The sequence below is a fragment of the Mytilus trossulus genome, chromosome 12 (genome assembly GCF_036588685.1).
Source record: "Mytilus trossulus isolate FHL-02 chromosome 12, PNRI_Mtr1.1.1.hap1, whole genome shotgun sequence".
Classification (NCBI taxonomy): Eukaryota; Metazoa; Mollusca; class Bivalvia; order Mytilida; family Mytilidae; genus Mytilus; species Mytilus trossulus.
Genome location: NC_086384.1, coordinates 33,291,251 through 33,363,339, shown reverse-complemented (window position 1 = coordinate 33,363,339; position 72,089 = coordinate 33,291,251). Strand labels below are relative to the sequence as shown.

Here is a 72,089-nt window from a genome sequence, read left to right as displayed (position 1 = left end):
AATCAGTCAAATTCCCATGTCAAATTAAGCCATGATGATACTACAAAATAACATATTTTCTCTCTAGCTAGTTGTTTGGTATCTGACACAGTTGTATTAGTCTCGTTCCCCTGTCTAATAAGGTATCTTGTTTTTCTATGAAAAGATTATTACAAAGTAAGTGTTTTGTTTTATTAGATCCTCGTCGATTTATCGACAGACAACCTATGACAATCACCTCTTTCGTCGTTCTGTACTTTTGTGTGTGTGCCTGTTTCTCCATTACAAATGATGGCCGCTCCCTATATGTCTCTGCTAATGATGAAACCAGAGACATATATGTCTCTGATGAAACTTTGCTTGTTTATAATTTATGGCATCAGAGACATATAATACAATTGTATTATATGTCTCTGATGGCATATATAAAAAAAAGATTGAGTGCAGCACACAATCTTGCTATTGAACTGTTGAAAAAAGGGCGACTTAGGTTTAAGGTTCATCACAACAAATGGAAAAATATGGCCGTATTTTCACTTCAAAAACTACTCTGTGTACACAGACTTAGGCAGCAACCCTTTGATTTTCGGGGGGGGGGGGGGGGGGGGGGTATGGTTTATTTTGGAAAAAAAGTTTGTTTCCAGTTTTTTGGTGAAAAAAATAATTTGTTTTGGACCCTGAGAAAAAAAATGTTTGTTTCACCCTCAGCTGCCACTATATGTAGATGGCAAATCAGCCGTTGGACGTCAGAGTAATCTCGAACTACTGTGGACCCTACATGTATGGCTAAAATGGCTGTATTTTCACCTCAAAATTTACTATGAGTACAGGCAAACCTGTGCTTCTGGAAACGTTTTTTAAGACATAGCATGCCCTAGATAAATAGAATTCAAATGCATTGTATGATTTAGAAAATTCATAACTTAACTGGATTTTGCCGTACATTTTTTTTCGTCCCTTCAGAAGATGGTTAAATTAACAAACAGTTGAGTTTTATCTTGATATGGTCCACTCAGGTGCACAGTTATTGTCATGTATCTATTGTCCATGTAAATCAATACTGCTCACTTCAATTATAATTTATTACCGGTGGGGAAGTTCCAAAACCTGTTTCCCAACTTAGTTTATTTTGGCACCTTCTGGTAAGTTTTTATTTTTCTAAAACATAAAACTTATTTGAAATTATCTTATCTAAGGCTGTCCTAAGTCAGGAATCTGATGTACAGTAGTTGTCGTTTGTTTATGTAATATATACGTGTTTCTCGTTTCTCGTTTTGTTTATATAGATTAGACCGTTGGTTTTCCCGTTTGCATGGTTTTACACTAGTAATTTTGGGGCCCTTTATAGCTTGTTGTTCAGTGTGAGCCAAGGCTCCGTGTTGAAGGCCGTACTTTAACCTATAATGGTTTAATTTTTAAATTGTTATTTGGATGGAGAGTTGTCTCATTGGCACTCACACCACATCTTCCTATATCTATATGCCTGAATTTTTTTTACAGATGCGCAGGTTTGTCTGTACTAAAGAGTAAATTTTGAGGTGAAAATACGGTCATTATAGCCATAGGGTCCACATGAACCTTTTAATTCCTAGCATCCACTAGATATATAAAAGTTAAATGCATTTTGGACACAAGCTTGTTTATGATCAAAAGCTAGTACATGCATGACTTGTATTTCAACAGAAATTTTGTAAAAATATATTTCCTGTTTTTCTGTATATATTGATTATAAATGGACTTTCAGTAGAAACATAATCTTTCAATCAGCTTAATTGAAGTCTGGAGTTGGCATGTCAGTTAAATTAACTGCTAGAAGTCTCTTGTTATTTATGTATTGTTGTCATTTTGTTTATTTTCTTTGGTTACATCTTCTATCATCAGACTTGGACTTCTCTTGAACTCAATTTTAATGTGTGTATTGTTATGCATTTACTTTTCTACATTGGCTAAAGGTATAGGGGGAGGGTTGAGATCTCATGAACAAGTTTAACCCCGTCACATGTTTGCACCTGTCCCAAGTCAGGAGCCTCTGGGCTCTGTTAGTCTTGTATAATTTTAATTTTAGTTTCTTGTGTACAATTTAAAGTTTAGCATGGCGTTCATTACCACTCAACTAAGATATATATTTGTTTAAGGGCCAGCTGAAGGACGCCTCCAGGTGTGGGAATTTCTCACTGCATTGAAGACCTGTTGGTGACCTTCTGTTGTCTTCTGTTCTATGGTCGGGTTGTTGTCTCCTTGACACATTCCCCATTTCCATTCTCAATTTTATATTTCAGTAAAAAAAATAATTATATTCTTAGACATTTTGTAGTAGGCGAGACACATGGTTCCACAGAACCTTCACAATATTTTTTATGATCAATGCTTTAGAAAGGGGACATATGGTTGGAACATCCCCCCCATTTATCCTTGGTTGAACCTGTATTTGAAAAATGGCCAGATCAGCCCCTGTATTTATTAAACTTAAATTGATTTAATAGTTAAATTTTGATTTAATTTTAGGTATATATACTAGCATTAAATGGAAAGAAGACGAAGGTCTAGATCTACTGAAAGGAGAACAGTAAAAAGACAAAGAGGCTCTTCAGGCCAACCTTAAAAATATGTTTGTTTGCAGTTTTCCGACTGTACCTTCAGACTAGAGGGTCGGTAGGTAGGAAAAATATTTTATTTTATCAGCCAAAAAGTTTAAACAAGCAGTTACACCAACCAAGTTTCTTTAGAGAAAAAAAAACAAGAAACACTGAAAACCAGCATGAAATGAATAGGCATTGTCAGATAAAAAAAAAACTTTTTAACCAAAACTGAAACTTTAACATAGTGTGAATATCCAATTTATGACATAAAATATGTTCTTATTATATACTGAAACACTTATAAACAAGGAATGACTAGAACTGTTTTAAAGAAATATATTCACTGACATATATGCTTCTTGACTAGAATGTTTTCATGAGTAGAGTATTTTCATCAGAAAAAATGTCGATATTAAAGATTTAGTAGACAATGTATTTTAAAGAGTGTATTTTTAATAAATCAGCCATTGAATCTTCCTCAATTGAAAAGAAGGCAACTCAAAAAAAGAGTGTTTTCATATTTCTAACAATATTTAATTATATATGTAATAAGTTTATATTTTGAAAGATATGTTGATGACAGGCTTAAATGAAAACCAAAGAAAACTTGCTAGTTTGGGGTGAAATCCATAGCACCCCATTAAAGTAAATGGTCTGTACTGAAATGTTTTGACTGCATAAAAAAATTGGCAGCATAGCTCCTTGGAACCTATTTTAATTCAATTCACACAGGCCACAAAGTTTGGGTATATTTAATATTGTATATTAAAAGAAAGAGAATAATTGCAATGAGTGGGGCAACTCCCCTTATCCTAAAGGAGCATACTCATTGCAATCCAAGATAGATTTAATATATAGTTTATTTATTTTTCAAGCTAATCATCCATTTTCTCTACATCTTTGTGTAGTTTGGGTTGATTTGGCATGGTCTCTATCCATTTACATTTCAAATGAGCTCTTTCTCCGTAAAGGCATGATAACATGTATCCATAAATTCATGGAGGAATGGTTTCATCTTTGTCTTCTTCACAACGATTTATAGAAAATAAGACATACTTCAAGCTGCTGTCAAATTGTTTAACCACTGAAATTGGTTTATAAAGTCAGGCTAAAAAGATTCTGTACCCGATTTGTTTGAGACAGAAAGTTGTTGAGAAAGATGAGTTATCATGTCAGTTCTTCTTCTTCTTCTTCTTCTTCTTCAATGATATCATCAAAGACATCATTTCATGTGCCTGAATCTGTATAAACAGTTTACCATTCAACTTGTTTGTTTGTTATTAGTCTTAAAATTGACAGAAGACGACAGCGTAAAGTAGTCCTCCATAACTTCATGGATACCTGTAAACAATTTCCATGTGCTGTATCATTAAACGGTCACATGAACGCTTGATTGGAAGGCGAGAAAAACCTAACTTAAAACGTGTAATTGACCTAGACTTAAACTAATTCCGGAAAGGACCTGAATTTCCGGATCTTGTCTATAGAAGTATTAAAAATAATTTCTTCAAATTTAAAGCAATAAAATTTTCACAGTCGGGAGGATTTTCAAGGGTCGGTCGGTAAACTGCAAACAAACAATATTTTAATTTAAGCCTCATCAGTTTCAGACTCTAGCCCGTCAAGAAAAAACTATTTCAAAGTTCAATTATGGATGAACAAATCTACCTCACAAAACTCTGGACCTTTTACACTGTGGAAAGGATTAGACTTTACAAGTTTGGGAATTAATTATGATACTAAAAATCTTTCTCTAGAAGAATTATTTTCTTTAGTGGAAAACAGATGTAATGATAAAATCAAAGACCTGCCTGAAGTTACACAATTGTTAATTAGATTGACAAAAGATTATTTCAAACTGTCCTTCAAAAACATTGGTATATTTGAGGCTAGCAATAGAACAGAGGAGGATGTTAAATTAGTAGAGGATAGCAATTTTCAGCTTAACTTGGATATCAACAAAGAAATTAAGAAATTATCTGAATTCATCATTAACAGACCTGATAATACAGGGTAATTTAATCAGAAAAATTAGAAAAAAATATGAATTCTCTATGATCCTTTCTTTTGTTCTCAAAATCGGCTTCATTATTCCATTTTATCAGAATTTTTTTTATATAGGTTTTGTTTTCTTGAAAATTAGTTCAGCTGGTACCATTCTAATACATGTATGTAAAGTTACCTTAGAGAGAAAAAAAGAAGAATTATTTGATGTAATGTAGCCTCAGCTTAATCCAGGTGCAAATACAAGTCTGTAGCCAAGCAAAATAAAATAGAAATTAGACACTAAGGATTTATTTTTAATACCCATAAGTCTTTAATTGTGTCAGTTTTGTTAGAGTTGTCATCTATATGTGCTTATATTATTTTTGTCAATAACTGAAACTGAAGAAAGGAATAAGTTCAAGTGAAGTTCATTTATATGTTTCTCGTCTCCTATCAATTTTAGTATATCAAATAATAGTTCAACGGAGAAATAAAACAAAAAAATATTAGATATTTCAGAATAACACTTTACAACTCTCGTACCTCTTTTACAAGAATTTCCTAACAATTTCCTGGATCTGCCACTGTTGGTTACCGCAACATTATAGATATAAAGAAATCGTGAAATCTTAAATGAAAGATGAATCTTAGTACAACTTGTACTGTGGATTCATTTATTTTCGTGGGTACCAATTTTCGTGGATAAGGGAAAACTTGCATGTTCGTGGATATTTAGTTTTTGGTTTTGATGCAGTTTACATACAAGCCTATAAAAAATTTGTCATTCGTGGAACATTTAATTTCGTGGTTCACCTGTAACAACGAAATCCACGAAAATTGATATCCAACATAAGTTAATGAATCCACAGTAATCGTGATATAGAAAATGATCTAAAATTTTGTTTATTTATTTTTCAGGACATTTTACAAATGGTTCTTAAATTTGAAACGTTTCCATTCTCTTGACCTGAAAAGATTTTTATATACTCTCTGTCATAACTATGAAGTGAAGGAGAGGGATTATCAGTTACTTTTTATGAAGTTTACTGAAATTTTTCTGATGGAACCAATGTAAGTGTTTTTCATGCAAATAATTAAAAATACAAAACAAGTTAAATAAAGAGTTATAAATGCTGAAGAGTCACGAGACAACAATACACATGTAGCTGACAAGAAAGTGTGTGTTTGCTCCTTTAAAAAGGCTTTTTAAACCTAAATATACCTTTACATCTATTTCCTTTGATCTTTGCTGGATAATTCTGATTGGTAATCATATCACATTTCTATATTTTATTATGAAAGTAGCTTTATATTAATACAATGATAACTTTAAACTATAGGATGTACTACAAACCAGAGTTTACTAATTTTCAATAAATGTTTTTATAAATTCTAAAGTGAAATTTGAAGATTTCCAAATGCTATAGAATTTGCTGTTTCTATTATCACTCAGTATATGGCATGTATGGAAAAAATCAGGGAATGATTACTGTCAATTCAAAAAATTTTGCAATGTTAATTTTTTATTTGCTAATAAAATGCTATGCTGATCACAGCCTGATACGACCACAGAGGCTGAACCCTGAACAGTTGTGACAAATTTGGACACACTATTCAAGCTTGATTCTGTCTGATTTTGGATTTTGATACATTTTTATGCCCCATCTACGATAGTAGAGGGGCATTATGTTTTCTGGTCTGTGCATCCGTCCGTTCGTCCGTATGTCCATTCGTCCGTCTGTCTCGCTCCAGGTTAAAGTTTTTTGTCAAGGTAGTTTTTGATGAAGTTGAAGTCCAATCGACTTTAAACTTAGTACACATGTTTCCTATGATATAATCTTTCTAATTCTAATGCCAAATTAGACTTTTTAACCCAATTTCACGGTCTACTGAACATGGAAAATGATAGAGCAAGTGGGGCACTTGTGTACTGAGGACACATTCTTGTTTGACATAGTACAGGTTTCCCAGCCTTCCTTTTGTGATATGGAAACTTGTGTTACAATGTAAGAAAGATCCATACACTAACACACAAGTTATTGTCCAGAAACTATAAAAATGCTAGTTTTTGGCCCATAATACTTAAAATGTTGGCACCATAACTCCCATAATGAGTCCAAACCTTCTACTTATGGTATTACAAATACTTGTACACAAGTTAATATCCTGAAAGTAGAAAAATGCTTTTTTGAGCCCCTAATTCCAAACGGTTGGGACCATCATCCCCGAAATCAATCCCAACCTTCCTTTTGTGGCATTGAACCTTCACATTAAATTTCATAGAGATCCATTTAAACTAGAGTTATTGTCTGGACACCAAATGTGTCTTCGGATGACACAGACAATGATGACGATTCAGAATACGAAGACAACGACACAGATGAGGAAGACATCATATCATTATACAATCCCAAAATATTTTTTGCGGTCGAATAAAAATGCAATAGGGTTAAAATTGCAATAATTTAAACTCGCATATTGAAATTTTTTATATGAGCTATTAAATAGAATTTTTCTCATTTATCTTGCAAAAATTAAATTCGCATTTTAGTCTAAAATGACAAAATCACATGTACAACAATAAATGCACGCAATAATTTACAGTATGTAGTAGTTATTGTGTTATGACTTTTCTTTAGACCAGGTGATTGCTGTGAAAATAGTACTGAAAGAAATGGTGAGATGTTGGTATATGGTGCAGATATCAAGTATGAAAGACCCCAGTCAACGAAATCTGTTCTCAATGTTTATGTAAATGGGGTAAGCAAACACCTTAAAAAGATGATTTAGAAAATACGCATAAACATGTGGCAGGGTTAAATGAAATTGACCTCTTAACCCTTTCTCCATTTTATGTAGATCAATGGATAATAAATGGCACAATGAAAAGGTACAATGAAATCACTTAACTGAATGATATAGCTCGGTATTAGTGACAACAAAAACACAATAACAAGTTAACAAACACTAATGACATCACTAGTATCAAACCCCTGTAACTGACAGTTTTAAATGCTCTTTTTGTTAATTTTTTTAAGATGAATTAATAAACCAAATACTAGTTATCTTTTAAAAGACAGTGCCTTTAAAGTTATCTTCATTGCAAAATGTAATGTAAGGTTTTTTTATCATAATGTTTCAAAATTTGGCCCCCCTACTCACAAATTATTCCTTGTAGTTACAATGTATACTGATAAATAATTCTTATATCATTTGCATATCTATAAATACTTGAATTGGATTGGTCAATTAGAATTTTTTCTCTTGGTTTACACTTCGATAAACCATGTTTCCGAAACTACTTTTGTAATCTATTCATTTGCGATACACATTCTTGCAGGGATACTGGGATTTTCAGCAAGTTGAGATTATAAAACAATTGCATAACAGTTGTTTCTATTCTAATGCATATATAACAAAAAAAAGAATAAAATAAATGCACTTAAGCTTCGAAAATGTATAAAAATAAAATTTAAATAAAATTCCGGGAAATTTCACGAATGATTTGGCGAATTTACTTCATGGCAAAACACAACGGCATACGATTGAAAACTTTCAGACGGAAGATTATTTCGTTACTTGTACGCTTCAAATTCCGATAGTATTTCATTTAAATGAAGTTTTTGAGGTAGATGCTAGTTCATTTTAGATTCCGTTCCATTTATTGAACATTTAAGTTTTGAGAAAGTCAAGATGGTGGCGAACTCCTTAGTTACGACATGCCATTGTGTTTCTGATGGTACATTTAGTAGCCATCAAAGTAATAATGTAAATAATAATCATGTATGTTTGGCTGAAGAATTATAAGGATTAAACACATTTTTTCTAGAGGTTATTGATGTGTAAACCGGGTCTGTAACTCACAAACTTGACATAAAAGTCAAAGTCCTTCTGACTTTTACTCAGTTTGTGAGTTAATCACCCGGGTTTACACATCAATAACCTCTAGAAACTAGAGGCTTTAAAGAGCCTGTGTCGCTCTCCTTGGTCTATGTGAATATTAAACAATGGACACAGATAGATTCATGAAAACATTGTGTTTTGGTGCTGGTGATGTGTTTGTAGATCTTACTTTATTCTTGCTGCTAACAATTATCTCTATCTATAACAGTAGTTTCTGTGGAAAATATTAGTGAAAATCTACAAATTTTATGAAAATTTTTAAAAATTGACTATGAAGGGCAATAACTCCTTAGGGGGTCAATTGACCATTTTGGTCATGTTGACTTATTTTTAGGTCTTACTTTGCTGTACATTATTGCTGTGTACAGTTTATCTCTATCTATAATAATATTCAAGATAATATAAACCAAAAACAGCAAAATTTCCTTAAAATTACCAATTCAGGGGCAGCAACCTAACAACCGGTTATCTGATTCATCTGAAAATTCCAGGGCAGATAGATCTTGACCTGATCAACAATTTTACCTCCTGTAAGATTTGCACTTAATGCTTTGGTTTTTGAGTTATAAGCCAAAAACTGCATTTTACCCCTATGTTCTATTTTTAGCCGTGGCGGCCATCTTGGTTTGTTAGCCAAGTTACCGGACACACTTTTTAAACTAGATACCCTAATGATGATTATGGCCAAGTTTGGATTAATTTGGCCCAGTAGTTTCAGAGGAGAAGATTTTTCTAAAAGATTACTAAGATTTACGAAAAATGGTTAAAAATTGACTATTAAGGGCAATAACTCCTAAAGGGGTCATCTGACCATTTGGTCATGTTGACTTCTTTGTAGATCTTTCTTTGCTGAACATTATTGCTGCTCACAGTTTATCTCTATCTATAGTAATATTCAAGATAATAACCAAAAACAGAAAAATTTCCTTAAAATTACCAATTCAGGGGCAGCAACCTAACAACAAAATGTCTGATTCATAAGAATTATTCTAATTAAATACTGTCAATTCAGAAATTATTGTTAAAATTTAAGATTGCAATTTTGTCAATTTAAACTAAATTTAGATTTTTTTGGCAATTTTGAGAAAATCCTATTTAATTAACATGAAAATTTCAAAATGCAAGTTTTAATTATTGCAATTATAACCCTATCACATTTTTCAAAATAATAAAAAATCGCAAAAAAATATGTATTTACAGTAAATTGCATAGCAGACAAAGGTATGCTTGAAACAATATGACTTTTAGAATAAATTTAAGACCAAAAAAATATATACCCTTATTTTTACCACTTACCCTAAAGTGTTTTTGGTTTTGATTTAGCACTGTTAAAGTCACAATGTTGCTCCCATAGACTCAATGTAAAAAAAATCTTTAAAAAAATCCCTACCTACCTACCCTGTTTTTTTCGGCATGTGACAGTAAACACACATACTTTTTTGTTTGCCTTAATTAGTTAAGTTTTGATTTTAGTTAAATTTCATTTCAGATAAATAAGCACAATAAAAATTTGTATGAAAATATTGATGAGAGAAAAGAAAACAAGGTTATAGACTCATTATCTGAAGATCTGTTGGATAAGCTGGCAAAAGAGCTCTTACTTGAAAGTCGTAATTCTTGTTTTTGTCCTGGAGTTATTGGAATACTGTGTTGTGGAACAAAAGTAATTATTAAACTTTATGCAAATTTCTTATATCATGATTTTATCATCCATTCATTTCATTGGATGATAATGTTTTCCCTCATGTGTTAATCTACCATAACAACTTCATCCAAGTGTAGTATGTTTATATTAATTTGATAAATGATATGTGACAATAAATTATTTTGTGATTTTACCAACTAATCTTGGAATGTTTTTATCTAATACATTCTGATATTGCCTCAATGGACTAGTGGAAGTCTGATAGCCTATAGTGTCTGAGAAGCCTTGGTGGCAGAGTGATGCGTCAACACAGGTTGTAATTTTGAAACCCTGTGCATTGCAGGTTCTCAACTCAATTCTTAAATGACTGCCGAAATAAAGTCAAAAGAGCTGAAAGTGGCTTTAGACACCATCAACCAATGTTGTTGGTGCCAGGTCAGTTGTTTCAGGTCAAATCAGATAGAACTTGTTGTTTCTTTGCTATGACCACGTTACAAATAGGAGCTAGAGGAAAGATGAGTAGACTCAAAATTATATGTCCTGTTAGTTACAATACTGTTGTCAAGTTTGAAAAAATTATCAGATGACCCTTAATAGGAGTAATTTCCCTTGAACATGTTAAATGGTGATATTTACTACAGTAAATTCAGATATTGATGTGATTTTTAAAGATTACATAAATAAAAATGTCAGATTAATTATTGCCATTTTCATCTTTATTTTCAGATAATATTTTTATACTGTGAGGTTACTCCAAATCACTGTAAAGCAGCTATGGAGAAATCAGAACATTTAGGGGATGGGTATCACAGCATTATTCATTTCACAAAAGCATATGATTATATGAGTGTAAAAGACAGAAATGAAATTATTCCTCATCTCTTTTGGCTTGGATATGTCCAATCATCAAAATATAAAATTTTTGATATATCTTAATATATAATGTATTAGAATAAAGAAGTTAGGAAATGTACCTTTGTTTTAATCATTTTAATATTATTACAAGAAGATTATGAAACTATGCTTTTTAATTGGCTCCTCTTTACAAATTGACAGAGGTGCATGTGCAATAGGTTTGCTGACTCAAGCATCAACAATTGTTCTTAGTTTGTTGTTTACGGTCAAGGTCCAGTAAATGGGCTATGTTACAGATTTTTGTCTCACCTAAGAATGCTAGATAGAGGGATAACTATCCAGCAGCTGTGTAAACATATAAAGCTTTATATTTCAGAAGACCTGGATCCTTTATACCTTGAATGCAGATGCTTTACATTACTTATTTTCTGTCTTTCATATATATGTCCATTGTCTTCCTTTTCATGGATCAGTGACAACTTGAAAAAAAAGTTGACCTTTTTTGTAATGTTAAATTCTCTTTTATTATAAGTAAAAGGATAACTATATTTGGGATGTGCGTACCTTGCAAGGTCCTCATGCCCTTCAGACAGTTTTCACTGAACCTTGACCTCATTTTATGGATCAGTGAACAAGGTAAAGTTTTGGTGGTCAAGTCCATATCTTAAGATACTACATGTATAAGCAATAGGTCTAGTATATTTGGTGTTTGGAAAGACTTTAAGGTGAACATGTCCAACTGGCAGGTGTCATCTGAACTTTACCTCATATTCATGGTTCAGTGGTCATAGTTAAGTTTTTGTCTTTTGGTCTGTTTTTCTTAAACTGTATGCAATAGGTCTACTATATTTGGTGAATGGAATGATTGTAAGGTATACATGTCTAGCTGGCAGGTGTCATCCGACCTTGACCTCATTCATGCTTCAGTGGTCAAAGTTAAGTTTTTGAGTTTGGTCTTTTTTCTAATACTATATGCAATAGGTCAACTATATTTGGTGTATGGAAATATTTTATGATCTATATGTCATTTGTGCAGGTTTTATTCTACCTTGACCTCATTTTCATTGTTCATTGCTTTTGAATCATTTTTTGTTTTGTTTTGGTCTGTTTTTCTTCAATTATAAACAATAGATTAACTATATTTGTTGTATGGAAGAATGGTAAGCTGTTCATGCCTGCCTGGCATGGTTCATTTGACCTTAAACTCATTTTCATGGTTTATTGGCCAAAATTTAGTTTTCTTGGTTAATGTTAAGTTTGTGTGACAGTTGTAATAAAGCTTTATATTTAGGACTTTCAACATAATATCTATGATTAGTAAAGAAGGCCACATTTTAGCATGTGCAATCTTGTGTCCATTTCTCAAATACTTATATGAGCATGATTAACAATAGGACAACTGTATTTGGTTTATAGAATTATTGTAAGGTACACACATCTCTCTAGCAGGGTTCATCTGACCTTGACCTACATTTACATTGATCTTTGATAATGTTAATTTATGAAATTCTTGTAGTAAACCTTCATTAAATGACTTCCAACATAAATTCAAATGTGAATTAGTATAGCATGTACACTCTAGTGGAAAAAATTTAAGTTCAGCTTTAGCTCATCTGAAAATGAAAGTTCAAACATGACCAAAACCAAGTCTCGATCTGTTTTGCTGCATGTATTTGATTGAGGTTGCATATATATTGAAGTACAACTGATCATTCCCTTTCATTGAATTTGCCTTGTACAGCAACTGTTGTAAAATTTCAAGCTATTATCAAACAGGAACAGGCTGCAAGGCAAATGTAAAAATTGCTAACACACAACAACTCATCATTATCAAGCTGCAGACCAAATGAAAAAAATAATTCCCTTCAAAACAAGACAAGAAAACTTTGACAAAAAATTTCTTACAAAAATTACAAAACTATTGGCAAACATGAAGTGGCTGCATGGCAGATATAAAATTGCTAACAAATTACCACTCACCATTATCAAGTTGCAGCTAAAAAAAAAATCATTTTGTTCAATACAAGCTACCTAACATTTAACCATAAAGCATCAGTCAACAGGCATGCAAATGAATCCAGAAGTTTATGCTGATTGTTTTCTTTCTCTAAAACCTGATGCACAACTTCATTCCTTTGGGCTTCAAGTGTATGGGTGAACAGTGAAGGAGTGTGTGCACAGTATTGAATATCTCTTTGCTAAATTTTGCTGAAATATGACTAGGTTCCCATATCTGGAAATACAGGAGAAAATTTATCAAACAATTCCATGAGAACAGGTTCACTTCTTCAATCGTTGAAATTTGAAAACTTGAAGTTGGATTACAAGTTGCTACATGTATCCACTTTTCTATGCCTGACCATTCAAACTTGTTCCAGTTTTGCTCTTTGTGCAATCAGGTAAAAAACAAAATTACTTATTTACTCAGAAAATTTTTAATTGCAGACAAAAACTCCATGAAAGTGACAAGTATTTGGACAAATGATATGCTGTCATTCAGCTTTAAACCAAATGCCTTAAAATAATTGTTTAAGCATACAATTATCACTTTTTTTAACCGGATTTTTGTGACAAAAATGTCGATAATTAAATTGGGGATGCTCGGCGGGCGGCAATCAAATGTTGTCCTTCATTAACTCAAGAACCGTTCAACCAAAGCTTTTAAAATTTTAATATGTTGTTACTGACAACTAAATGAAGGTCAAGTTCAATAATTGCCATTTTGACTTTTACCGTTCAGGAGTTATGGTTCTTGAAAGATTGAAAAATGGCGTTTCCAGTCGTGTTCGTGCATTTACGCATGAACAGTTCTACCAAAGCTTCCCAAATTTTGATATGTTGTTACTGGTGACAAAATGGAGGTCAAATTCAATAATGACGATTTTGACTTTTACCGTTCAGGAGTTATGGTTCTTGAAAGATTGAAAAAATGGCGTTTCCAGTCGTGTCCGTGCATTTACGCATGAACTGTTCTACCAAAGCTTCCCAAATTTTAATATGTTGTTACTGGTGACAAAATGGAGGTCAAGTTCAATAATGACGATTTTGACTTTTACCGTTCAGGAGTTATGGTTCTTGAAAGATTGAAAAATGGTGTTTCCAGTCGTGTCCGTGCATTTCTCATGAACCATTCAACCAAAGCTTCTCAAATTTTAATATGTTGTTACTGATGACAAAATAGAGGTCAAGTTCAATAATGACGATTTTGACTTTTACCGTTCAGGAGTTATGGTTCTTGAAAGATCGTAAAATGGTGTTTCCATTCACGTTGTTGCATTTACTCACAAACCATTCAATCTGAGCTTTTCAAATTTTAATATGTTGATACTGATGACAAAATAGAGGTCAAATTTGATATTGACAATTTTAACTTTCACCAATCATCAGTAATGGTTCTTGTGATATTGCCAGGACACAAATAAATGCTAATAAATCCGGTTTGCTGTCGTTGTGACAGCCTCTTGTTTCAAATTGTTGCTGTTGTTTAAAAGTTACCCATATACATGTAACTCAAGAATGTTCAAGCGATCTTTCTAGGCTTATTGTGTTACAAAAATAGGTACTAGAATATTATTGTACTAAGTAATCTTGGTCAATTTGCTTATCATCAGGGATTTGCAATAATAAATGCACACCTTGATCTATGCAAATTAGGGTCCTTAATTGGTGTATAGGTCTAATAAATTAAAACATTCCAATTTCAGAATTTATTTCTCCTTCCAGCACCAAACAAAATATACACAATTGACAATTTGAGTATCTTCCCATACAAATTCTGACTGTCTCTTAAAAAAAAAAAAAACTTTGTACAAATTGAATGACTTGAAAACTTCTACAAAATTCAATCAATTACTCTTAATGCCTTTGGTTGTCATAAAATATGTGATAATGATTGATCTCTATATTTTAAGAATACTCTAAACATGCTAATTATATGAGCATTGATTAACAAGTGGTACTTAAGTACATTTTAACAAACACTATCCATTTAAACTACAAACACAACATGTATATCCTTAACAGTTCTTCTATAAAACAAACTTGGTTTTAAACACACATTTTGATTTGTCAGGCATACACAACTTGCATTCATGAATTTTTGAATAACCAATCAAATCTTAAGCTATTTTTATCAACCAATCTTCAAGGTCCTTCATTTCTGGTTTACTTTCAGCATTTTTACCCTTCAAGCTACATTCTACAAAGTCAACTTTCATTGGTTTCAGATCATCAAAACTGAAATCCTTGTTACGTTTACCAAGAAAAGTATTGTTGTTTCCAGAACTTTCGATCTGCTGCAATGAGGCTGACCTTGTTACTCTCAATGTGTTCCTGAAATATCATAAATATTTGAATTATATGTTTGATTGGCAAATTTATGATTTCTTCCATAAAGTTGTAATACTGTAAGTGGTTTTGGGAAGGGCGAGGTTGCTCTGACATCTGACAACCTAAGTAGTTGTGATTTTGTAATTTTCCCTCTACAATAGCACTTGTACACATGGGAGCTAAATTGTGCAAACAAAAAATGGGGATTAGTTGGAAAATAATTGTTACATGTTCATGGAGTAATACAAATTAGGAATCCAATATAATTTGGTACCTGAGATGAGTACTTAATCTGTAACTTAGACTTATCAGTGGTTCTTGATTTTAATCAGTTGGATGACCAAATCTTATATTAAAGAGAAAAGTTCAAAAACTTGTGGCAAATATGGCTAAGTTATCTATGCCTTGGGGTAGCAATATCTTTTCAAATAATCAAAACATATTTTTAATAATAAATTTACAAAAATTCCTTGATTTTTCATGTCAACACAAATATGCCGACTACTTAATGGCTAACCAATTTAGGACAAATCATCTACCACCAGCAGCATTGACCTAGTGGTATTAACCAAATAAAAGACACGCATATGAAACACAATAAACAATATTTGTAAATCTGATTATTTAAATTTCCATTTAATTGATATCGATAGAAATTTTTGAGTAAGATTTTGTGTTCAAAAACAAATGATGACTTATTTATATAGCTACACCGGTACTTACATTTCCTTTTCTAATTGTGACCTTATGACCTCAGCTCCTTTAGACGTTAAAAGGTCCTGTTTATTACATGCTATCAATACAGGTGGGATATTGTATGATATAACACTGTCACTAAGTGCTGTGTATAGAAAACTAAAAATAAAATATCATAACGTTTTACTAAATGTCTGAGGTAACAATTCATGAAACCAGTTGACCACTAACAGAAACTATAAAAAATCTCTAGCAAAGCTTTTTCGCTCAACTTTATATTTCACCAAAAAAGAATATTCAATAGAACATTTCCTTTTCTAATTGTGACCTTATGACTTCAGCTCCTTTAGACGTTAAAAGGTCCTGTTTATTAAATGCTATCAATACAGGTGGGATATTGTATGATATAACACTGTCACTAAGTGCTGTGTATAGAAAACTAAAAATAAAATATCATAACGTTTTACTAAATGTCTGAGGTAACAATTCATGAAACCAGTTGACCACTAACAAACTATAAAAAATCTCTAGCAAAGCTTTTTCGCTCAACTTTATATTTCACCAAAAAAGAATATTCAATAGAGCATAAAATAAAATCCAGTCACAAGCATTTAAAAAGTTAATTTTAAACAAATATTATAAGATTGGTATAATTGATTGACAAGACTCCTGAAAGTTCGACCAAATACACAGTTATAAAACAATTGCATAGTACATGTACATGTATTAATAATAATATAATGATTTTTTTCAAAAGACCTTTACAGAAATAAGTTGTCTTGACAATGTCACCACTATCTCAATAATAAAGACTGACAAATAAATATCCATGGCCAATATAAAAATCAGGGATAGTTATTGTTAGGTGATCTCAAGTTTTCAACCAGTACCACCTCCTTTTATATTACAATGAACTAATTCTGCTATAAATTTGATATAGGATACAGCAAAACTTGAACAAATAGGATTTTTATTTTATTATTTTAATATTTAAGACAAGAAGAAAACATAATTTTCTTTCAGCTTTTATAAAGATTTAAACATAAAATAAAGCCAGTACATGTATTTAAATAATATTCGAAATTTTTACAAGTTTTTTTTATCTATCCGTATGGATACTGTAACAAACAATATAACGGCTAAGAAAGCAATATCTTTTGCATGCTTCTGTTACTATACTACCTCTAACTTTTCATTTTTCTATATGTCGAGAGTGCCTTTTTAAATGTATACTCTATTTTTCATCTTACTGACTGATTTCATGAGTACATCTATTTTTTAATATAAACTTACTCTGCAACATCTTTAATTTCTTTTTGTAAGGTTGAGCTGTCAACCATAAATATAATACCCCTGTAAAAAATATAAACAAAGTTTTAAATATGCTGACCATTTGCTTAACTTGAAAATTTTCTACAAGGGTTTTTAACCTTAGTAAATTATTTTACTACATAAACAAACAGTTCAAAGATACACACTAAATTGTTTAATCCTGTCACATTTTGTATGTTTCTGTCTCAAGTCTGGAGCCTTTAAATCAGAGGTTGTTGTTTGGTGCTGTATATCATATCTGGTTTTCATTTACTGTTTTTTACATAAATCAGCCATTAGTTATCTTGATTGAATTGTTTTATATTTGTCATTTCAGTGCTTTTTATAGATAATTATGAAGTATAGGTTTTCCTCATTGTTAAAGGTCATATGGTTATTTAAAGACGTTAAGTTCTATGTCATTTGGTCCCTGATGGAGAGTTAAATCTCAATGGAAAGCATACCACATCTTCTTATTTTCGTATCTATATTTTTTTGAGGATGTTTCAAATTTGAAAAAAAAATAATTTCATCAATCAAAACACTGGTAAAAGATGTGGTAAGATTGCCAATGAGACAGCTCTTCACAAGAGACCAAATGACACAGAAATTAACAACTGTAGGTCAGCTGTTTGGCCTTCAAAAATGGGCAAGTCCCATACTGGATCGTCAGCTATAAAAGTATACTTTTAAAAGCCTTTACCTTGCTAAGCTTTTATACTGGTGCAGCATTGTCTGTCTTAATCTCTCATGGCCTGGTACATCAATTATCCTTAAACTCTTATTCTGTTAAAAGGAAAAAGGAAAATGTCTGGTAAAATTTGATATTTTCTAACAATAACTTTTATTCTGGCAGTAAGAGAAAAAAATAACTCAATGCAGTAATTGATAGAACTAAAGTATTGTTGTGAAAATCCATGGATGGTACCTGCGGGATTCGAACCCTCAATCTCGGGATCTAAAGGCAGCGCTCTAACCAATTGAGCCAAAGAAGATCTTCCCTAACTCAACTACGTAGTTAAACTACCTTCATATCTCCGGGTATACAACATTCTTCCCCCTGTTCTTTTTTCGGGCTGCGTACCATCCATCCAAGCAACTCACAGGTCCACTACTGTACAACCCCGAGACTTCTACTCAGAAAACCCTCTGGCCAGTTCTTTAGATGTCACCTAGAATTGTCATGGTATCCTATGACCGACTGGTCAAACCTCATGACCAATTCTAACATCTCACTGCCAGGCAATATTCTATATACAAATTTTGTACCAGTAGCAGATGCTTGCAGCGCCATTGTACCAGTAGCAGATGCTTGCAGCGCCATTGTTGTGAAAATCAATGGATGGTACCAGCAGGATTCAAACCCTCAATCGCAGGATCTAAAGGCAGCACTCTAACCAATTGAGCCAAAGAAGATATTCCCTAACTCAACTAGTTAGACTACCTTTATATCTCCGGGTTTACAACAATATTATAAATTCAACTTTTCTTTCCTCAAACTAATATATAAGTAAAGATGCAAAGTAAAGATGCATTATAGTAATACTTTTCATCTTAATAAAAGTATGCTGTATGTCATTGAAATCTTACAATTTACAATTGAATTCAATTTTCTATGACTTGACCTAAACAAACACTAAAGGAATGTATTACATGTATAGGCTTGTAATACAGTCATGCAACTCAAAGACACATCTCTGCAGTAATTTAACTCCTTTTAATTACTGTATATATATATATTCAAAAATTATTGCTTACATTTATTATTGTGAATCTGTCATTTGGGAAGTTTAAAATGCGTTTTTAATCTGTGCGATATTGAGGAAAATCCTGTTTATTTCATGTTAAAGATTTCAAAATGCGAGTTTAAATTATTGTGATTATAATCCTGTCTCATTTTTTCGCAATAATAAAAACCTTGTCTTCTTTCTGAATTTACAGTGCTCATTGTATCATAAAATAAGTAGAACTATTTTGTATTTACAGTACCTTTCCTTGAACTTGGTAGCTTCCAGAATTACTGGCTATTGAGGAAAAGGTGTCTGTGTAATTCTGATGAACAAGCTACAAAACAAAAAACAGTCACAGTAAAACATATACATGATTGTACAGTTTTGCACAAATATAAAAGTATTATTACAATGTACCACTTTGATACCTCTCAAATTAATTTCACAATTTATTTTAAAGTAGAATACTTTTCACAATTAGAAATTAGTTCTTGTTGCCTTCTAATATATGTGTAATAGTTAAGATAAGGATGTTTAAAAAAAAATGTTGATCTTATAAAACACAAAGAGGAATTTTTGTATTTTAACTCAATAGATGTAATGAATATATAGTGAATGAAAAAAGATTTTAATCACACCAACTTACATGACTTATATATATGTATATGTAACTTAAAAATCTAACATAGAGTTTCTGGTGCAAAGGTTGGGTTGGGATCCAAAAAGGTCTGTAATTGGAGTGTGTTGTGTATATGTTTTGTACCTACCCTGGTATACAACAGAGTTTTCCCTGATTCACATATTCCCAACACCAGCACACCACTTCTCTTATTGGATTTGCCTCTACAGACAAGGAGTACTGAAAATATTAAAACACAAAAAGTTAATTATTTTACATGAAGGTTTAACAATATTTCCGGATTTTGTACCAATTCTTGAATTTATACCCACCTTACCTGGATTTCAAGGTGCTTAAAATAACCACATAAAATTAAAAAAAATCAATTCTATATTATATTAAATTACTCAATGAAAATGTTTGGCCCTGCTAAGGGAGACAACTAAAAAAATTATCTCTGATTATCCCCTTATAGGGTCAATTATATGAACTGGCAAGCAAGACTATAAATCGATTATGAAAGTTGCAAGTACTTCCTTCCTCCTTGACATATGCAGTACACTCCCACAACAGATTTCCTCATTTACAATTTAATTGACAATTTTATAACAAATTAACATTTTTCATAACAATTTACATTGTTGAGTATCCTGACTTTTTGTCACAAGAATTTTTTTTTCAAATCTTACAGACATAGATAAAATAAGTGATTTGTGGTAGTGATAAAAATATCAACTCATTAACCATATTTCTTTATAAAAAAAAATATACCAGAAAATGATGTTCATTTAAATGAGACTCTAATAAATTTTATAAATTATTTAACCTAAGTTAAAGGGGTTGAATTTTTATGTATATATATATATCCAGCAAATTGAGCAATGTCTCAAAACGTATGACTGCAGGTGCACATGTGAGTCTGTAGTAAAGAGTTTTAAACAAGGCCATATTTGTGAGTAGTTTATGTTATAAACCATTTATAATTTCTTTTTCAATCTGAATGAGAAGTAATTTTTGATTTGGCAGCCCTAATATATAACCAGTAAACAATTTTAAATTAAATTGGGTTTACAATAATGGTAAGGAGGGGCATAAGGGGGCCCATTTACATGTTAACAACACCTTGATTTTTGCAAAAAAAGTTTACAAAAATGCTGATCAAAGTTAACAGTTTAAATTTATCTCAGATAACAGTTAACAACACCTTGAAAAAGGCCAATAACAGGTAAACATAAAAAGGTATAAAGGTATTGCCCCTATAGGTATTAGTCTATATTGAAACCATTCTGAAGCGTATGAAAAGTAACCATGACATCGCATTGTTTAGATGCTAAAGACAATGCAACAGTTTGTGGACTTTTTCATTTATACCATTTTTAAGCCAAAATATTTATTAAATGACATTTATTTTAATTCAAATTCAAATTCAAAGCTTTATTGCCATATAAACTTTACAGTTTGTGACACATAACAACAACAAAATCAAATAAAAACAATACTGTAAACCAACTAAATTTTGCAAGCAATTTATTTTCGTGAGTAGAAAAATAACGTGAAATTAAATCGTCGCAAAAAGGTTTAACTTTGATTTTTCCCTATCAAACCATTAAGCAAATAAGATTATCACGAAATTAAATCGCTGCGAAGTTGACTAACTGAGTATAAACGCGAAATAAAGTATTCGTGAAAATAAGTTGTTTTACAGCAACTAAGTAACTCAATGTATATACACAAACTCAGGTAAATATTAAAGGGTCCCCTGTCCTCAGTTCCATTGACTTTTTTTATAAAGGATCCTAGACTCCTAGTTTATTCACTTGTGTTGGTGCTGATGGGTTAAGTATATATATAACTTTGTCATTTTCAGTGAGATTAGCAAATGAATTACTTTCTCTGTTAATGCAATCAAAAAATGTTAAATATAAAAAATACACATGTATTTGAATTATGAGAACAATTTATCAAGAAATGTTTCTCATCATCTAGTACTTTGCATTTTTTGCAGTCTCTCTTCATGAGGAATTTTAAAATGCCTTCCTTTTTCAATTAATAATGGATGGTCACTGATTCTAAGTATCAATTTTCTAAATTCAAAGTTTGAGTTAGAGAGGTAAGGTTTGATCAATAGATTTGGCTCTAGTCCTTTATAAAAAATTATTTACTTTTATCATCAATAGATTTCAACTTATCCATCAACAGGTTGTTGTAGTATGAGGTGTAGTTGTTTAATATGAGGCATTAGAATGGAGATAACTGTATTGTATTTTAAGCTTGTCCTTCGTAAAACTTGATTTTACTGTCGCAAATATCTGTTTACCTATCTCTGCTCCAGGTCGCTAGGTAAACTCAATTTGCGGCAGTAAAATCTATGTGGTGCGAAGGCCAAGCTTAAAATACAATACAGTTATCTCCTAATTTCACCTTTCAACAGAAATAAAATATTCAGCTGAATGCATTTTGTAGCATTTGGCATCAATAGACTTAAATAATGAAGGTACTTTTTGTATGAGTTAATGAAAATGGGTGGTAAAATGGCTTTACATGTCATCCTTAGTACTGTTATAACAACTACAAAATGTAATTGATTTGAAGAGGGTACTTCACATAGTTTTATTTAGTTATTTTAGGACTGAATTTTTACTTAGGGGGTCAAAGTACATGTAAGGACAATCTCCTTAACTAGACAGGAGATATCAGATTGTTGATAAACTGAAGTTGAATCCTGTGTTCCAAGAAGTCAAATTATTCAGTTTCATTAAAAAAAATTACAAGGTTATAAAATAGATATGTATACAAATGTTGAATAATAATAATAATAATAAAGAAATCAACAATGCTTCAAACTGGATTTATTTGTCAGCAAGAAGGAAAACAGTCCTAAACAAAAATCTGATTATGTTAGTCAGCAAATAAAGAGTAGAGGGGCAAAAGAGGTGATGAAAAAAGAAATTGACCTGGGGGCAACCTTGCTCCTGACCCCAATTATTGAATAGCAAAAAAAATTAACTTATAAAGATAAATAAATGATGAGTATGAAGTCCTCAATAACAGTAGGAAAATTGATATACCAATGACATTAATATGAGGATGAAATATTTTGATATTATTCTTTTTATGTATACATGTACATGTATATGTAAAATAAACTAAATTAGGCCATTAGTTTTCTCATTTGATTTGTTTTACATTGTCATTCCGGGTCTTTCATACATGTAGCTGACTCAGGGTTCTCACTAAGGCGAGTCCATGAATCCTGGACTCATCAAAATCTGTCTGGACTCACCATTTTCAAAACTGGTGAGTCCACAGATGCATCCAGATTGAAATATTTTGTATAAACTGAACATAGTTTAACAAAAATATCATCATTCAATGGCAAAAATTTAAGAGTGATCTGAATTTAATGTCATTTCATTGCTCTGTTAGGAAATGGAGATTAAAATATTACATTATATTGCAATAAAACATTTTCTTCTTGCTGTTGTACTCATCATGTCCAAAAATGACAAGTCCCTGGACTGGCCTTCAAAAATCCTTAGCGAGAACCCTGTGACTATACGGTATGGGCTTTGCTCATTGTTGAAGGCTGTACAGTGATCTATATTTAACAGGCTATTATTTGAACTTGGAATTATTTTTAATTATGGAATTTGCATAATTTCTTGTGTTTGAAATTTTTAATAGATTCCATGTTTATTTTGTATTATAATGTTTTGAGCTGTTCATAATACTTTCCATACAATGTATTTTGTATAGATAGTGTTGTGCATGGCACAATACATTCTTAGACTATTGAAAATGTACTATTTTCTGTGTAATAGAAAGTGTTGTGCACAGCACAGAACATTAAAGTATAAAATAAACATGGAATTTATTAAAAAAACAAACAAACAAGAAATTATGTAAATTCCATAGTTGATAATAATTCCAAGTTCAAGTACTGTTAGTTGTTAATTTCTGTGTCATTTTGGTCTCTTGTGGAGAGTGGTCTCATTGGCAATCATACATGTACCACATCTTTTTTTACTATATAAAGTTCATTCAAAATACAATTTTAATTTAAGCATACAAAATCAGTTCTCTATGGCATGCAAGGTTCTCACTATGGAATTTAGGGATTTCAAAAATGGTTGGAATTGCAACCTACATGTAGGATAAGGTCACTCTTATTTTCCAAAAAAATTATACTTTATTGGCAGTCCATGCCTTATCAATATATATAGTTCATTTTGTTAGATATTTTCTAAGATATTTTCATTCTATCCGTTTGTTCATACTCTTACATTGTTGAAAACAGATACACACATTATCGTCAACATATTCTTTATATTTAATAAAAACTAAGCAATCCCTTTCTTTCTCACAAATGTTTAATTTCTTCATCTATTTATATATTAAAAAAACATAAATTTAATTCTGCCGGTATACATGTATTTAAAAAAATAAATAAATGCATAATTTTTTTATATTTAATGAAAGAAATGTTCTATCTTCTCTAAATAGTCTTCTTGTGGCTTCTTGTTTCTAATTAGTGAGATCCGTATAGGTAAACATGTGTTTGTTTGTTTACTTATTTCTTAAACGGGATTCTAGTGTTTTGAAGGCTATCAAACATTAATTCATAAGAAATATTTTAACTGTTCAGTTTGAAGAATTATTATTTCTGTTGATTCAAACATTAATTTATTGTCCTTTCATACAAAAAGTTATAGAAATATAATTAAAGACATTGTAAACAACCCAACACATGATTTTCTATTAGAGATACATGTACTTTTTCTTATTTTTTTAACGTAACAACAAGATTCAATTTTGTTTAATAAATAAGACGGAGAATGTACATTGTATACCAATGAAAATAATTTTCAGACAGTGTAAAGGAATTGAATATTCAAACATAAATATCCTAGAAAAATACCTAACCTAACTAACCTACATATAATATATGTATGTAGGACAGAAAATCACGGACAAAAAGTCACAATTCATTTTTTCTGATTATTTTCTTTGAATAAAAAAGGCTTATTTCTACAAAAATATTTTTTGTATAAACTTGAACTGTGGTATATAAACCAACTTTGTAAACAAAATTTATCATTTTATTTTATTAAAGATGATCAAATAATTGTTAAAAAACTAAATGTCAAAGTGGCTTGGCACTTAAATGGCTTCATGGTGCCTAGAAATCTTTCATTGAGTGATTACAATTACATAAATCTTCGTTTTTCAAATATAATGACACATTTCCTAAACTTAAATATGAATATATGTATTGGAAGACTTTTTGTCCTGTAACTTTTTGTCCTACCAAATTTGTGACTTATTGTCCTGTGACTTTTTGTCCGTTTACCCAATATATATTAACAAGCAATGCATTGAACAATGATCTGGAGTTGTTGTTTGTTTTAATATGAGTTACATATTTGTTTTTCCTTAATTTTTTTAACATAAATAAGTTAGTTTTCTTGTTTGAAATTGTATTACATTGTCTTATCCGGACCTTTTATAGCTGAATATGCGGTATGGGCTTTGCTCATTGTTGAAGGCCATAGGGTGACCTGTAGTTGGTAATGTCTGTGTCATTTTGGTATTTTGTGAATAGTTGTCTCATTGGCAATCATACCATGCATACCACATCTTCTTTTTTTATAGAAGATAAACAATAAACTTTTTGTGAATGAAGTGAGACCTGAACCTGGGTCGCAATTCTGTACATTTTGAAATAGGAAAAATCAGTACATTGTAGCTCAACAGTCCTAAAAAAATAACATAAGGACCTCAGAGCTACAATGTACATGTACAGTTTCACAGCTAAACGGGTAAAGTCTATACTGTAGACATAGAAATAAGATTCAAACTTTTATTCGTGTAGTTTAAATTTTGCAAAATTCAGTTTTAAAATAGTTGTCTATAGCCTCAATATATATTTTTATGACTTCACCTGCCTTATGTATATTAGAATAGATAAACTTTAAAATGATCTATATAAAACATATGGACAAAATTTTCTTCATGCGATTGCTTCATTTACTAGGGGAAAGTAAAATATCATATGTTACCTATCGTTAGCAAAACAACTAAGCTTGCTACTAAGATGCCTATGGTTGTGGGATCCTGTTTCTGGACATTGTCAGTCAATAAATTTGCGTATTGTAATATTTGTTCCTGAATGCCGGCTCCCATGTTGTCAGTCAACGTCAACTTCCGGTGTCAATAATATAAAGACCAAAGACGGAAATCGAAGCGTATTCCGACTTTCCGTCGAAAAAAGACGCAAAAAGGCGGAAACAACCGAACATGCCCGATTTATGTTAATCTTTTTTTACGAATGTTCTCAAGCAGACAAAAAACTTGTAGCGACGCTATACAAATCCTTGATCAGAACCACTTATTATCATTTGCTCTGAGTCTCTGTTATAGCTTACGTTTTTTAACACCATAATCAGACTTCAAACTCTCGACCGGTATCATATTGATTGACTCATTGGGTCTCACATTTGCATCGGAAATAAACACTTCAAGTATCTCAAACTAGCTGTTTCATTTTTCAATGTTCTTCTCGTATATTAAATGATGGAATGATACTAAACCCCTAACGGGAGGGATTGTGTTTGTTTTGCATATGATGAAGACCTTATTTTTGAATCTGTTAATTGAGGTCTATCTGGAGCTGGCATGTCAGTGACTGCTAGTATTCCTTTGTAAATATATGTATCATTGTCACTTTGCTTATTTTTTTTGCTACCCTTTCTGACATCCGACTCGGACTTCTTCAGTTAAAACGATGTTTACTGTGCGTATTGTTGTGTGTGTTTCTTTATTCTAGATTGGCTAGAGGTATAGGGGAGGGTTGAAAAGGTTCAAACAAACATGTTTAACCCAGTTGCATTTTTGCGCCTGTTATAAGTCAGGGGCCTCTGGTGCACGCCTTAGTTAGTCTTGTGTGGTTAGGTTTTAATTTAAGTTTATTCATATGTTTTGAAATTTAGTATGACTTCCATTTTCACTGACTGATAGTACTCATTGTTTAATCCAGTTGCATTTTTGTGTCTGTTGTAAGTCAGGGGCCTTTGTCGCACGCCTTAGTGAGTTTTGTGTGGTTTTGTTTTAAATTAAGTCTATTTATATGTTTTTGAATTTAGTATGACTTCCATTTTCACTGAACTAGTACTCATTGTTTACTATTAACCCAGTTGCATTTTTGCGCCTGTTCTTAGTAAGAGGCCTCTGGCGCACGCCTTCGTTAGTCTTGTATGGTCAAGTTTGTTTTAACCCAAGTTTATTTATATATTTTTGGAATTTATCATGACTTTCATTTTCACTGAACCAGTACTTCATTTTTTTTAGAATCCACCTGAGGTCTAACCCCGGGTGCACGAGTTTCTCGCTGCATTCACGAAGACCCATATTGTTGGCCTTCGGTTGTTATTTGCTCTGGGCATATTCCCCAATTGTAAACATTCTTAATTTGTTGTTTGTCTATTTTATTATAAAGACTTGCATTGACAGGGGCCTTTTGATAGCATTACCATTCGACTCGTCCCATTTTTTTTTTTGTCTTTCTTATAGCAAAACTGTCTCATACTTGTTTTGAATCGTTGGTATATATATATATAAACGAGTCTAAATTGAAAACTACGTTCAAACCTATGATTGCGTTGGATAAAAACCGCAATTTTTATACGTGTGCATGTAAAACAAATTTCGTTGTAGAAGGGTCTAAAACAGCACAAACAACATTTTCCAAAAGACCAAAAAAGTGAAAAAGTATATTTAAACAAAACGCATTAGACTAACAGGTCGAACAACTGATGTTCTTTAACCCTGCTGACTGCGGTCATTAATTGTCAATTTTGTTATCCAATCGTGTGAATGATGATTCAAATAAATTATATATATATATATAGTCAAATGCGTTGTTTAAATATACTTTTTCACTCTTTTGGTCTTTTGGAAAATGTTGTTTGTGCTGTTTTTAGACCCTTCTACAACGAAATTTGTTTGACATGCACACGTATAAAAATTGCGGTTTTTATCCAACGCAATCATAGGTTTGAACGTAGTTTTCAATTTAGACTCGTATAAAAAACAAATCGTCTAAACATCAATATATATATATATGTTTCCGTGGCTTGTTGTTCTGGAGGTAGACATGCTGCTGATATCAATCTATACCAATTTCCATTTTTATGCTCAATTTATTGGCATTTTTTTTTATTCTGTCTGTGCGTCCGTTCGTCCGTCCCTCTGTCCCGTTTCAGATAAAAGTTTTAGGTTTTTGACGAGGTTAACGTTCAATCAATTTGAATCTTAGTATAGATGTTCCCTCAGAGACTTAAGAGATAACTGTATTGTATTTGAAGCTTTAAGGACGTCCATCGGTAGTTTCACTGTCGCAAATTTAGTTTACCTGGCGACGCGGAGCGGAGACAGGTAAACGGATATTTGCGACAGTAAAACTACCGATGGACGTCCGCAAAGCTTCAAATACAATACAGTTATCTCTATTCTAATGCAAAAGGTCAACGTAGCGTAGTAAAGAGGACGTAACCGCTGTTTTCTCTGCTTTGTATTGACCAAGCTGAGCTTTTGAGCAACGAGTGTAGAATGATGTCGTTATAAATTATTTCTATTTACTGTAAAAAGGGAAACAAGCGATATTAAATATAACTTTAGTTAATTTTGTCTCTCTTCAGGGTCAGTAATGAATGATTGCATATACACACTAAATAGAGTACTGTCGAATTAGACTGAATATTAATTTCCTGCGTCTTTTTTTATTAAAAAAAATATGAATTTATAAAATAAGATGATTTGGTGTGATGAATGAAATAAACATCCAACAGAGTCTTAATAGCGTGGATTTTAGCATTTTAAGGTACATGTATTTAAACCGTGCAGCCTTCAACAATGAGATAGATCCTCACCACCCAAGCAAGCTTTCAGAATAAGAGCTTTGATACTGACATTTACTTTTCTACATTGGCTAGATGTATTGGGGAGGGTTGAGATTTAAAAAAAATATATATATGTTTAACCCCGACGCATTTCTTCGCCTGTCCCAAGTCAGTATCCTCTGACCTTTGTTAGACTTGTATGATTTTTAATTTTACTTTCTTGTGTATAATTTGGAGTTTAGTATGACGTCCATTAAATTAGGGACTCTGTTGGACTGCGACGTCAAAGACGTTATATCTGCCACTGTACAAAATATGAAAAAAGAGATTTTCTTAAAACTGGCGAATCAATGTTTTGGAGGCAGAAAAGTTAAATTAAAGTAGATATCTATGAAGCAATAGCATTATCACTGAACTAGTATACATAAATATTTGTTTAGGAGCTAGCTGAAGGACGTCTCCGGGTGCGGGAGTTTCACGCCGCATTGAAGACCTATTCAATGGTGATCTTCTGTTGTTGTCTGTTCTATGGTCGGGTTGTTGTCTTTTGACACATTCCCCATTTCCATTCTCAGGCAATCTTATCGCTTCTTACATTTTCACATTATGATAGAGAAAGAATAAAAATATAAAATTCATAGCCGGTTTTCGGAAGACACAGATTATCAGGGAAAAAACTTTATAACTTAGATTAAACTATTACATTCATCATGAGTAAATTCATTAATTTGAGGTCTGTAAGAGAGTCGAAAGAGATCTGAATCTGAATTAAATCGCAAGCTATACTTCGTCAACTGTTACAGTTTAGTTACATTCTTCATTAACCATCAGAATTTTAAAACTATAATAAGCTTATTGGAGAAGACAACAAAGTAAAAAAGGTAGTAAAAAATAACTGTAATTTTATTTCGATATAAGATTTTCACGATACAAAATTGTTAAATCCATATTCAGTTCTACAAGCAATTGACATCTTTAAAACAAAAACGACACGGAATTGCATTTTTTTCTTATAGAATTGCACTTTATATATAAAAGTAGAAACATTTCTTTGTAGTTCTTGCATTCTTCAGCATACGTCTCCTAGCACATAACAGGCATCATCCACTGAAAATAGAAAGTAATCTTTAGGATTTAACAAAATATCTTGTATACATTTTGCTTACTTACGTAAAAATATACTAGTAGTTAACTTATCAAAGGTTCCATGCAGGCTTATATTCTAATACGCCAGACGCGCGGCGTTGTGTCTAAATAAGACGCATCAGTGACGCTCAGATCAAAATAGTTATAAAGCCAAACAAGTTCGATGTTGAAGAGCATTAAGGAACAAAAATTCCAAAATATTGTGCCAAATACGTACTAAGGTAATATATGCTTGGGAAAAGAAAATCCTTAGTGTTTCGAAAATATACCAATATACCAGTTATATTTGAATAATAAAGTTCTGCAGAAATTTTCAAAACTTGCATTGGTATAATATCTTTCGTATATTCGATAAATTAACGAATAGCATGGGCAACTTTCAAATTTTCTGTCTGTTTATTGATTCATTAATTTATCTTGGCTGAGATTTCAATCTACTGAAAATGGAACGGCTCATTTATATTTTCTTATATATTTTTGTTGTTTACGTCGTTGATATCTTACTAAACTACAGAAAAGTTTCTGTGTCTTGGACGGACATATAATGTAAATAGAAGTTCCATTAAGACTACTGATACTGTTCTAGTTATACACTGAACAATGTTTTCAGTCTTCTGCATATGTTATTTTAGAAAAGCTTACCATTCAAAAAAAATCTTTCATCCACTCATTTCAGGAGTAAAAATTCCTGTAACGTTCCTGCTTCTAGTGCATCATCAAAGGATTGGAAATCCTGAAACATAATGAAATACTGAAGAAACAAGTATATTATAGGTAGTTGGTCAGGATTATAAAACAGGAATACATTGGTTTATGATCATGTTACATCATGATGTTCACCTCTGAGATCTAATTAGTTGCTTCCTCTAATGTGACATTACCACTTTTGACTTATCATCAAAAGTGTACTGATGAGCAGCACGATAGGTACCACTTGTTATAAGCAGGAACTGCTTACACCTAAAATCACCCCGGTTTTGTTGGGTTTCGTGTTGCTTATGTTTTTCGTTTGTTTGTGTTTTCTTATTCTAGACTGTTGTCTGCCTTTTTGTCGTTTCTTTTTGTTGCCATATCGATGTCAGTAAGTTTTCGACCTATGGGTTTGAATATCCTTTTGGCATCTTCCGTCTACATTTTCAATTAATAATTGAAACAAGCCTTTCATGGTATTCTCATAATGTCTTTTTAATATTAAACGATTTGCCATTCTGACATTACTAAGACATAAACATGATTAAAGTGTGAAGGACGAACACACGGAAAACGACACTTTAAGCATATAATTGCATAGTCGCTTAATATCAAAATAACCAGAAGGCAATTACTTTTTCAACAGCTGAGTCATGTAAATATATGATTCAATGCACATGCATAGATATACATGCACCATGTGCCTGTAATGTAGTGTATGTTATGAGGAAATGTAAGGGGTAACATCTATATGTATTTCAGTAATGCATTTATGTTTTATCAAATAACTCTTAAGATGACTTTCTGAAGATAACAACGAAAAGGTTGTCAGTTTTACTTTTTTATGATTTAATCTCATTTAATAAACAGAATGTCAGAATGGTGATTTAATTCTTATCATAATAATTTAATGTCATTGCAAAATGTTGTAGGTGCAATATATCAAGGAAAAGAAATTAAGCATTGAAAACAGATCAATGAAGACACCATGCATGAGGAATGTCGAACCCCACCCCTTTTAAAAATGACTGGGTCCGCCCCTGAAGATGTGTAAAGTATACGAGATTATATGTTCTAGGCAAACTGTGATATGCTGACTGCAACCTGCCATAACTTATGTTATATATTTTATCAGTTTATACTGAATGTAAGTACACTGTCGTTGTTGGTTGAGAATTTCAACAATAAAAAAGAAAAGGGGTTTAAAGACTGATGGATATAAAAGCGAGAGCCCCATATACTTACATATGTGTGTAAAAGTCTAAGAATAACATTACTTATCTTATAAATATGTAATATGAACGGTTGTATATATAATATACACATGAATATGATGCGCGTATAATGGCAATGCATTTCAATTTAAATCTACAACCAAAAAGACATTCAAACTTATAAGTTGGAAAGAAAAACTGATAACGCCATGGTTAAACGAGAGGGAAAAAAACAGAAAAACAATAGTACGCAAAACACAACAAAGAAAACTTAAGACGGAGCAACGATAACCCCACATTAACTTGGGTATCTCAGGTATTCTGAGAGGATATTGAGATCCTGCTTCTCATGTGAAAACGTCGTGTTTCTCACGATAGTACAATGTTTCCCCCTCTTCTTGCTTTTTACTGAATGTTGTATTAAAAGTAAACGTATAATCATATCATTGTCTTTCGATGACCTAGTAAATAAAATCACTAGTTGCTAATGTAATGCGACATTTTGGTCTCTTGTGGAGAAATGTCTCATTGGCAATCATACCTGATCTTCTTTTTTTATATTTGTACATCGACATATCTATATATATATCATATAATAATGATCTACGTTTATGTTATTGTATTCAGTTTATCTTTAATACACATCTGTCTGACTATCAGCATGTAAATAAAGTTATGTAATTGAGTTTTAGAATTGATTTATATAAGACCACTGCCCTTGTCTTCGTATCCAGTCTGATGAATTACTTGATTGCATATGTGCTTGTTACTACTGGTATTATACATGGCGAATTTATTAATAAAATATGTTTATATACTAATGTTTACAATTTGTAACTGTATATCTGCAGACAGGGGCTAAAAGGAGAGATTATAAATAGACGTCTTGGTGAGAAATGATAAGGAGGCACCAGAAATATCAAATCCAGTAAACGCTATTGTATACAGGAAATATTTAACAACATTGCACCTAGAGGAGTTTCATCCGTACATATATTATTAACTAATCTAATCAAATAACAAAAAAAAAAAATTGTAAGAAAAAAAGAGCTTTTCTATCATTGTTGCCATTTAAAAACATTAAATTGTTCAAATGTCAAATTCATACAACATGTACAATAGACTGTGTTGAATATGCATTATGGTATCATCCTGGGTTTCATTGGTATCAATAAACGTTAGCCTGTTCTGACACAAGAATAGGAAACATAAATGGGCTACAGGACACTATATATTATATAATATCAGTTCTACAAAATGAAAAGGATAAATCAGCATTCTATTTTCAAATGCGAGATAGCTGATGTACCAGGCATTTGTATGTACTATATAGGTTGTCAACTGAGAGTTGTAATTTTAATATGTTTCATTTTTTTAATCAAATAGCCATATCCATCTCGGACCTATACATGCCAAGAATAACATTTGATTAATACATCTTTGCATACTTTTGTTTTCCTGTTCCGCAACAGAATATCTAGTGTTATAAAATATTTTAAACAAGAATGTGTTCAAAGTTCCCGGATGCCCCACTCGCACTATCATTTTCCATGTTCACTGGACCGTTAAATTGAATAAAAAATTTAATTTGGCATTAAAATTAGAAAGATCATACCATAAGGAATATGTGTAGTCAGTTTCATGTTGATTGGACTTCAACTTCATCAAAAACTACCTTGACCAAAAACTTTAAACTAAACTCGCACTTTCATTTTCTATGTTCAGTGGACCATGGAATTGGATGGATCAAAAGTCTAACTTGGCTTTAATATTAGAAAGATCATATCATAAGTAACATGTGTACTCAGTTTCAAATTGATTGGACTTCAACTTCATCAAAAACTACCTTGACCAAAAACTTTAACCTGAAGCGCCGGGCAGACGGACGGACGAACAAACGAACGAACAGACGAACGAACAGACGGACACTAAGACCAGAAAAAATAATGCCCTCTTCTATCGTAGGTGGGGCATATAAATGTACACAAAGACTAGAACACAGTCATATTCAGTGACGGATCCAGGAATTTTCATAAGCGTGTGTGTGTGTGTGTGTGTGTGTGGGGGGGGGGTTAAATCTCCGGTCATTTTTCGGTGATTCCCCAATCGGACGTGTGAACTCATTAGTAACTAGAGATGTATTTGTATTGATCTAAGTAATATATTACCCCACAGTATGTGTCACCATTAAAAATTTGTGGTGGGAGTAAGTCTGGAATTCCTGCTTTTTCTCTCATGTAATCTCGTTTTTCCTTGTCCTTACATAGATCTACTTCTTCGTATTTTATTCCTTTTCCCTCAAGAACAAGTTTTATTCTGCTTTGCTTGTGGTATATCTAAAATGAGTAATCATACTGTACTGAACGAATTTTTTCATTGTATTATCACCATAAAACCTAATAGCAATCCATGGTAGACATAATCACCATTATATTTTAAAAGTTGTCCAAAGTCATCCAACTAGATGCTCTAAGCCTGTGGCACCTATGTCTATGTGCATCCTCAACATTAGACATTGCAACATTGATGAGCAAAATATTATTCATTACTTAAATTACTTTTTGTTGAACTTGTATTGCTGATAATTTTTCATGTTAAAATCATCTCTAAAATGCCCATATTTTACAGAAAGGGTGAAAATCTTCAATTTAAGGCCAATAATCCATGAATATATATACGAGGACAACTGAAAATTTCATCTGTTCTGACCTTTTTGCAGATCTTGTCTTGCTGGTTTTTGTTGCAATTTTTAAAGTTTCTAATGTAGTTTTCATGATGTATAAGGCAAAAATGCAATCGTTACAGCAACAATTCTTATAAAGAAGTAAGCTGACAGGTTTTATGTAGAAATATACTAGTAGTCGGTAGATCTCACAGTTCTGAACATGTGTGCCTTGTTGGATTTTCTCTATCTATAGTATTTAAAGATAATATAATAAACCATCATTGTACTGCTAAGTTATATTTTAAGCCATTTTGGTCATGCCAGTCTTGACGTTTGGCAGGCAGCGCTATCGTACATATTTTTACACTCCAATGATGATTGTGTTCAAGTTTGGTTCAATTTTGCAAACGGTACATTTGTAGTGTTAGGGGAGAATAATTCAGTGTTCTGTGATTTGTCAATACTTTCGTCAAGCAGTTTGTCAGCCTGTCATCGTCATCGGAAAGATGTGCATGTGCCAACATTTTTACAGAGTGTAAATGTACTGAAGAGCACGAAGTATAAAAATATATGAAATACTGAAAAAAATCTATCTACTCCAAAGTATTTCGACTTGGATAAATATTTTATATCTTTTATACTTTTTTCAGTATATAAAGATCTATAACTATAGTTTGTCTAAGTCGTAAGTTTTTGTGTAATTGTCTGGTCGTGATATTCTTACAACCTTACAAAATACACATTTTGTGCGTATAACATATGTTTGACCAAATTTTAACATCAAAGTGTCCTTAATTTAGTTTAATACGTTTTAAATTACAAGATTTTAAGCACACTTATCTTAAAGATTTGTATACAACATCGTTCAAGGCCAAACATATGTTCTGAACATCAACGATATTATGTATCAATTTTTCGTAAAAAATAATCATATCCTTCAAGCTATACATCATAAGGATAGTAAGAAAATTGACATTAATGATGTTTACTGTTAGTACAAAGTTGATAGTTTTACTTTACCGGACGATTATACCATTATACATCAGACGGATTATAAATGAGCTTAAGTTAATTATAAGATTTCCCTACAATGTGCCCCTTATATATCAGCGTGAGATGACATACAGATTCATCATGAATGCATTCACATGTGAATATTTTTTCATTTCCAAGTTAATAAACGCACTAATTAGCATCTCAGTCATATGCCACATTAGAAACAAAAAGATGAATAAAAAGCATGGGTTGCATCGGTGATGAGATAATTTGGGCATATACATTTGAAACATACGACAAAATCGACAAAATGTTTGAAGAATGAATATATTTTCATTTAAACTCTAAATTTCAAAACAAATATGAGGATAACAGTAAATGATCCCCCCTTTTCCACTGAGATTGATAGAGTTCGATCTACTTCGGATTATACATGTATAATTCTTTAATCTTTTCGCCAGAAATAAAACACAAACGATAAATAACACTGTATTGACCTATGCAAATCGATTAAATAGATCGCCTGCAATAATTTAATAAGGAGTGTGAAAAACAGATAACCATGGAAACCATTTTTGATGAAGTGCTGTGGAAAAACTGAAAACTCAGCTTTTAAACGAAATAATTTCATTGTGTATGCATTCAAATCAAAATCATATTGCAACAAATAAACAAACTTACGTCTCTGTTTGTCGTTGTTGAAGTCATATATATAATCACAGACATTGCTTTAGAAAATGACACACAATAAATATATGAAATCCTATATTACTGAGAAAGTTATCATCAGGATGCTGACTCACATACAGCAGCAATTGGCACATCCCGATGTTATCTGATATCATACTTAATGGATCAGTTCATTCATGTGGAGAAGGGGGATTATCTTTTACTGATCATAGGAATTATTCAATTTATGCATCTTTTTTCTTCGGATGATTTGGCACGACAGAGTATACGATTACACATATATATAAAATTGGTATCCTTCAAAGTTTAAAGTTATTGACTATTGGTACCTGTCCAGATGACGTAAAATTTCTTATTTCCACTAGTAGCAAGTTTTTGTAACAATCTGTTCTGATTTCATTAACTATTCAATTTGTACAATTTTCCGATAGTTTTAATTGTTGTCTCTTTTTGCAGTATTTGTCAAATAGACTTTCTCAACACTGCCGGATAAATTATCAGTTCCCATGCAGTATGACGGCACGATAAACTGCAGGTGCGAGAGACTAAAAGTTTAAACCGTGTAATTTATATGACAGTATCGGCTAAAAAAGAGTATCTGCAAAAAAAAATGAACCTCATTTTTTAAATAAAACTAAAAATGTAATCTTTTTATTCATAAGATTACAGTTTCTGTATTTGGTTTCATTAAAAAAAGCCATCTTACATATAGAATCATATATATAGTATAAAAAAAGAAGATGTGGTATGATTGCCAATGAGACAACTATCCACAAAAGACCAAAATGACACAAACATTAACAATTATAGGTCACCGTACGGCCTTCAACAATGAGCAAAGCCCATGATAAAAGGCCCCGATAAGGTTTATTTCGGTTACGCTAAAATCATGTTCCATTATGCAGACCTTAAGTTGTTCCCCCTAAATAAACCTATAGCTATAGAACATGGAAGTATATAGTCGCAAACAAAGAAACGTAGGAGACGCTTCTAAACACAAACAACATTCTACCGAAAGTCATTAGGTGATTATGATTTTCCAATTTAAAAGCATGCAGCGCGGGTTGGGTTTTAATCATAAAGTAAAGAGATTCGTTATTTTTTAGTCAATTTTTTTTCTAAAATAAAATGAAATCACTTATCTACAGGCCCCTCCTCTCGAAAAGAAGTACACGTATTTAGGAAGATGGGGACAATCATGTTGAATACATTTTGATTGATTGATTATTGGTTGTTTAAAGCCCAAAGGCAAATATTGCATCATGCATCTTCAGGATGAATACAAATTAAGAACAAATACAATAGTTAAAAACAATAGTTAGGTCGTGTAATAGAGACCGTTCGGGGATATTTGGACTGCCATTGGAAAATGAGAATCAGTATGAGTTGGATAGGGACAGTCTTGCAACAAGCCACCTGTGGACCACTGAAATAGTTTTTGTAATGGTTCTTACCGTGCAATCGGGGAGTTACCAGTTTTGTAATGGGCTGCCAAACCACATATTTAGACAGGGTCATTTCCCAATTTAATATAGACCTGGAATGGCAGCTCATGCGGCAGCTCATTACAAAACTGGTAACTCCCCGATTGCATGTTTAGAACCATTACAAAAACTATTTCAGTGGTCCATAGTTGTCTCGTTGCAAGACTGTCCCTATCCAACTCGTACTCTCATTTTCCAGTGGCAGTCCAAAATATTGAGATTAGAGAGTTTTCCTAATGTTCAAGAATTTTGTAATATTTCTACTGTAACTTGAATGGTTACACTTTACCCTAATTCCATGTACTGTACTGGCTGTGTCAACATAGTATGTTTAAAATTTATTTGACGATTTCTTCATTTAATTAACAATCGGCAATGCTGTTTGGTTAATTATCCCGAACATTCTGAATAATTAAAGGCAGTGGCTATTTGACCGGCACCGGCTAAATAGCAAATTTGCTATTTAGCCGGCACTGAATAAAACTGTTCATTGATGTGATTAGTAGAGAATATAAAAGCTTGATAATAATTTAAAATCACAAAATCAAGCATTAAAAATACAGTACAATAAAAACAAAAATTGAAGATGTTCATAAATAAATAATTTATAATATTAATTCAAAGCATGAAAACACATTTGTATATACATTACTAAATACTGGTATATATTTTTTTCTAAAATATTTATAAAAAAGTTGATGTACAAATCTGTGTAAAATCTATGGTTTAAATTTTCTGCCATGCTATAAAAATAGTGGTATCATGGTTATGTAAAACTACGTGCATCTTAAAAAAGACAATGCTTTAGGTTGTTTGCTTCGAATTTCAAAAGGACACATGTTTTAACATTTGCAATTGTTACAAAACCAATTATTTGCCTTAAGAAGTTGTTTTAATCTAGCACTAGCTAAATGTTGCCACTTCAAACAGGAACTACACATTACACTGGCTTCCTTTGAATCTGCATCATGTGGGCATATGTTGCATATGTAGATATGGTTCTTTTTCTTCTCTTTATAAACGCTCTTAATAGCTTCCCATGCATCTATTTGACAATACTTTTTGATTAAATCAATGTTTACAATTGAGTCCAAACAAGAGGCAGTTAAAAGTTCAGGTTCTTGCTTCAACTGGTTCCTTGAGTTCTGTGGAACTTTTCTTATGAAATGGAACACAATTGCCGCTTTTCGATGACAGTTTGGGTCAAACCTTCTGGCCTTCCACGTTTCTTCATATTTGGTAGAAGTAATAAATGTATGAGAAACACGCGATCCACAACAACTAAAATCCAATAGGTGTTCTTCTTTTTGAGCGGTATCTCATTCTTCTGCTTGCGAATAATCTATGTGATGTCCTGACTGTGTTAATCATCCAACTATCTGACATTGCTTCAACAACAAACAAGAGAAACTTTTTTTTTGAATTGACCCTCACTTGGCCATGGCTTGTTGTAGCTGTCACTGATATAATTTCTCTATCACCACTTTCTTTCTGCTCCAGTTTCACTTCAGACCTGAGTAAAAACTGTTTCAGGGTATATGCCCAAGCACATGGTGTCACCAACTCTTGATATTTATACCAGGTGAATCAATCGAAAATGCTGAACTGACAGTCCTCTTTTGAAATATACCACTTGTCTTGAGGTCTAGTTCTGTTCGCAAAGAATTTAAGGCAATTATATTTAGTGTTCAACAAAATCTGGTAATGTGAAGTAGTGATGTAGCACAGATTTTTCATAAATATTTTAGAAAAAATATATTTAGTAATGTATATATAAATGTGTTTTCATGCTTTTAATTATTATCATAAAATTATAGATTATTATTTATGAACATCTTCAATATTTTTTTTGTTATTGTACTGTATTTTTAATGCTTGATATTGTGATAACATGCTTTTAAATTATCATTAAGCTTTTTTATTCTTAGCTTATCATCAATGAACAGTTTTATACAGTGCCGGTCAAATAGCAAATTTGCTATTTTGCCGGTGCCGGTCAAATAGCAAATTTGATATTTAGCCGGTGCCGGTCAAATAGCCACTGTCAAAATGTGTTTCGGACTCGGGTTCGGATAGCTACCATGTATTTATGTTCTACCTTTTGAGAAGACAACTCTAATAACACACGTGTGGAAGGTCAAGGTTACCCCTTGGACGGACCAAATTTTGACTTCAGTAACCTTCAGCTGTTAAATTCAAAACAGCAAAATGTCATCAAAAGAAACTATTCCCACTGGAGTAAAGTTTTTATTCGGAGGTGGAGGAGGGTAAGTTTTATTCTGAAGTTAATTGCACAACCGATAAAAGTTTCATTACAAAAATGATCACGTTTCAAGTGCCGGATCACCGGTACGTTAGCTGGTCAGTCGTTACTGACAGTATATCATTTGAATGTCCTATGACGAAGAACCTTAATGATCCCCTAAACTATATATTTATATATCTCCATATTTCCGCACTCAGTCACAACTTTGACTATTACGTGCCGTTGCATGCATGGCTTATTTACAATTTAAAAGAAATAAATTTGCAGTAATATTATCCTACCGTAGTCTAAGATCGTTCATCTTGTCAGTTCGTTAGGTATTTGTGTTTGAACTTAACACACGGGGAAACTCCGCATTGATGTCAATACGGTACTTCTGGCGTAGAAAAACAGTGCAAAATACGTTTTTTCTCCACTTTTGAATAAAAAAACATTTCTAAAGGTAAGTTTTCATTCTTGTTCTCAATTATTGCCAAAAAATGCCAATTTTCTAATGCCCGTTTCAATCCCAACTTCCGAATATTTAAAAACATTCTAGAACTTCACAAAATCCCATTTCCGGCCTCCATTGCTTTGTGTACATTCCATTCAGCGTCATCAATCTTGTAGCAGGCAATACAGGTCAAGCAAATCGTATTTTTAGGAATTTATAAATGACATGCTCCTTACCTCTTTCTCGATTTTCCCGCGAAAAAAACCCAACCAAAATGAAAGGAAAACTATATGAAAAAACGATGTCCATGCCATAATTTTGAACAGGCATATAGAGTTGGTTAATAAGAAACAATTTACATTTATTTTTCATAGAATTTCCTTTTTATTCATTATAAAAAGATCGATATTCTGACCATCATGACTGTAGGTAAATATTCATTCAAAATTCCCTTGATGTCAAAAGGGATGGCAAAACAAGAGTTTTCCTGTTGAATAAAACCCAGAACTATTGCAAAATATTTTGAAGCAATATCCCAGAAAGAAATAACGTAATTGACGTAGACTGAAAAATCCCCTAATTGACAGTAGAGCAATTTGATTGGATATAACGGATTGACATCACGTGATTTTGACTCCATTGAAATTTTAATGTAAACAAACAAGGTCAGAAGGTTCCGTATGGGACATCATCGTACATTTAGTTACTGACAAACAATTACGAGTTATCAAGCTTGCCAATGCATGGTTATAAAAAATTAAAGCTAAGTCTACAGAAAAAATAAGAAAAAAATAGCCTTACTATAACGACTTAGCATTACACCTGGATACATTAGTCATTACATAATTTGCATTGGTGCTTAGAAAAAATAAGTAAAGTAAAAATATAACAGTGATTTTTTTTTTTTTTGTGGATTGTTATCCTATGTATATTTCTTGTTAACACTATGTACATGTTATGTAGTTTTTAGAATATTTGTGAAAGAGCAGATTAGAAATCTGCTCTTTGAAGCCGTCGACTGTTGTACAAAGGATTGCTGATGTAGGAAGTATGTTCCATTGTACTATTGTATGTGGATAAAATGAAAACTTGTATGAATCTTTATTTGTTTGAATTTGTTTAAAGTGGTTGGTATGTTTATGTCTTGTTCTACTGTCTGATTTAACAAGAAGATCTTTAGGGTAAATTGCTATGTGTTTGTGTATGATCTTATAGAATACCACTTCTTCTTCTTCTGGTAAGCGGCCACGATCATCTGGTTGACTATTCTGCCACATTTAGGTGTGAGCGCATACATAATTTTGAAAATTTAATAAACAAGAAGAATGGGTGCAAATTAATATATATACAGGTGCAATTAAAAATATGTCATTTAAATCTAATGACGAAGCTGAGCCTTGAAAGATTCAGGACTCAGACTTTTGGTGTGAGGGTCCCAGACGCAAGAGCTGTACTCAAGCTTAGGTCTGACTAATGACATGTACAATGTATGCTCTTTCTTAGATTTTTTGGGATGAAACTTTAAGGTTATGCTTTAAAAAATTAAGTTGTCTGTTTGCATTAGCTGTTACATTATTTATGTGTTTATTCCATTTTAGATCAGATTGGACGGTTATGCCTAAATATTTTGTAGCTGTTTCAGTTTGGACGATGTGACCATGAATGATGAAGTCATGGTTGACCGGTTTCTTTTTTTGTGTAATTTTTAGTATGGAGCATTTGTCTGGATGGAATGACATTAACCAGTCTTTTTCTCATTGTGCCGCTGGATTTAAATCCTGTTGTAGTGTCAGCATCATCTGTGGTTTTGATGTTTCTGTAGATGATGCTGTCATCGGCAAATAGTCTTAAGGTGCTGTGTTGTAAATATTCTGGGAAATCGTTTATGTAAATGAGGAATAAAATTGGGCCAAGGACAGTGCCCTGTGGCACCCCAGATGTTACCCCAGTTTTTTCTGATTGTTCTCCATCTAGCATGACTGTTTGTGTACAATTGTGTGAAAAGTCACCAATCCATTCCAAGGTATTATTGTCTATGCCGTAGTATTTTAATTTGTAAAGTAACCTTTTGTGAGGGACTTTGTCAAAAGCTTTGGCAAAGTCCATCACAACGACATCAGTTTGTATGTTAATATTGTAGTCTTATGCAAGGTCCTGAATGAAAGATAGTAATTGTGTCTCACAAGAGCGTTTTGATCGGAAACCATGTTGTAAATCATATAAAATATTGTTTTTTTTGAGATGTTCCATTACTCCATAATCCCCCATTTTGTCTCATGTAGAATTTTTAAATCTTTTTTCAATTACATTTTTTTCAATGTTTGTTTTCCTTTGAAATTATTGTTAATTTTAAAGTAATAAAGAAAACATAAATTTGAACATAAAACAGTAGGAAGACATGGAAAACTACCTATCAGATCTTAAAATTAAGACCTATCAAATATATTGGGTGGATGGGCTATCATGGGAAAAAATGACCTATCAGAATTTTTTTACGGCAAGGACTGTGCCTATCAGAATTTTAAACACAATACCAGATAATGCATGATATGAAACTGTCTACAGTCGAAAGCACCTCTAAGATCTGACATGGGCAATTTTGTAATCCCTAAGATGTTATTATTTTTAATCATTTACTGCTGCAAGACCCTCAGAAGTTTTTTTGCATAAGTGTACGTGTCAGATGAAAAAAAAAACAAGTTTCACCCCTAAGATGTATAAATTTTACACCCCTCTTAAAGGATCATATCCATCCCTCTTTAGCAGACATTAACTGGAATGACCCAATTTGAAACATTTTTCAATAAAGCTTGACTAAATGATGAATGCCAACTGATCAGGGGCAATTTCTTCCTACCAGGATGAAACTGGTCAAACAAAACTGTAAGCAAGGGAACACAGCATGCTGAATAACACAACCAACTCACAGACATTATCTTGTGAAGAGTTGTCTCATTGGCAATCATACCACATCTTATTTTATTTATTGAGGACAATGAATTAAAACAATTTGTCTATGAGCCAACCAGAAATAAAGAACAATTGACCTTCTTATCACCAACTGTCCAAATGTTATTGTACATATGTACATGTACATTCATTCAGTTTTATGGCAATACTTACATTTTTAAGAAAATATTTTCCAGGATGGCAGCCACATTATTTGTACAACCATTGGATTTAGTGAAAAATAGAATGCAGTTAAGTGGTAAGATTCATACACAATATATCAAACAGGCTGTACATGTACCTTCTATTAATATATAATAATATTTGATAATGCAAATACATTTGTACTTCAATTTATCAGACAGAAATAACATTGACCGTGAAAACAAAAGAAGTGTAATATTTCAAGAACTGTCTACATTATTAGGAATCCTCCAAACTGAATACTGTGGATTCATTTGTTTTTGTGGATACCAATTTTCTTGGATTGTTGAAAATTGCATTTTCATGAACACATGATTTCATGGTATTGCAAAAGTCTGCATACAACCTGATAGAAAAATTGTCTTAGGTTGAACAATTAAATATGCAGTTTGCCTGTACCCACGAAAACCATGAAAAATTGGTAGCCAACAAATAATAATGAATGAACAGTACAGTATGCTAAAATATATTGACTTGGATCAGAATTAAAAGTTTTCATAAATGTTTGTTGACTTCCAAAAATGTGAAGTACTTTACTATTTTAACTAAATCATATGAAAAAAGTTTTGCCTTAAACCTAACAGAAAATTTTTCAACACCTTAATTTGTGGAATAGATTGATATTGGCTTCTTTTATTTCTGTGGCCTCAAAATGATTAGTCACTAAACTCATCAGAAAATTTATAGTGAGAACTTTGATATTTATCATATTTACGGGTACATGTATATTAACTTTCAAAACAGTATATAAATACAACAAAACACTCTAAAATTTTGTGCGGAAATGAAATCGCATTATTCATGTTGGTTATAAGGAAGGCATATTGTTTTTATCATTGAGAAAAAAAATCCAATAACTGCTCTGAGTAAGATATATATTGCCTTGAACATACTGAATTGAGATGGTGAAAATTGCACATGTCACTTGTTTTTAATTTGAAAATTTTATTGTTTGAGACATTGAGTCAAGACATTTTCATCCCATTCTAGGTGGTGATAGAAGAACACTTTGTTAAAAAAAGCTTGTTTATTAATAGATAAACATCACATATATAAAGACTAATTATGATTTGCAGGTGAAATGGGTAAAACTAAACAATACAAAAACACTGGAGATGCACTTGTAACTATATTGAGACAGGAGGGTGTGAGAGGAATATATACAGGGTGAGTAACAGTTAGGCAATTATTTTTGCATTTTGATAAAATTGTAAGCAGTGACCATAGAATCAAACATGCATGTATGTGTAATTATTTTGTGGTAACCGTATGATTTCCTGAAAAGAGATTAGAATTGTTTGTGATATAGTGAAAAATAAAATTAACGGTACCCAGTGGTAGTAATAAAATTAACGGTACCCAGTGGTAGTAATAAAATTAATGGTACCAATTTTCTTTCACCAGATGCGCATTTCGACAATACATGTCTCTTCAGTAATGCTCGTGGCCAAAACATTTGAAATCAAAAGCTTATATAAAAGATGAAGAGTTATAATCCAAAAGCAGTCTTCACGCCGTGTGGCAGCCCAGGCTAGTAAAATTGCCCTTGGGCCTGTAAAAATCATATCTACAGGCCAACAGAATCTAACTAAAATTTTTCAAGAATTGAGATCTGGGCCTGTAGATTTAACAGTTCATCATGAAGACTGTCCAAAAGGTCCAAAAAGTATAGCCAAATCCGTGAAAGGAATCAGAGCTTTGCATGAGGGAGATACGTTCCTTAATTTATAATAATTTCTAATATTTTGTAACAGCAAATTTTAATAACACAAGAAATCCTTTTTAGCTCACCTGGCCCGAAGGGCCAAGTGAGCTTTTCTCATCACTTGGCGTCCGGCGTCCGTCGTCGTCCGTCGTCCTGCGTCCGTCGTCGTTAACCTTTACAAAAATCTTCTCCTCTGAAACTGCTGGGCCAAATTAATCCAAACTTGGCCATAATCATCATTGGGGTATCTAGTTTAAAAATTGTGTCCGGTGACCCCGCCAACCAACCAAGATGGCCGCCACGGCTTAAAATAGAACATAGGGGTAAAATGCAGTTTTTGGCTTATAACTCAAAAACCAAAGCATTTAGAGCAAATCTGACGTGGGGTAAAAATGTTCATCAGGTCAAGATCTAACTGCCCTGAAATTTTCAGATGAATCGGACAACCTGTTGTTGGGTTGCTGCCCCTGAATTGGTAATTTTAGGGAAATTTTGCTGTTTTTTGTTATTATCTTGAATATTATTATAGATAGAGATAAACTGTTAACAGCAATAATGTTCAGCAAAGTAAAATCTACAAATAAGTCAACATAACCAAAATGGTCAGTTGACCACTTTAGGAGTCATTGTCCTTTATAGTCAATTTTTAACCATTTTTCGTAAATCTTGGTAATCTTTTACAAAAATCTTCTCCTCTGAAACTACCAGGCCAAATTTAAACAAACTTGGCCGCAATCATCATTGGGGTATCTAGTTTAAAAATTGTGTGGCGTGACCCGGCCAACCAACAAGGATGGCCGCCATGGCTAAAAATAGAACATAGGGGTTAAATGCAGTTTTTTGCTTATAACTCAAAAACCAAAGCATTTAGAGCAAATCTAACAGGGAGTTAAATTGTTAATCAGGTCAAGATCTATTTGCCATGAAATTTTCAGATGGATTGGACAAACTGCTGTTAGGTTGCTGCCCCTGAATTAGTCATTTTAAGGAAATTTTGCCGTTTTTTGTTATTATCTTGAATATTATTATAGATAGAGATAAACTGTAAAGGGAAACAATGTACAGCAAAGTAACACCTAAAAATAAGTCAACATGACCTAAATGGTCAATTTACCCCATAAGGAGTTATTGCCCTTTATAGTGAATTTTTAACAATTTTCATAAAATTTGTAAATTTTAACTAACATTTTCCACTGAAGCTCTTAGGCCAAGTTCACTATAGATAGAATGATTGTAAGCAGCAATAATGTTCAGTAAAGTAAGATATACAAACACATCACCATCACCAAAACACAATTTTGTCATGAATTCAAATGCGTCCTTTGTTTAATATTCACATAGACCAAGGTGAGCGACACAGGCTCTTTGGAGCCTCTAGTTTTATTATGAATTAATATTGGATGATATGTGTTTTGTGATTGAATGACAAGTACATGTAGGATTGCTGCTTATCATATTTGAATATTTCAGTCTTTCAGCAGGACTGTTAAGACAGGCAACATACACAACAACACGACTGGGTGTCTACATGAGTATATTTGATTATATATCAAAGTCAAGGTAAGTCTTAATTAAAGTTGAATTATAAAAATGTAGTACAAATGTATATGTTCCGGACCAAATGAGTATTTGGACCATAAGCGTATGGTCATGACTGTATCGGTATATATATACTCATATGGTTTGACCATAAGGGTATGGTCGGGATAATTAACAGATTAAAGTTAATACTTTTAAAATCTTCATAAGGTATTCAGGGCTCACACTACTTCAGAATTATAGGGAGAAGTGACTTCTCTTTTTGAAACTGATAGGGAGAAGTGGTGAGATTTGAAAGAGAAGTGCTTGTTCGTGCGGTGCGCTACAATGGTTGGATTTTACTGTAGTATAATACGGTCATTTGTAAGTAATGTTTTTTTTATATTGTTCAATTGATATCTGAGTATACAATTAAAGTAACATTTCAAATTAAAAGTTGTTTAAATTTTACTAAGGTCCTTGTGAGAAACTACCAACTAAATATTTAGCCCTAAAATTTAAAAAGGTAAAGAAATTATAATATATCAATTACAATTTAATTAAAAACTATCTTGTGTATGAAATTCAGTGTTTCTCATCAAAAGATACATAAAGGTAAGCTGGGTCATAATATATTGATATTAGTGTAATCAGGGTTTCCCCTGGGTCAATTATTTTTTTCGCCACCTCTTTCGCCAAAACAATTTATTTTTCGCCACTTTATAAATTTTTTTCGCCAAGTAACACAAATATATATATTTTTTTTAATTTTCCTTTGTTTTCAGCCCCCCCCCCCCTAATAAGAAGTGGTTTTTTTTAATAACAAAACGAAGCATCTTATCACTTGGAATTGATCCCTCGTGTAAGGTGTAGTCATTACATTTAAGGCTTGCTCTCATGCCAACCTTTTGAATAGATTTCTTCATAACGAGTTTTCTTTTCTAGACCATCGTAAATAAGTAAAACTATTTGCTTGAAACACGTGTGTCACTGAAACGACTTTTAAATACCCACTCAAATCAAAGATCTAAATGAAAGTTAAATGATAAAGTTTTAAATCAGAGTCCTTTCTTGCTTTTGAACATTTTTCGTCATAACAACAATTTTCTTTTCTGGACTTTCATTAAAAGAAGGAGAGGAAGCGTAAAAAATTTGCTTTCAAACACGTGTGTCGCAAAGTGGTTAATAAAATCCCTATTGTGACATGTGACAGAAGCCATTTAACCCTATCATTTTGTCATATCATACAATCTCAACACCTTTATTAATTAGTCCTTTGATGTCGATAGCTATGAATGCAATCAGCTGATTATTGATTTTCTGTCAAAATCTTAACGAGTTCAAGGTGAATTCCGAGTATTGTTTGATCGGTAAAGTCAGAGAAACCCGAAAAAAGTAAATAAACAAGATGGGTGAAAATAAATCGTTATATATATTTCTTTCGCCAAATTCTTTCGCCAATGACGAATTTTAATCGCCAAAATTATTATTTTTTCGCAAATTGCGAAAATGGCGACCGCCAGCGGAAACCCTGAGTGTAATAGTCTAAGAGTTAAGCAACTTTACAATAGTTTACAACAATCCATATAAATTATAGGGAATTATATACACCAATCAATGATGAGTTTATTTAGTTGTAACCAAAAGTCTTTTAATGCGTGGGGAATGCGTAATTTTTCCTTTTGGGATCGATATTCTTCTGTCAGCTGTTCAATCCGTTCGTTCGTGGTAATTTTTGTAAAAATACGGATTTCGGTCATAGCAGGTCCGTTTCCGATCCGTAGTTAAGAAATCGGTCAATGGCGGACGGCTGCAAGAAAATTTACAAAAATAAACGATGTTTGACAAGTTATTTGGAAAGGATCATGACGTTTTTAATGCAATAAATGGATTGAATATTTACTGGAGGTAACTTTTATCAGGTTTAAATGAAGTAACAAACTTATTTTGCAGCCGAAAGTTAGGTTGATGTACGTTTTCGAGTAACAAGAACCGGAACTTTCGGAAGTGCACGAAGTGATAAGAAGTTGTATTTTTATTTAATAACTTGATACACACTGCAAAAACAATGCTTCAACCTCTTTTCATAAGATAATGAATCGTTTATGTCTGAATTTCTTTAATTATCAATAAAAAATTGATGTTTCATCAACTTGGTAAAAATTGAAAATGTCCGATGACGGAAGCGACTGAAAGCGAGTATCGTAAACAACAGGGCGACTTGTCTTGGCTTTTGGGGGTCGGGGAAAGCGAAGTGACGGTAGGGAAAGCGACTTCTTTGCCCAAGTCGCCTGGTAGCGTGAGCCCTGGTATAACCCTTCTAGTTGTCACGTCATTAATAAAGACGGTATCAAAGGTCATTTTATTATATTATAATGATAAAAAGATTAATTCAATGAAAAATAAACAGTTTCATGAATTTCCTTTCCTCACTGGTCACAACTAAAGTAAACACATTTTTTACAGAATGATCGGTTTGTTACTACGCTAGAATGGCAACATGTCCACTTAGCAAGATATTTTCCCAAATTTTCGTAAAGAACTGTTATGGAATTCCCAAGACATTACATATATATTTCACTGCACGAAGCTGATAAAATGGTTAACTTTTCACTTAAAAGTAAAAAGTGTAACTGCTAAGGATCAAGCACAACCAAGACATACAAATGCAGAAAAGCCATGATACAATGACTAGTACTGTGTGGAAATGAATTTCACCTGACACATAAATACAAGAATGCGATTAGCGATTATTAAAACAGTTCAAATGCATATTTGAAAAATACATACATGGTCCAAATACTCATATGGTCCCGCCCATTAATAACCAAACCATAATATACTCATATTGTCTGACCATACATGTATGGTTGGACCATAGGCATATGGTCAGACCATATGAGTATATGCATATGGTCATGACCATACACATATGGTCCAAATACTCATATGGTCCGAAACATATACATGTATGAGGTGTTTGAGAGAAGATGAACACTGTGCATAAAAGAAATGTGAGTTTAAAAGAAATGATGAACAATTCCACAGAGTTCGCAAAATCTTTTTTTCCCTGGTGGTCCTTAAAGAAAATCTGCTGGTCCTCACTATTAGTTCTATTTAAAAATACTAAAATTGTGTCAGTCCTATGCAAAAATTTTGGTGGTAAAATCCTGAGGACCACCACTTTTCACGAACTCTGATTCCAACAAAAGATAACCATAGCAGACATCTAATTGTTGAGCTACTTTAAATGTTGAATGACCAAAAACTGATTTACAAACTATTTGAGAATACCTTCTAGGAAGGGAGATAACCTAACCCCGAAAAAAATTGATCATCAAAAAAGATTTATACCAATGCCAGAAATTAAGCATCTATGAATTAAACAATCATAACTTATATCAATTAAGGTTTGAAGGAATATCAAATGAAATATTTAAATAGATAAGTAATTCAGGCTTTTACGAGCCTCTTGTTGATGTCTACAGAACATATGAAATCATGATGGGTGAAAGAAACATGAGTGTTTTATATGATCACCAATTTTCTTCCCTGTGATGTTGACATTTGGCAGATATTGAATGATAAAACAACATACAAGTATAAATGAAAAATACAAAAAGAAGTTCATAGTTTATAATTCACAAATACAAAAATCTAAAGAAAAAAAAACATGTCATGAAATTGGTACAGTATGATTTGTCTTTGTTTTCATAACCATATTTGGAACAAATATTGAAAAGATTCCACATCCTTTTTACACCTTTGCTAGAAAAATGTTCAATGTTTTAAATGTACACATGCATACAGAATGTTGTATTTAATCATCAAAATATGACACATTGATTTTTTTCAGAGAGGGAAAGCCTCCAAATGCATTTCAGAAGCTGTTTATGGGATGTACTGCTGGTGGTATTGGAGCCTTTGTAGGAACACCAGCAGAAGTTTGTCTCATTAGGATGACAGCTGATGGGAGGTAAGAAAGAGGAAGTTAAAAATCAAATCAACCAAATTCTGTACCAAGGAAATCCATAAAATGGGATATATCCTATGACTGAATAAAGATGTATTTACAGATTTTATTTGCATAATGTATGTGTATAAAAAAGAATATGTGGTATGATTTCCAATGAGACAAATATCCAGAAGAGACCAAATAACACAGAAATTAACAAATATAGGTCACTGTGTACGACCTTCAAAAATCAGCAAAGCACATACTGCATATGGCCTAATTTATGTACCAAAAAAGAATGAAAAACAAATATGTAACACATAAAACAAATGTTCAGATTGATATTTTTTATTTTAATGGCTAAATCCAACTAATTAATCAATTACATTAAATATTTATTGGTTTATTTGCATCCATATGTATATTTGATATTTTGGGATACATATAAACAAGATGTAAATTTGATATCATCAATTATCATGATTATAGTTACACCCTTATGTTTAAAGAATATGTGAGTACAACCCTTATATACTCTTAAAAAAACAGTTGATCACTTTTATAAAAACCATTTTACAGATTACCTATTGACCAAAGAAGAGGTTACACTGGAGTATTTAATGCCATATCTAGGATTATTTCAGAAGAGGGAATTTTAACTATGTGGAGGGTAAGATTAAACACTACACAACAGGGTTTCCCTGGATAAATTTTCATTATAGCCACCACTTTTGAAAAACAATATTTTGCCAAGTAAGATAAAGATATATTTGTTGAGAGTTTTCTTTCTTAATTTCTAACCAGGAAAAAATAAGTTTGCAGCATTGTTATCTCATTTACCATAACTCTACATATCAATTTTATAATCTACATTGTAATAAATAAACACTTAAAATATGTCTGTAATACTCAAAATTTTTCAAATAGAAATGTAGTATAGTCATGATAGTCAGGTCACTGACCATTGACTCCTACGATAGTTAAACCTTGTCAATCATTCTAAACCATAGTATGTTAATTTTTACAGGGATGGCAGCCGACTGTTGCTAGAGCTATGGTAGTTAATGCAGCACAGTTAGCTTCATATTCTCAAGCTAAAGAAGAACTAAAGAAGACAGGTAAATAGATTAACAGTAGTTCATTCTGTAGAAATTGAGTATTTTCACTTAGAACTGTACTTTGTTTAAATGCGCCATATAAAGTATTAGATTAATTATCAAACCGTGCTTATTTGTTGATGCTTAATATTAATAACTGACCTTATTCAAGAATCATATACTGAATTAAAGCTAAAAATAGAATTTTTTGTATGTTTATGATTGCTGTCAATTATTTAAACAGTGCTTATATATTTTCAGGATATTTTGGGGAGGGTATTTTCCTACATTTTGTCTCCAGTATGTTCAGTGGTTTAGTAACAACTATTGCATCAATGCCAACAGATATTGCAAAGACAAGGTGAAGTATTACATTATTATTAGGATAATTATCTATGATGAGTTTATTGATGTACACAACATTTTCTTTTTATCCCAGTTCTGAATATCCCAGATGGAAAATATAAACATGAAAAATCTTTGGAAATTGAAAAGAAATTTGTAAGATGATTATTGACTGCAGTAGGGCATAAGCTGTAGGAACTATAGATATATGCATAGCTTGTCGGAAAATACGCGAAGTACTAACATTACGTTATTGTAACGTTGTTACCATAACGCTATACTGTGTGACGTTATATTATATGCATTAGCTATCACAACGATTAAACGTATAGAAAACACAACGCATGATTTATTTAGATTATTCAACATTTAATGGTGCCGTAACCTTTGAATATATATGGATTCAAAGCTGAAGTCAGTTCGTGCTGGACACAAAGGAGCCGTCACGAAGCTACTGGTGAAATTCGACGAGTTAAAGTCAAAAACAGACACAGAAGTTGACGAAGTGAAAGCTCATGATGATGCCGTCACGCAGAAACAGAAAACATTGATTGACCTGAATAACAGACTTTTGGAACAGACATCGGAGGAAAATCTGGAGCAGGAAATCACCGACTCAGATGAGTATATGTACGAACTTGATTGTAAAATTAGACAAATTCGGAAATTTATTAAGTCCTTTGATACCAGTACTATAATTTCGCATGATATTGTTGGTCCTTCAACAAGCAGACTTAACCCAGACGCATATAATTTCACACCCGAAGCTAGAGTTGATATGAACACATGTGCAATAGATTCTATCAACCAGCAGTATTCAATGCACGCCCCTGCAGTTCATACCCGTCCGTCAGAGAATGTCATGTTTCAAGTCCCGTCAGAACCGAGATCTTCAAAATCTAACTACCATAGGCTTCCAAAGTTAGACTTACCCTATTTTAATGGAGATATTCTCAAGTGGCAGACATTTTGGGATTGTTTCGAGTCATCCATACACTTCAACGACACATTAACGCCAATCCAAAAGTTTAATTATCTGAAAGCCCAGCTGGAGGGAAGCGCAGCGCAAACAGTAGAGGGATTCGCTTTGACAAATGGTAACTACGAAACCGCAGTCAACCTTCTCAGAGATCGGTTCGGACAACCTAGCAAACTGATACATGCTTACATGAAAGCACTCATGAATTTACCCGCACCGACAAATGATGCTTTTAGTTTAAGGTCTTACGGAGACAGATTAGAATCATACGTACGAGGATTAGAGTCACTTGGTCATACAACAGAGATGTATGGTTCGCTTTTGGTACCTTTAGTTTTGGACAAGTTATCCATTGACGTAAGAAAATCGATTGCAAGAGAACACGGGAGAGATAATTTGATGTTGCAAAATCTACGAAAATCAATAACTAAAGAGATTGAAATACTTGAGACAGGACAGGGAGTCATGGAACCGGACAGATTGCACACCACAGCATTTTTCACAGGTACACAACCAAGATCACACAATAAAGGTAAATTAACTGACACACGAAAGAAGGTAAATACGCATACATGTATTTTTTGTTCAGGTCAGCACTATCCAACGGAGTGCTCTGAAGTAACAGACGCAAACGCTAGAAATCAAATAGTAAAACAGAAACAGCTATGTTTTAACTGTTTAGGGTCACACCGGGTGGCCGCATGTAAGTCTACAAAACGATGTAAAAATTGTAATGGAATGCATCATGCAAGCATATGTAAAGGGAAAGAGGTCATTACAGATACGAAGCAGGAGCCGAAAATACAGCAGACAGCTATCAACGTGGTTGAAACATCAGACACAACTAGTGTATTGCATGCATCACAAGTAAGTCCCGATCTTTCTCCTAAAAACAGCAACTGCACCAGTTTTATATAACGACGTAAAAACAGAATGTAACATCTTATTTGACGAAGGAGCGCAACGTTCCTTTATCACTCAGAAATTAGCCGATAAACTTGAAATTAAAACAACAGGGAAAGTCAGCATTCATCTGTCTGCGTTCGGAGATTTATCTCAGAAAGTTCGTAACTTAGACACTGGAACAATACAACTACAGACCGACACAGGAGAAAAGGTGCATATTAATACACTCATTGTTCCAGAAATTGCCGTCCCAATTAAGAACAATATTTCCCTGACTACAAGGAGCTTGCCACACTTGAGAGAACTTAAACTTGCACATTCTATGCAAAGTACAGAACGTTTCGTAATTGACTTTCTCATAGGCGCCGACCACTATTGGGACATTCTCGAGGACAAAGTAATTACAGGAAACGGACCCACCGCTGTTCAGTCAAAGATCGGATATCTATTATCAGGACCGATCAATAGAAACATCAACCAGCCATCAACAGTTCTTGTAAACGTCATCGCACACAAGAAAACAACTATTGATAACGAGAAAGGCAATTCCACAAAAGAGTTTTCTCAGAAACATAACCATCAAGATGATGTACCTTCAAGTATGATCGTTACCAAAAGAAGACCCTTTGAGGAAAACATCCAAGGAAGTGACTATCTACCAAGACCGCCCGAACGAACACACCCTCAACTGGTGGAGTCAAGAAGCCACATAGATACAGGACAGAAACTTATAATGAAAGAAATTTACAGCTGAACCTGAAATTACCGTGTGTGCTAGAAGGAACATCCATGAATGGACTAAAAGATAAACTGTAATTGTGTTCAGTCAAGGTTAAGGAACAAGTTTATTTTATTTGAGATGGACATTAATTTTAAATTATTTATCTGTATTGTGAATTTTACATTTGTTTAATTGTCGTTACGTATTTCACTTTTGTCGGCCCCCAGAATGTCGGAAAATACGCGAAGTACTAACATTACGTTATTGTAACGTTGTTACCATAACGCTATACTGTGTGACGTTATATTATATGCATTAGCTATCACAACGATTAAACGTATAGAAAACACAACGCATGATTTATTTAGATTATTCAACATAGCTCATTTATAACATATTTATTATCACGAAAAAAATAATGCATCTGCAAAAAATCAACAGTTCTTTTTATACATGAACCATTGATAGAGTAATGGGGTTATTTATTGGTTCATTTTAAGCTCACCTGGCCTTAAAGGCCAAGTGAGCTTTTCTCATCACTTGGAGTCCGTCGTCCGTCGTCGTTAACTTTTACAAAAATCTTCTCCTCTAAAACTACTGGGCTAAATTAGACCAAACTTGGCCACAATCATCATTGATGTATCTAGTTTAAAAAAAATTGTCTTATAACTCAAAAACCAAAGCATTTAGAGCAAATCTGACGTGGGGGTTAAATTGTTCATCAGGTCAACATCTATCTGCCCTGAAATTTTTAGATGAATCAGACAACCCATTGTTGGGTTGCTGCCCCTAAATTGGTAATTTTAAGGAAATTTTACTGTTTTTGGTTATTATCTTGAATATTATTATAGATGGAGATAAACTGTAAACAGCAATAATGTACAGCAATTTAAGACTCAAAAATAAATCAAAATGACCAAAATGGTCAATTGACCCCCTAAGAAGTTATTGTCCTCTATAATCAATTTTTAACAATTTTCATAAAATTTGTAAATTTTTACTAACATTTTCCACTGAAACTACACAGACAAGTTCAATATAGATAAAGATAATTGTAAGCAGCAAGAATGTTCAGTAGAGTAAGATGTACAAACACATCACAATCACCAAAACACAATTTTGTCATGAACTGTCTGCTTCCTTTGTTTAATTCACATATACCAAGGTGAGCGACACAGGCTCTTTAGAGCCTCTAGATTTAGTAAAGCCTTCCAATTGATATTTTATAGTGTATTTTTCTATGTTGTGATGTAATACTATTGTTTCCAAAAAGGGAGAAGATTGGGTACCATAAAAACATTTAATCCTGCAAATGTTTGCACCTGTCCTAAGTCAGGAATCTGTTGTACAGTAGTTGACGTCTGTAGTTCATACATGTTTCATATGGCGTTCATTATCACTGAACTAGTATAAATTTGTTTAGGGGCCAGCTGAAGGATGCCTCTGGGTGTGGGAATTTCTCCTTACATTGAAGACCTGTTGGTAACCTTCTGCTGTTGTTTTTTCTATGGTCGGGTTGTTGTCTCTTTGATACATTCCCCATTTCCATTCTCAATTTTATTCCTGTTTTTCGTTTTTATATAGATTAGATTGTTGGTATTCCCCTTTAATGGTTTTACACTAGTAATTTTTGGGGCCCTTTATAGTTTGCTGTTCTGTGTGAGCCAAGGCTCCCTGTTGAAGGCTGTACCTTGACCTATAAATGGTTTACTTCTTTAAATTGTTACTTGGATGGAGAGTTGTCTCATTGGCACTCATACCACATCTTCCTATATCTATATTATGTAAATAAAATAAAGGTAGAAGAATATAAACTAGCACTGATCTTTCTATTTGCTACATATAGAGTGGGGTGCTCATTTTCGCCATATCGTTCCATGTTTTCTTCAGTTTATGTTCAGGTCTTTATGTTTTTGAAGTATACTGATATTTCTATATGAAGATAACTTCAAATGCAAAATATTCTTAGCTTAAACCTGTTTGGTTTGAGTAAAATCATCTGAAAAGTTGGATTAAAGGGTGTTTGAAATTTCCTAAAAAAAAATCAACGGGGACACATATTCGCCGTTTTTACATATCTATTTAAAACCAAATAATTGCAGCTTTAAACAATATTTATCAAAGAAATTTCATTATAGAAGAATAGCAGACATTTGAAAGGTGTAAAAAACTGAAATTTAGGGCAATCAGTCAAAGAATTACTTAGGAATGCTTCTTTGAAATCGTTTTTGTCATTTAGGAAATTGGCTGAAAATCATTGTCCATTTTTCTGTCCTTTGCCGTAAGTGCCAAAATTTAGTCTCATTTTCAAAAATAATCATATTTGTTATAAAAATATACTTTAATGGCATATTTCTTCCATTTCAACCATCCTTTGAAGTTTTTACACCTCAAAATCATAAAACAGCGAAATTGTGTCCACGGCAAATATGAGCGCCCCACTCTACACATATTAAAAAAAAAGATGATACTGCTGAGAAATCCATGTTGTTAAATTATCTGTGCTCTGTGAAGTCGTCCAATCCTGTTAATTACACTTTGATATCACAACAGGTTGAAAAAAGATATTAAATATCATTCTTTGTATGAATTTTCTAATCATTACTTGTTTTTTTATACTTTAGAGTACAGAACATGAAGATTATTGATGGAAAACCAGAGTACAAGAATGCTTTGGTATGTGATATATTTTTCTAATGGAAAAAGTTATTTTTAATATTTAAGGAGGCTCTCGGGTATAAGATTTTCAGAAAAAAATCAATATTAATTTTTCATTACAAATTTGATTAATTACCTTTAGAAGTTGTTAATTTATCATAAAAAAAATCCCCAAAAATCAATTTGTGTTGGCCCCAGGTGACTTTTAAAATGTAGATATCATTGAAAAAGCTCCAAATTATCTCCCTTTGGTGCAAAAATGCCATTTTTTGGCATTTAAATTGAAATATCTTTTTTTAATCATCAGTGACCTATTTTTTTGTTTATTTCAATGTTATTTTAGTCTCTTGTGCTAAGTTGTCTAATTGGCAATCATACCACACCATCTTTTTTTTTTTTTTTTTTTTTTTTTTATCTATGAGAGTTATTTACTTGGCTAAGATGCTTGTTGCTGTCTTTACAATATCATGATAGAATTTCAGACAGTTCAATCAGTATTCTCCTAAGTCCTTAAGTATATATAATAACGTTCTTGGTATTTCAAATATTGTAATTTTAGAAATTTTTGTACCGTTTTTATTACATGTGTATTGTAAAAATTTGCTATGGGATAGGTTTGGCAAAAATAAAGCATAACAGTTAAAGTACTCTAATATTGCTTGTTAGTTGTATTTTCTTGAATCACAATAAAAAAATCTTCAATTTATATCTTTTGTTGAACAATCACAACAATGAAAACATGTAAAAATGCATTTCTGAAATTACAATATTTTAATCATACAGTTTAACATTAAATTCTTTCAGATGAATAATTCTGCATTAACTTTTTCTTGCCAAAAATTCTACTTTTTAAAATGCTTACACCTCACAAAAAGTACATGTGCCTAACTTTCCTTTTTTATTTCATAAACACTATCAACAGAAAAAGAGATCATTTAGGCTTTTAAATGTAATTATGGACAACTGCCAATATTTTGCCTGAATAAAATTGTATATTTTGTCTTTTCAGGATGTGATATTCAAAACTGTGAGCAAGGAAGGATTCTTCAGTCTATGGAAAGGATTTACACCTTATTACTTCAGATTAGGACCTCATACAGTTCTTACATTTATATTTATAGAACAACTTAACAAATATTATTACAAATATGTACTAGGTGTTGAAGGCCATGGGGGTTTATAATAAAATTTAATTTAGGCTTTTTTGGTGTTTTATAAATTCTACTTTCATTGAAATGGAGGATGGATCATTATGTGGTGTAAAACTAGCTTTTATAAATATTCATAAATGAAATCTAACACACATCAATAGGAATTTGTTGTTGTACAACATAAACCATATATTCATCAACCAATTGCAAGTGAACAATTCTATTAAGGAATTTTAAAGGGCTGTTTGAAAATGTGACAGCTGTGACTTGTGTTAATCCAGGGTTAAATCATTTGAATCGAGTATTTTAACCTCTCACACTGCATGGTTTATCATGTTTCTGGTGTATAAACAATATGAATCTCAAATTAATTTGTCAAATGTTATATATAATTAAACAATGCCATTATATTTTAAGTTTAGCTATCATACTATGTATACATTTTTTTTTACATACTGTGGATTCATTTTTATTCGTTGAATATCAATTTTCGTGGATTTCGTGGTAACCTGGGAACCACAAATTCAAATGTCCAATGATTTACAAGTTTTGTTCAGGAATTTATGCAGACTTTTGAAAATCATGAAATTAAATATCCAGGAAAAATGCAAGGTTTCCTCAATCCACGAAAATTGGAACCAACGAAAATAAATGAATCCACAGTATCCTGTTTTAATTCAGATAAATGTAAGTTTTTACACTATAAATGTCAGTTGGTATTATGGACAAAAATTGGAAAGGTTTTATGAAATCACCATGTATACACCTTGCTCTTTAGCAATTCATTATTTCTAATCTACCATCTTGCCTGCATCTTTTGTCCTCGTTCTAGTTCAGTGTTAAGCAAACCTTGTACAATTTTCAAGGTCAATTTCATTTTATGGAAACAGAAATTAGAATTTTAATTGTCAACTTATGCCAAACTTTCATTTCATTTGTCAACTTATGCCAAAATTGCAGGGTATGTCTTATATTTATTACCTTATGGTAAGAATTAAATTATTTAAATGCCTGAATAGGTGCAAGCCAGGGCCGACCATGCAAGGGCTGTATAGCGAGTCAAGGTAGTTAAAAACTTCCATAGTTGGTTTATCTGATTATAAACTCAGAGGGTTAATATGTTTGCCTAACAGGGGCATTTATAATGAAATAGATATTCATATGAACTTATATCCTAGTTGTCAGTTTAACAAATATAATTTCTATTTAATCGCACTAAAAATATATACATTGTGTACATTTAATTGATATGTAACAAGATTATAAAGCATATACATGTGAACCTTGAAATGAGATATGTATTTTAGTAGGAATAATAATATTTTGAAACTTTTTATTAGGTAAAAGTTTTCAAGATTTTTTCTACACCTACTTAAGATATTAAATAAAATAGCATAATTTGTATTTATTAAAATTTATATGCAATATACACATATTGTATGAACTACCAAATTTTTCCAATATTACAGTTATTAATTGTGGTTTAACCAGATTTTGTAGTACATTGTACTTGTTATTTTATTATTATTTTTATAGATATATATACATTTCATATGATTAATTATTCCTTATTTGATAAAACTTAGAAAGAATATATAGCATCAACCTGGTGTGTGTAGAAAAGTGTTTTAACAATCATTGTTTTTCTTATAAAAGGAAGTCAAAAATCAATTGTAAATAATGTGTCCTCATCCAGCAAATGAATTATATATAATTTAGAATGGAAAGGGGGAATGTGTCAAAGACACAACAAGTCACAAGAAAGAATAAGTAAAGGCAGTTGTGAAGAAACTGCTAATTAGTGGAAAATTGGTACTAGTATCAATTTGAGAAAAAAATTTACACCGATTAATTTGTCTACATTCTTTATAAAAATTCTATGTACATATGTTTTACTCAATATGGGGTTTTCCTAAAATAGAAAATACAAAAGAATAAAAAAAGCTAAAAGGAACCAGTATAACATGAGCAAAATATGATAATTATAGTGGAAGAAATAATGTGGTTGAAGCTAGACCTGTACAAACTCTGTTGCCTTCTATAATAGTGTGTCATTTTTCTATTCAAAAAATTATCCTGACCGTTAAAAAACGCAACAAGCCTCAATGAGTTTAAAAAAAAATTTAGTCAATGAATTTGTTTACATTCAAAATCTAGAATAGAAACTATTTAAAAAAGCTTCTTTTTTTTTTTAATGAAAAACAGTTTTATTTTTGAGAAAATCCATTTATGTAATTTTTTGTACTTGTATAATACTGACATTGAACTTCATTGTTTTGTCTATTCAGTTGTTTTGTGTGTTGTAATTTTTGTTTGTTATTCATATTATGTATTTATTTGGGTTAATGAACAGAATGCAAACAAATTATCTCCCTTAATTCATATAAACTAGGAAATTACACATTATTTGCAAACATATCAAATTATATTAAGTTGTGACGGTGTCATTTTGTCTCCTTTAACATAATAGGAAAAAAGTGTTTGTGACAGTGCTAAAGTAGAAACATGAAAGAGTCCTTACAAAGATAAAGGTATGCTAATTCTATTTAGGTCAAACACAATGTTATGTTGAGTGTAGGATTTAACACACCACTGACATTTTCAAGTCAAATAGGTTATACCTTATAGCAAGTATAATGCAATAAGATTTTTTATTTACATATGCACAGAATGCACTAAATCACTCATGCCTCTTAATAACTGTATATATTTGTATTGTAAATTCTATAACAGTATTGCTTTTGAATTATATATTGTTAAATAGATAAAATTCTCCACACTTTTCTCTTTCCAAAGTTGAGAACTTTACTTATTAATAAAATGAAAAATGAAAGATGATTGGCCAATTTCAACCAAATATTTTAAGTATTACTTACGCCAAGAGGAAGGGAAAAATTAATAAAAATAATATTATTAGTTATTTCTTTATAGCTATTAAAAAGATTTATAATGTTTTAAAAAGATGAACCAAATTAAGGCAGCAGCAATAGTGATACCAACATTATCAATAAAGACATACAAATTTCATAAATGGAAAATTAAATACCGTAGTATGGAGAGAGTCCACTGTACCAAAATACTATATAATAATTATAAGAAGTATTTTTGTAATTTAAATTTTGAAATTTTTAATAGTGTGTTATAGAAATAAGTGCATTTTTACCATTGTTAAGTATGTTTATTTTTGTCACCTTTATCATGTGCTTAATTTGTTTGAACCTCAAACTAATGTTACATTAAAATAAAACAGCATATTTGATTATTCAGTGTTTTGTTGTTGGATTTCCCACAACCTGTGGATATTACATACATGCACCCAGGCAGTAGAAATATATACAGTGTATACCAAATAAAAAGAAAGCCTAGGGATATGAAGATGTGGTATGAGTCTTTTTATGATCCTTGAGAAAAAGAATTTTGTGATATTGCTAAAAGACATTTGTGTCATCATAGGCACTGCCTTGCATAAGAAAAACCAATCTCATCTATTTTACATTTTTGTCCTAAAAATCAATAGATAAATGACTTGGAACAAATTAAGTATTTAGTTAAATAAACAACAGGAAAATTGTCAAAACAAAAAATATATATTTATGATATTTATACTCATATACTGATGTACAAAATTGGCATTATTTTTTTACTGATTGAAGATTGGTAAAGACAAAAAAAAAACGAATAACATACTGTCTTCTGTCAGTAAGGAGAACATTAAATCAAAGACCATAAGGTTAATTTCCTCTTCTGTCTCATTGTTTATGATTGATTGTATGTTGAAAGTTGCTAATATTAACCTTTTACTATAAGACTCAACTAAACTTACATATATGAAAGGTCCATATAAATAAAGTCAAGGTCAGAAGAACCCTGACAGATGGACATGAACCCCTTACTATCATTCCATACACTTCAAAAAGTCAGAACCTTTTTATACAACCGCAAATATTGAAATTTTTTTGGTTGTTTATTGGTATGAGGTTGGCTTCTCCATCGTCGTCATCAGAAGACATTTGGTTTTCACACTATAACTTAAGGAAAAGTAAATAGCAATCTATGAAATTTTAAACACAAGGTGTATGACCACAAAAGGAAGGTTGGGATTGATTTTGGGAGTTTTGGTCCCAACAGTTTAGGAATTAGGGCCCAGAAAGGTTTAGGAATAAGGGACCAAAAGGGTCCAAAATTAAACTTTTATTTAATTTCATAAAAAATGAATTATTGGGGTTCTTTGATATGCCAAATCTAACCATGCATTTAGATTCTTAATTTTTGGTCCTGTTTTCAAATTGGTCTACATTAAGGTCCAAAGGGTCCAAAATTAAAACTAGTTTGATTTTAACAAAAATTGAATTCTTGGGGTTCTTTGATATGATGAATCTAAACATGTACTTAGATTTTTGATTATGGGCCCAGTATTCAAGTTGGTCCAAATCGGGGTCCAAAATTAAACTTTGTTTGATTTCAACAAAAATTGAATATATGGGGTTCTTGAATATGCTGAATTTAACCATGTATTTAGATTTTTAATATTTGGACTCCGATATCAAATTGGTCCAAATTGAGGTCTAAAGGGTCTAAAATTGAACATAATTTGATTTCATAAAAAAATGAATTCTTGGGGTTATATGATATGCTGAACCTAACCATGTATTTAGATTTTTGATATTGGACCATAATAGGTAAATGTCCAATTTAAAAAAAAATAAGTTTAAGTTCTTAGACCACATTCATTCTGTGTCAGAAACCTATGTTGTGTCAACTATTTAATCACAATCCAAATTCAGAGCTGTATCTAGCTTAAATATTATGTCCATACTTTCCCCAACTGTTCAGGGTTCGACCTCTGCGGTCGTATAAAGCTACGCCCTGCAGTGAATCTGGTTTGACTTATAAGTTATAGAAACAGAACTACAACTTAAACTTCAATAAGTGCCATGTATCGCATAGAGAGAGAACAGAATGCTTCCATCAGAGTGCCTACTCTCCCTATGTTCTCCTTCTAATGTCTGTTCCGTCTTTTCTTTCCTTTGTGATCTAATAACTTTCATAACAATGGCCAATTTACCATGGTAATAAGATCATGGTCAGCTGAAAAATTTCAGACAATCCTGTATATCCAACCATCATTCCATATACCTTATATAGTTATAGACCTATTGCATATAGTATTATAGAAACCAACAGAACCACATGATGAGGACATGGTCAGGTAATATCTGACAGACCTGTACACCTTACAATCATTTCATAAGCCAAATATAGTTTACCTGTTGCTAATAGTTTCTCAGAAACCAAACAAAGTACAAAAAAAAACATTGGCCAAAGAACCATAGAAATAACACGGAGGTCAACTGGCATTCAGACATATACATATTGCAAGCATTGTATGCATCAAATGTACTTGACCTACTGATTTTATAGTAAAGATAAACAGCTTACGAATTTACTTTATTCTTGATCACTGATCAATGAAATGAGGTCATGGTCAGGTAAACCCTGTTTGAGAGACATGTAGACCTTGCAAGGATCCCACAAATCAAATACAACCATTATGTTACTCATATTATTCATAGAAGGAAAACAACATTAAAGAACACATCTATATATATCCTGCAACCAATGTGGCGGAATGCAATCCAGAGTCTGTGTAAAGCTTTTTATTTCAGAAGGTAAAAGACTTAAATGCTTTATACCTTGTATCAGAGATTTATCCTGGAGTTTTGGATATCATTGATAATGTGTTTATCAATGTTTTGCTAGGCCACTAGACTTGCTACAATTCCCTTTGTTTTATTTCTTTTATGTAATTTATATCTTTACTGATAACTGCCTGTCAACTGATTGTCCTTCCTCCTGCAGATGTCAGTATAATGGCTATCTCCTAGTTATAGCAGTAAAATTGTTAAAGGGGCAAAATTGAAAAAAAACATAATTTGAAGGGACATGTAGTAAGTCTACTAGGCATCTTCAATGATCAGGAATGGTGTTGTCATACATTGTCTTTTTACTTGACTGAGAAAAATCCATATCTGACACACAAATAGCAGGATATGAAAAATTATCATATTTTTAATATTCATATTTGTAAAATATGCAAGAAGGCATCTCAACATCTAAATAATTTTAAACTTTTGGGAACTTATTTGAACAAGCTTAGTAAGCTTACTATTTACCATACATTTGTTTTGTCAAATTTTAATTTCTGCCCTTTGGCATGGCATTTCAGTATTTGTGCTATATTTTCATTGTGCTTAAATTTTAGTTGGGCTTAGTTTTAGCATGTTTAGATATGTATTTTAGTAATGCTTTGCATGTATCTTGTCTGCATGATGTGTGTATTAGTGTTGTGTTTATGTTATTTCAGATTTGGCAAAAAGCTACCAAGAGCTTATGTTTGTATTGTTATATGACATAACGTGAACTGAATCAAAATAAAACTCCAATGCTCCAATATCTCTATATAAATGGGTGATAACTCTGGACATGCTTCATGTAACATTATATCCCTTCCAAATAATCAAATTTAAAAAAAGTCATTATATAAAGCAATTAGTTAATGTAATTAAAAGTGATTATAAAATCTCATTACAATGGAAATGTCTATTTTGAATGCAAACTTTTTCAAGTGTGCCCGATAACTAGATTTTGATTTTATTCTGATGTTCTTATAATGTAACAAAGAGTCAATCATTGGTATTGGTTGGAGGAGTATTGTTATCACATTGTTCCTTCATTACAATAAAAACATCCTCCTTTAATAGTGGATTAACTATTGGTGTCAATTATCTTGAGACATTATGATGTATAACAAGAAAAATGTTTATATTTTTTTAATTTTCAATAAACAAAACATGATATTCTATAAATGTGAAGCAGTATAGAAAATGACATTAGAATAAAACATATTATGGCACGATTGGGGCAAAAGCTTTTTATTCTTCAGAGATTCCTCTTTGAAGAAGTATTCAACAGACTCAAAATTTCCATTACCATAAGAAGGGAAAGAATAATTCAATAATAATTCCCTGCTCAACTAAAAAACAAATAGCAAACGCCTAAAACATGACTGAGACTTCCTTCAGAAAATCATCATAACATTAACTGCTTTGCAATGATTTATAAGCATTAACTCTATTAAAACACTTAGTCAACAAAGCCTTAGAAATCTATAACTTATCAGATTATCACATGATTTAGTTTAAAATATGTCTTAATAATTTAACCACTAACAGGTGAGTGATAGTGATCTTTTTCACACTTTTGAATTATTTAACAATTTTCACAGTCTTTTCTGTCACTATGGGAAAATTAACAAGCACCAAACTCTGCCATAGTAAATTATTCAATCACATCTTCACAAGCATTGGACTGACCAATGAATTGGCTTTCTCTGCTCCTTGTAATTTTTCCACTATTTTCAAAGCAAATTCAAACGTTGTTCCTGGACCTCTGCTGGTGATTACTTTGCCATCGTTAACTACACGTTCTTCTGAATACTTGTATCCACCTAATTTAAATGATAAAAAGAACCATTAATTAATTTATATGTATGTTGTAAGTGTTGTGAAAGTTACAATTATTATTTTTTAAAACAAACAATTTCTGGTACTCAATTTTAGACATGTGCATTTATATTTAAGAGATTGTGGTTTATTTTCCCCCATCATGCCCATTATAGGCATATGGGAGGGTTTTTACAGTATATGAGACTAAGTATTAGTTTTAATAAATAAATAAATGAATTGGTGCACATGATGTCTTGTGAATAACCAAAGCCCTGCATAAGGTTTTGTTGAAATATTCGAAGATTTCTGGTTGTTTTCTACAACGTTTTATTCAAAAGAATTATTTGATTTTTAATTAAAATTAAGTGGAAAATTGTATGTGCTTGTTTATATCAAACCAGTAGTTTTTGAAAAGTATTTCATCAGAAGAGGACCAGAAATTCAAGCTGTCAGTGGCAACAAAAAAGAACATGGTTGAAAGAAGATTTGGGATGAAAATTTCAGGAACTCAATTTTCGGCTCTCCCTTGACACCATTTGCAAGTTTGGTCTTGAAGAAACAATGATAGTCCGTCGAAAGGGGGCGATAAACGGCTGACCCATGTTAAGAGAGAGCCACATCTCTTGCACGTTTAAGACACCCTTGTAGATTTCGAAAAAGAGTAGGCTAATGCTGCTTCAAGGCAGCACTCGCACCCGCAAAGTAGAAAGGGATCAATATAAGATGCAAATCTTGTTTCCCAATCCACTATAAACAAATATGTTTAAACTAAAGAAGAAATTCATCATGCAGCAGTTCATCTATTGAGCCCACACAAAATGTTGGATGTGTTCTTATTATGCACAAAGACAACTGTAATGCACTACCAATATATGATCTAAGCAGGTCTTGTGAGTCTTTAATCTGACTGTTTGATTAGCATGATTAGACATGTCATCTTTTGATTTTAATTTAATACAAATTCCAAATGATATTAAACTCTGCATAAACTAGGCAAATAATATGGCGATTCATTTTTTTGAAAGATTGCTGATGATATCTTTAATTCTTTGTTACACAATTTTATAAAACTGTAAATACAGCTATTATCTAGATGCATAAGTTTTAGATTTGCCCAAACATGGTAATGTTTAAAAAAAAATGTTTTACTCTGTTTAAAAAACAAATAGTTTACCTTCCACCATTTTATCTTTCATACTTGGATAAGATGTAACTGTTTTTCCACCACATATCTTGTGAGCTTTCAAAGCTGTTGGACCTGTAAGTATAGAACATATAGAAATACTGAATAATAATATTAAATCCTGCTAAAGTCATTACAAAAGATACAAATTGTGTTTAAAAGAGGTGGACATTTTGAAGCCACCATTATCTATTGATGAAGACAATATGGTGACAACTAATTGTGTTACAAATTGTTGTGTTGCAAGGTTGCTGAATCATCGATGTATACATCATGAGACATATTATTCACTTTGTTTGTATAACCAGATTGTAAATTTCTCATGTCCATTTAAAGCATACAGAGAAGAAAGTGCAGTAATAATTGTTGAAAAAATACACTTTACATTAATATAAAAAAGTTTAAGGTTTTACACATGAGGGTTTAAAAAATATATTATCTTATTAAATGGATCACGGACATTCAATGGCCTGTAGATTTTTCTTTTTGTTGTTTTAAAAACTCTAAAAGGGAAAACAATATTGCTTTCAAGCCAATGACATTAGGGCTTTGATTGCAGTTTAGGCAGTCTTTACCCTAAAAAGAAGTATTTTTTTCAAGTCATAATGAAGGGAATATATAAACAACGGGCATGAAGGGTTTTCTAAACTATAGTTCTTTAAAAGTGTTGATGGCTTATGGATCAAAATGAATATAAAGTTGGATTTTTTTGTTTGTAAACACACTGTTGTTTAACTTTTTTAAAAGCATTTTCAATTAAGGTCTTATAATATGTCTTACAAAATAGAAATTACTGCTTTAACAGCACAGAAAAGCATTTCATACCTCAGAAATTCCATAAAATTCTTCCATCTGATTTCAATCATGTGTTCCTTGATACTATAATACTATACCTGCACAAATAGCAGCTACATATCGTCCCCCCTTTTCTTGTTCTTGAAGCAGATTCCCAACTGCTGCAGACTATAAATAAAATAAACTGGATTTTTAAAACTTCTATAAAATACAAAAGCAAAAGCTGACAAAAGTGCACACCACACTGAAATATCTTGCCTGCTTTACTCGAGTCATCATAATAAATCTTCTCTGGGAGAACCTACAGTATCACATAAATTTAACATTATCAATGATCCATGTAAATGTGGTCATGGTCAGATATACCCTGTAAGACAGACACTTCACAGTTATTCCATACCCCAACTGCAGTTATTTATAGCTTACAGTATCTGATAAACTGACAATCAAATGACTTCAAGGTCATATGAAATCTGCAAGACAGACATGTACCTTTTTCAACCATTCCATTCACCAAATATAAAAGCCATATTGTTTATAGAATCTGAGAAATCGACCAAATCATAATAGCTAGAGCCTGCAATTCAGTGCGTGTTGTTTGTTGCTGTATATCATATTTGTCATTTTGTTGATTGTTTTGCCCATAATTGGCATAAATCAGGCCATTCAATAGTTTTCTTGTTTGAATTACTTGACATTTGTCATTCCATGGCCTTTTAGACTTGCTATATGCGATACGTTTTTCTCATTATTGAAGGTTGTACAGTGACCTATATTTGCTAATTTCTACATCATTTAGGATCTGGTTGAGCTAATGAAATAAATAAGCTATGGTTGCTATAGAGATACATTTACCTGACAAAGATTATTTGCTCCTCCTGCTCCACCAGGACAAACCACCACATCATAAGGACCAGATTTCAAAGCATCGTCAAGACTCTTATCAGGAACAATTTTCACCTGTCTACTACAGACAACTGGATCACTACCATCAATACCTGCAAGTGTCACATCTACCTATAATAAGAGACCACCTTATTAACTTTATAGGGGAAAATATTTTTGAGCTTTCTACATTCAAAAGAAATAGGAATGTAAAGACTTTTTTGGGTCATAGTTTCAATCTAACCTCTGCTTTCCAAATCTTTCTGTTTGAACCCGTTGACCTGGAACTTATCAATTATTGCTAATATCAATTATTTGGAAAACAAAATGTCCTTGAATGGAGTATATTTTAATCAACAGCATTGTAAATAAAGTTGAATTCCTTTATTCCCTGTTTTACGTCATGCCCGCTAAAAACTTGAAAACTGTACCTATACGCCTTATTTTAAGTCCAGATTTTTAGTTTTCGTACCGGTATTGTTTTCGTAGAAAGTCTTACTGATTTAAAAACCACAATAGGGAACAATTTGACAATGATCGAATTTAGTAGTGTCAACCCTGTGATTATGACCCGTGTATATAGCAAAATCTTAAATACACTGTTTGGTGGTGCGTCTGTCAGATGCGGAACGTACAGATAAGGTTATAGGTAACAGGTGAGTATGCTATTGGTATCAGCATCAGATTCCACCCGAAACTTGTTAATTATTGGCAATATTAATTATGTGGAAAACAAAAGGGTCTGAAGTGGTGAAATTTTTAACCTACACCATTGTCCTATATTAGTTATATATAAAGTTGAATTCTTTGATTTGTTGATTTTACCCGATGACAGGTGACAAATTGGACCTCGTTATTTCAGTATTGTAGATAATTTTATTGAAACACATGTACATCATGGGATATGAGAAGTAAACAAAGGATTGAATGAATTGATCATTTCATATCAGCAGGTTATACCTAGCTTGCTAAATTTAATAATTTGTAGATTATTTTGTGCTTTTGATATCTTTTATACAATGTACCATTATTTCAGACTAAGTGTTTTCCCTGTACTGTCAGATTTGTTTGTTCTTTTTATGTGAGACTGTGATTTTCCCTGATCATGCTGACCAAGAATTTATTAAGGGAAAGGGTTGAGATCTCAAATAACTAATTTACCCCCCTCCCCAACATACATGTATGCATGTACCTGTTAAATATGCCCATAGAAGATACTGGACTCAACATTATAAACATTTTTACCATAACGTATCTGATTTTAATATTTTTATTGATATCTGTATATAGTCTTGGGGGACTAGATTTCCAATATGGGGACAAAGTCCCCAATAACCGTAGAAAAATCAATTAAAAAAAAAAAATCGGGAAAATTTCCCAAAATTTTCATTTTTTTCAGATCTACTTCCTGTTCCGGTTTTCCCTGCATTTGCGCAGATATCTGTCTTGTTTGCATGAGACTTTGAAAAAAATAATATTTATCTGACAGTCTAGTAAAATATAAGATTGGAACTCAATAAAAATTCAATTTTAATAATTATTTGATATGAAAAAAAACGTTACCTGATGAAAGCGTTTCTTTTGTTTACATCGAATATGACGTCATAATTTAAAGTCACAGCTAAATCCCTAACAACAGAACCAAAATCGGGAACGTTGCGTACAGTATTTTGGGTTTCTTTTATTAACATGTTTGAATTAAAAAACCAATACATACAGACTTCGTCTGCCTGCCTCATATTATCACTGAGGGTGATAGGACCTTTATCTGGACTCCAGGATCGGGTGTTTTTAAGCTCTGGATTTCGGGATAGACCCTTTCGGAATCTGGGAATTCTTTTTTCGACTTTCGGGACTTCAGGAGTTCGTGTTTTTAAGTCCTTGTTGTTTGCTTTACACTTACTCCTCCGCGTCTTAGAACATCCACTGTGATGACGGTTTCCATTTCTTCTGCCCCTTCGGCGAGTAGAACAAGTGCACTTGGCATTTTTAATTTTGCTGAAAGCTGTCACTTGGCAATTAGATATTCCAATTTATTCGTTAATAATGAAAAAAAAAGAGCTAAAAAAAATTAGGTAAACAATAAATTCAGGAGCACAATGCGGGTTACACTAATGTCCTGACAATGTCCTGACAATGACCTGACAATGTCCTGACAGAAATGTAAATGCTTAATACTTTTTTATTATTGGAAGGATTTACTTGAAATTTGGAATCAAGCAGGATGAGAACTTATATTTAATAAATAAAATAAAAAAAAAATAAAAAAATATTTTTAAGAGTTAGAAAACTTGACCTGACCAACTTGACTTTGAAACTACTAATGTCCTGACCGATATGAAACGGCTAAAAAATGTTTTATTATTGACAGGATAGAATTCAAATTCGATACCAAGGAAGATTAATACATTTGATACACAAATATAAGAAAAAATAAGAAAAAAAATATTTTCAAGAGTTAGAAAACTTGACCTGACCAACCACGTACTCCCATGACTAATGTACTGACCGATGTAAAATGCTAATAACTTTTTTGTTATTTGAAGGTTCGATTTCAAATTTGATGTCAAGGAAGATTCTAACATTGAATACATAGATATAAGAAAAAATATTAAAAAAACTAATGTGAAGTGTTAGAAAACTTGACCTGACCAACGTCGACTCTGCACTGACTAATGTCCTGATCAATGTAGAAAATGTTAATTGCTTTTTTGTTATTGAAAGAATTGACTTAATTATAGATCCTAACCGAGGGAAATTATAATATTCATAATAAAAGTTTATGAAAATTTTTATTTTTTTAAATGTAAGAAAACTTGATCTTTATATACATCATGATGAATGTCGGTTCAATAACTTTTTTGTTATTGAAAAGGATATAACTCAGTTTAATATCACTGAGAAAAGTGATATGTGATTAGAGATGCTGTAGATATAAGTAAATGCACCTTTTCTACATTTAATATGAAAGGATTATAAAGATGTACAGAATGCAATTAAGTCCAAAGACAGTGACATGAATAATTAAAATGTATTCACACATACATTGATTAAAATTAACACAAATTGGAGTGTTTACTTAACTATATTTTTCTTATTTATTTCACTCATTTTTTGTTGTTTAGTTAATGAGGGATTAAACATGTCAAATAACATAAACATGATAAATAAGGACAGGAAATGGGCTTCTTTTGATGTCGATATATTGTTTTTATAAGCATTCAAAGTAAAATTATGTTAGAATCACACAGAAATATAATTTTATTATGAATAAAATAAATAAATATATATTTTATTATAGTGTCACATATTGATTGACAATATTTACAAATCACAGTACACAATAAAACAATCAATACCCAGTCATAAATTTGACTTATGAGACTTATGTCACTGCATGTCTTTTGCCTTTCGTATACA

General features: G+C 32.0%; 5 protein-coding genes across 5 annotated transcripts; 2 read left to right on the top strand and 3 right to left on the bottom strand.

The window, feature by feature from the left end:
- Window positions 1-65: 65 nt before the first annotated feature.
- LOC134692378 (uncharacterized) lies at window positions 66-11,028 on the top strand. The gene is made up of 7 exons (XM_063552828.1): window positions 66-156; window positions 2,485-2,569; window positions 4,159-4,571; window positions 5,463-5,615; window positions 7,184-7,304; window positions 9,937-10,110; window positions 10,819-11,028. The coding sequence occupies exons 2-7, from the start codon at window positions 2,504-2,506 to the stop codon at window positions 11,026-11,028; spliced, it is 1,137 nt and encodes a 378-aa protein (XP_063408898.1). The 5' UTR covers window positions 66-156; window positions 2,485-2,503.
- A 3,611-nt stretch (window positions 11,029-14,639) lies between these two features.
- Window positions 14,640-25,865, bottom strand: LOC134693854 (signal recognition particle receptor subunit beta-like). Its single transcript, XM_063554795.1, has 7 exons — window positions 25,692-25,865; window positions 19,781-19,872; window positions 19,273-19,347; window positions 17,987-18,069; window positions 17,266-17,325; window positions 16,000-16,131; window positions 14,640-15,279 (listed from the first exon to the last, which is right to left on the bottom strand). The coding sequence occupies exons 1-7, from the start codon at window positions 25,813-25,815 to the stop codon at window positions 15,066-15,068; spliced, it is 780 nt and encodes a 259-aa protein (XP_063410865.1). The 5' UTR covers window positions 25,816-25,865; the 3' UTR covers window positions 14,640-15,065.
- A 3,549-nt stretch (window positions 25,866-29,414) lies between these two features.
- Window positions 29,415-36,087, bottom strand: LOC134693860 (SH3 domain-binding glutamic acid-rich-like protein 3). Its single transcript, XM_063554802.1, has 4 exons — window positions 35,922-36,087; window positions 33,748-33,915; window positions 30,318-30,408; window positions 29,415-29,636 (listed from the first exon to the last, which is right to left on the bottom strand). The coding sequence occupies exons 1-3, from the start codon at window positions 35,964-35,966 to the stop codon at window positions 30,343-30,345; spliced, it is 279 nt and encodes a 92-aa protein (XP_063410872.1). The 5' UTR covers window positions 35,967-36,087; the 3' UTR covers window positions 29,415-29,636; window positions 30,318-30,342.
- A 3,443-nt stretch (window positions 36,088-39,530) lies between these two features.
- Window positions 39,531-61,563, top strand: LOC134693853 (mitochondrial 2-oxoglutarate/malate carrier protein-like). Its single transcript, XM_063554794.1, has 10 exons — window positions 39,531-39,681; window positions 43,260-43,321; window positions 44,343-44,433; window positions 46,442-46,531; window positions 50,346-50,465; window positions 51,024-51,114; window positions 51,472-51,562; window positions 51,803-51,902; window positions 57,117-57,168; window positions 58,160-61,563. The coding sequence occupies exons 1-10, from the start codon at window positions 39,623-39,625 to the stop codon at window positions 58,331-58,333; spliced, it is 930 nt and encodes a 309-aa protein (XP_063410864.1). The 5' UTR covers window positions 39,531-39,622; the 3' UTR covers window positions 58,334-61,563.
- Window positions 61,564-65,117: 3,554 nt separating this feature from the next.
- LOC134693856 (Parkinson disease protein 7 homolog) lies at window positions 65,118-70,766 on the bottom strand. The gene is made up of 5 exons (XM_063554798.1): window positions 70,573-70,766; window positions 68,640-68,801; window positions 67,883-67,952; window positions 66,981-67,064; window positions 65,118-65,808 (listed from the first exon to the last, which is right to left on the bottom strand). The coding sequence occupies exons 1-5, from the start codon at window positions 70,654-70,656 to the stop codon at window positions 65,648-65,650; spliced, it is 561 nt and encodes a 186-aa protein (XP_063410868.1). The 5' UTR covers window positions 70,657-70,766; the 3' UTR covers window positions 65,118-65,647.
- Window positions 70,767-72,089: the final 1,323 nt, after the last annotated feature.

What these genes read in the sequence shown, in the direction of transcription:
- LOC134692378 (XM_063552828.1), top strand. Translation starts at nt 2,504, where the DNA reads ATGGAAAGAAGACGAAGGTCTAGATCTACTGAAAGGAGAACAGTAAAA. An exon ending in ATTTTTCTGATGGAACCAAT is followed by an intron (nt 5,616 to 7,183) that starts GTAAGTGTTTTT and finishes ACTTTTCTTTAG; the next exon opens with ACCAGGTGATTGCTGTGAAA. An exon ending in TACTGTGTTGTGGAACAAAA is followed by an intron (nt 10,111 to 10,818) that starts GTAATTATTAAA and finishes CTTTATTTTCAG; the next exon opens with ATAATATTTTTATACTGTGA.
- LOC134693854 (XM_063554795.1), bottom strand. Translation starts at nt 25,815, where the DNA reads ATGGGAGCCGGCATTCAGGAACAAATATTACAATACGCAAATTTATTG. An exon ending in AAACTCTGTTGTATACCAGG is followed by an intron (nt 19,348 to 19,780) that starts GTAGGTACAAAA and finishes TTTGTTTTGTAG; the next exon opens with CTTGTTCATCAGAATTACAC. An exon ending in GCTACCAAGTTCAAGGAAAG is followed by an intron (nt 18,070 to 19,272) that starts GTACTGTAAATA and finishes TCCTTTTAACAG; the next exon opens with AATAAGAGTTTAAGGATAAT.
- LOC134693860 (XM_063554802.1), bottom strand. Translation starts at nt 35,966, where the DNA reads ATGTCTGTGATTATATATATGACTTCAACAACGACAAACAGAGAC. An exon ending in CAACAACGACAAACAGAGAC is followed by an intron (nt 33,916 to 35,921) that starts GTAAGTTTGTTT and finishes TACTCATTTTAG; the next exon opens with ATATACCACAAGCAAAGCAG. An exon ending in ATGGTGACACATACTGTGGG is followed by an intron (nt 30,409 to 33,747) that starts GTAATATATTAC and finishes ATTATGTTTCAG; the next exon opens with GATTTCCAATCCTTTGATGA.
- LOC134693853 (XM_063554794.1), top strand. Translation starts at nt 39,623, where the DNA reads ATGTCATCAAAAGAAACTATTCCCACTGGAGTAAAGTTTTTATTCGGA. An exon ending in GTGAGAGGAATATATACAGG is followed by an intron (nt 44,434 to 46,441) that starts GTGAGTAACAGT and finishes TGAATATTTCAG; the next exon opens with TCTTTCAGCAGGACTGTTAA. An exon ending in CAGAGTACAAGAATGCTTTG is followed by an intron (nt 57,169 to 58,159) that starts GTATGTGATATA and finishes TTGTCTTTTCAG; the next exon opens with GATGTGATATTCAAAACTGT.
- LOC134693856 (XM_063554798.1), bottom strand. Translation starts at nt 70,656, where the DNA reads ATGCCAAGTGCACTTGTTCTACTCGCCGAAGGGGCAGAAGAAATGGAA. An exon ending in TGTAGCTGCTATTTGTGCAG is followed by an intron (nt 67,065 to 67,882) that starts GTATAGTATTAT and finishes CTATACTTACAG; the next exon opens with GTCCAACAGCTTTGAAAGCT. An exon ending in GAAAGATAAAATGGTGGAAG is followed by an intron (nt 65,809 to 66,980) that starts GTAAACTATTTG and finishes CATTTAAATTAG; the next exon opens with GTGGATACAAGTATTCAGAA.